The 60,948-nt window shown below is 35.8% G+C and overlaps 6 protein-coding genes, 1 non-coding gene and 2 pseudogenes across 9 annotated transcripts in view; 6 read left to right on the top strand and 3 right to left on the bottom strand.

Moving 5' to 3' along the window:
- The first annotated feature begins 920 nt into the window (after positions 1–920).
- On the top strand, positions 921–3,264 carry LOC132064616 (basic blue protein-like). Its single transcript, XM_059457656.1, has 2 exons — positions 921–1,193; positions 2,910–3,264. Exons 1-2 carry the CDS (start codon positions 1,010–1,012, stop codon positions 3,107–3,109), a joined length of 384 nt encoding a protein of 127 aa, XP_059313639.1. The 5' UTR covers positions 921–1,009; the 3' UTR covers positions 3,110–3,264.
- A 4,475-nt stretch (positions 3,265–7,739) lies between these two features.
- On the top strand, positions 7,740–8,413 carry LOC132062757 (basic blue protein-like; annotated as a pseudogene).
- Positions 8,414–10,061: 1,648 nt separating this feature from the next.
- LOC132062160 (uncharacterized) lies at positions 10,062–11,275 on the top strand. The gene is made up of 3 exons (XM_059454790.1): positions 10,062–10,065; positions 10,206–10,956; positions 11,080–11,275. Exons 1-3 carry the CDS (start codon positions 10,062–10,064, stop codon positions 11,273–11,275), a joined length of 951 nt encoding a protein of 316 aa, XP_059310773.1.
- A 4,065-nt stretch (positions 11,276–15,340) lies between these two features.
- LOC132062756 (basic blue protein-like) lies at positions 15,341–16,494 on the top strand. The gene is made up of 2 exons (XM_059455260.1): positions 15,341–15,583; positions 16,145–16,494. Exons 1-2 carry the CDS (start codon positions 15,409–15,411, stop codon positions 16,336–16,338), a joined length of 369 nt encoding a protein of 122 aa, XP_059311243.1. The 5' UTR covers positions 15,341–15,408; the 3' UTR covers positions 16,339–16,494.
- Positions 16,495–19,058: 2,564 nt separating this feature from the next.
- On the bottom strand, positions 19,059–20,015 carry LOC132062755 (basic blue protein-like). The gene is made up of 2 exons (XM_059455259.1): positions 19,803–20,015; positions 19,059–19,509 (listed from the first exon to the last, which is right to left on the bottom strand). Exons 1-2 carry the CDS (start codon positions 19,972–19,974, stop codon positions 19,313–19,315), a joined length of 369 nt encoding a protein of 122 aa, XP_059311242.1. The 5' UTR covers positions 19,975–20,015; the 3' UTR covers positions 19,059–19,312.
- A 7,873-nt stretch (positions 20,016–27,888) lies between these two features.
- On the bottom strand, positions 27,889–28,751 carry LOC132062754 (chemocyanin-like; annotated as a pseudogene).
- A 4,373-nt stretch (positions 28,752–33,124) lies between these two features.
- On the top strand, positions 33,125–34,078 carry LOC132064615 (large ribosomal subunit protein P1-like). The gene is made up of 4 exons (XM_059457655.1): positions 33,125–33,262; positions 33,365–33,453; positions 33,559–33,774; positions 33,871–34,078. Exons 2-4 carry the CDS (start codon positions 33,385–33,387, stop codon positions 33,922–33,924), a joined length of 339 nt encoding a protein of 112 aa, XP_059313638.1. The 5' UTR covers positions 33,125–33,262; positions 33,365–33,384; the 3' UTR covers positions 33,925–34,078.
- A 21,773-nt stretch (positions 34,079–55,851) lies between these two features.
- Positions 55,852–55,923, top strand: TRNAE-UUC (transfer RNA glutamic acid (anticodon UUC)). Its single transcript has one exon. It is a non-coding gene; the product is annotated as a tRNA-Glu (tRNA).
- Positions 55,924–56,672: 749 nt separating this feature from the next.
- Positions 56,673–60,948, bottom strand: part of LOC132064614 (uncharacterized) — a 7,208-nt gene continuing 2,932 nt past the window's right edge. For all 3 annotated transcript variants that reach the window (XM_059457654.1, XM_059457652.1, XM_059457653.1), the window contains exons 3-6: positions 59,456–59,766; positions 59,322–59,375; positions 57,786–58,213; positions 56,673–57,132 (exon numbers count right to left, since the gene is read on the bottom strand). In XM_059457654.1, the coding sequence (XP_059313637.1) occupies positions 56,869–57,132; positions 57,786–58,213; positions 59,322–59,375; positions 59,456–59,766 (1,057 nt within the window). In that variant the 3' untranslated portion in view covers positions 56,673–56,868. The remainder of the gene's footprint in view (positions 57,133–57,785; positions 58,214–59,321; positions 59,376–59,455; positions 59,767–60,948) is intronic.

The raw sequence follows: 60,948 nt of genomic DNA, 5'->3' as shown, positions 1-60,948 counted from the left end.
TTACAAGTCTATCAAAAAAAATTAAGAAAATAAAGGTAACTTGCCTTTTATTTTTCTAATTTCCCTTCCTACTCCCACTTTCCATAGCTCGTTCAATCCACTAAGGCAGAAAAAGCAAATATAAAATTTTAAAAAATTCCGCAAACCTGCAAATTTATTGACCTTTTACACTATTTAATTCGCCCTCTTTGTTGACAAATAATGTTCACTATATCTAAAAATAGTGGGTTGGTAGTTAGTATTGAATGCCTTATTTTCAATGATACGTAGTACGATCTGCGCATTGTCTCTTCACCAACGACATTAATCCTTCAAGTACTCATCCTTTCTTTATTTCTATTCATTCAAGTTATATACACGTATAAACCTTCTTTACATTATTATCAGTATAATATAAATGTATTAGTTAGCTTTTTTACTAAGTTATAGGTAAATGCTCATCATAAAATTTACCTATATTAATCTAGAAGTGATATGATTGTGTAAATATCATTTTTACGTAGAACATAAACTAATTTTTATAATGATGACCCATAAGCCATAACTATGAGCCCGTTTGGATTGGCTTATAAGTTGTTTTTTTTTTTTTTGAGTATTTGGTACAGTTTAAAATCATTTTGTCTTAAAATAAGTCCAAAAAAATAATTCAAATTTCGTCAATTTAAAACTTTTACTTATCTAAAGTAGCTTTTTATAAGTTTAAAAACGAACATAAAGTTCAAAAAAAAATAAGTTAAGCTATCCCCAACTTATTTTTTTGGCTTATAGTTTTTTTTTTGCCCTCACCAAACAGGCTCTATGTCCCCCTGTCCCTTGTCTTACTTTCGAGGCAGTGGTCTGTGGACCTACGCTGCACTGCTAGACCAAACACAGCTAAGAATCCAAAGACCATCATCTTAGTTTTCTCTATAAAATGGGAGCTACTTCCTTAACTAAATACACACACTGTCATATATACAAAGAGTTGTTTTAGTGTCTTAATTAGTTTAACGTTTGTTTTTGCGAGGATATGTCTGGTCAGGGAAGAAGCAGTGCAATGACAATGAAAGTGGTATTCGTTCTGTGTATTGTGGTGCTAATTCAGACTGAGGTGGCTCTTGCTGCTGTGTATACCGTTGGGAATTCTCGTGGGTGGACTTTCAACTCTGTTGGTTGGCCTAAGGGCAAGCGCTTTAGGGCTGGTGATATTCTTGGTAAGCACCTGCTTTTTGAGTGTCTCAAGAAATATAGTATTAGTATCTTTTATATGGTTTTCTACGATTATCACTTTACGAGTTAACTTTTGATTTGAGTTAGACTTAATGTTTATTTTCACTTCACAAGTTAGCTTTTGAATGATTTAGTATGTGAGTTGTGAGTTTATCCAAATCTAACGACGTTGACTCATATACCTTTTATATATATATATATATATATATATTGAAAACCTCATTAAATATGAAGTACAAATAGTAGATTTTGAACACGGAAATCAATTTAGTTGGGATATTATTCCAAACTCAATTCCGTAAAGTTTAAATTTTGAATCCGCTTTTAATTTTTGATTATTTTATCCACGCTCCAAATATTTAGAGCAAAGATTTTTTTATTTTTTTTTTGTGAGGGGACTTCAATTTTAAGTTAAAAAGGGACAATGTTAGAGGGGAAGACACAAAATATACTACTCCTTCCCTATCAAAATAAGTGGTTTGTTTTCTTTTTAAGGTTGTCCCAAAATGTTGACTTGTTTTTAAATGTTATCCTAAAACATTTTAAGAACTACCAAAGTTGTATTTCATGGGAACCAGTTTTAATATTTTAAGTGTGATTTGACCCTCTGAGGGTAACTCGATCGATAGAACTATATTTTTCTTGAAATATCTACAACGTTAAATCGAAGGCATGATTCTACCTGCATGTCAGCTTATGTTTAACATTTTCGACATTAGTTTTGTAAGATCTCCACAAACTTCCTAAAAGCTACTCCTATTAGGTGGCTCGTATCTTTTTCTTATCTTAATAATCATGTTAAATTAACTTTGAACAAACCAAGGCAGAAGAAACATAAGTAATTCTCTTGTGCACCGACAATATAAAAAGTTTTTTGCACCATCAAATTAAAATGATTTGCAATAAAGAGTAATTGTTCATAGTAACTTTATATTTGGTAACTTAAATTAAGAAATTGCTGAAACAACATCTTATGACAAGTTAGATATAATACTGATAGTGCAAAATTATGTATACTTGCATACAAGAACAGATTCTTGTGGTCGTTACTTTTCTGTTTTCCATACACTGTTTTTTAGCTATCCATACAATGTGTATAAAGATGCTGAAGTAATTTAATATATATATATATATATATATATATATATATATATATATATATATAAATGTTGAAGTAAAGATTACTTTGATTGTTCTACAGTCACTTAAAAGATTTCACTTTCCCACTTGTGTAATGGCAGTGACATTAATAATAAGAATTCTTTGAGGTCTATTTGAGTGCTGTAACGTTAATGCGGTTGATGATAATTTCAACCGACCAGGAGGACTTCTGACCAAGAGGTGTTCATTAAGACATGATGTATAATTATATATAAAGCATTTATGTTGCAACCAATTCTGATTTTGTAGAAGATTTCGTGTCAGACACACTTATTTCACTCGCATGCCGGTGCATATAAATAGTAACATCAACTAGTGTCAAATTGGCCACTATATTTTTTTTATAGAACGGTGGAAACCGGATAAATTTATAAGCACCTCAATTATTTCACTTGATACCTTTTATCTTTCATTCTGTATCAGGTAGCTCTCAAATTATCAAGTGTTCCTTACTATCTCTATTGTGATTTGAAGAAATTACTTTATTGACCGCTAGAGTACTATATATAACTGTGTTTGTACGTGCTCGTGGTTTGTAGCATTCAACTATAAGTCAGGTGCACACAACGTTGTGGTAGTGAACAAAGATGGGTACAACAAATGCAGCACACCACGAGGTGCCAAAGTGTATAACAAAGGAGGTGACAAGGTTAAGCTAGCCAAGGGACAGAACTATTTCATCTGCAATTTTGCTGGTCACTGCCAATCTGGAATGAAGATTTCTGTCTTTGCTATGTGAAACTAATGAATCCTACATGATCATCTACTGTTGCTACAGTATTTACTTAAAGTCTACTAAACTTTCTATGATGTCAGCTATGTTGGTGTACTACTAGTCTACTACCATATGGGAAATAATGGATTGATATGAACTTTTGGTACTTCTATTGGAAATTTTTGTCTCGTGAATATATGAAGTATTAATTATTTATTTCTAGTGTCGGGGAATAAAGTTACTCGATACTTATACCGGTGGGAGATAGTGCAAAGTAAAGTTAGCAGAGGTGCGTGCAAACTAGTCCGGACATCACTGTTATTATAAAAAATAAAAATAGGAAGAACAATTTTTAATGGTAGCTTTAGTTCTTATCAAACAATTCTTAATGGTAGCTTTAGTTCTTATCCAATACGTTGTTCCTGCTGGAAACTTTAAAGTTCAAGTAATGATAATTATAATATTTTGGCCAAATGGCTCAAATTGTTGAACGATTAATTTCACGTGATATGCCTAAATTATTTAAGACAGAAACATTTTTTTTGCGCGGATTGCCCTTCTTTTGGGGTGGTCTTTAAATTTTGCCCCTCATAGTTGTGGTCTTTAAATTATGCCCCTCATATTGCTGGTCTTTAATTTTTGCCCTTCACATTACAACCCTGAGCGTTCATGCAGAAATCATGAGGTTTTGGGTTCGAACCCCGCTCAAGCATAAATTTAAAAAAAAAAAAAAAATTGCAAGGCAAGGTTTGGGTCGCGTGTATGCAGAACCCGGCATACACTTGTTATGGAATTACCAAAGTTATGCCGGACTCGGCATACTCATGCCTTATGGGCAGACTTGGCATAAGTATGCCAGGTCCGGCATAACTTTGGTAATTCCTTAACAAGTTTATGCCGGTGGGGGCATACTTATGGGCAAACTTTTAATGGATCGACAAACTTTTAGTTAAGCCTTAACTAAAAGTCTTTTCCTAGTTATGCCTTATGGGCCAGACTTTTAGTTAAGGCACAACTAAAAGTATGCCCCATAAGGCATAACTAAAAGTATGCCCTATAAGGCAGAACTTTTCTTTAAGGCATAACTAAAAATTTGCCTCATAAGACAAAGTCTATGTCTTAAGGAAAAATTATGCCTTATGGGGCAGACTTTTAGTTAAGGCCCATACTTTTAGTTATGCCTTAACTAAAAGTCTGCCCCATAAGGCATAACTAGGAAAAGACTTTTAGTTAACGCTTAACTAAATGTTTGCCCATTAAAAGTTTGCCCATATGTATGCAGGACCCGGCATAAACTTGTGAAGGAATTACCAAAGTTATGCGGACTAAGATACTTATGCCAAGTCCGCTCATAAGGCATAAGTATGCGGGTCCGCATAACTTTAGTAATTCCTTAACAAGTGTATGCCGGTGGGGGCATAGCGAAATTTAACTTTGTCTTGCGAATTTTTTTAAAAATTTTGACTGAGTGGGGGTTCGAACCTGGAACCCATGGGTTTTAGCCGAAGGGCAAAATTTAAAGATTTCAAATATGAGGGGCAAAATTTAAAGACCACCCTAAAAGAAGGGCAATTCTGCGAATTACCCACACAGAAAAAACAAATCATCTTTTTTGCGTGGATTGGCCTTGTTTGGGGGGTGTTCTTTAATTTTTGTCCCTCAAATTGCTGGTCTTTAATTTTTGACCTTCGCTTAAAAAGATGGCCGAAAATATCCGAAGTGTTAAGTTTGAACCCCCTGCTCAGAAAAATAAAAAAAAGGTATCGCAAAGCAAGGCTTTTGCTAAAAGTTTGACTTATGCGGCAGACTTTGCCTTAAGGCAAAGTTTACTGTACAAGGCAAAGTCTGCCGTCTCGGGCATATGTTCTATGTAACTTCACCCGAATTAGAAACCTATGTCTTGCGAAATTATTATTATTTTTTACTCTGCTGGGTTTCGAACCCATCACCTTAGGATATTTTTGGCCACCTTATTAAGCGAAGGACAAAAATTAAAGACCAGTGAATTAAGGGACAAAAATCAAAGATCAGTTCGTATGAGGGACAATCGTGCAAATTGCCCAAAAAAAAAAATCATTTTCTAGCTGAATCTTGCTATGTGAGACACTATTAAAAAACTGGCAAAAACCGAAGGAAAAAAAAAACTGACGAAAAAACCGACGGATTCCGTCGATTTTTTCAATAATTTTAATTATTTTTTTTAAGAAAACTGACGGACTGCGTCGGTTATTTTTTGCGCAAAAATGCGTGAAAAAACATAATTATTTTCTAAAATCCGTGGGTTTTTTATTTTTATTTTTTATTAAAAAACTGACGAACTCCGTCGGTTTTTAGAGCGAAAAAACAGTATAAATTAAATCAATGTAACTATATGAACAAAGAATATTAGTGGTCTAGTGGTAGAGCCCTTTAATGCCAAGGAACATACCCGAGTTCGATTCCAAGTTGCTACATTTCATTATTTTATTTTTAAAAAAAATAATGGAGTCCGTCGATTTTTAATTTTTTTTTTTTTTTTTTTTTTTTTTTTTTTAAAAAACCGACGCCATAGGTCGGTTTCGAAAAGCGCCTTAACATAAACCAACGGACCGTGTTGCATCGATTTTCTGTTGGTTTTCACTGAAAAATTGATGCAGTCCATCGGTTTTGGTCGTCGATTTTTGCCTTTTTTTTAGTAGTGAGATGGGCAATTTGCAGGAATGCCCTTATTTTGGTGTAGTCTTTAATTTTTATCCCTCAAATTGGTGGTCTTTAATTTTTGGCCTTCGCCTAATAGCATGAGGTTTGGGGTTCGAACTCCGTCTCAGTCAAAAAAAAAAATCGCAAGGCAAAGTTTTGTAGCAAAGTTAGGCCTGCAGGCAGAATTTTGGGCAAAAGTCTGTCTAAAAGCAGAATTTACCTTCAGACAATTTTTCACCTTAAAATTCTGCCTTAAAGCAGAGTTTTGAAGGCAAAATTCTGGGAAAAGTTACATAAATACAACTTTTTAAAATGGTAATTAAAAAGATTACAACTATTTTTAAAAAATTACACAAATACAGCTTATTCAAAATTTGAACTTTTAATTACATAAATACAACTTTTTACATTCCTAAAATATCAATATAGAGGTATATTTATATTAATGTATTTCATAAAATATATAGTATATCGATGCACTTATATGCTTAACTTAACTTATATAGTATATCAATGCATTTTGCCTAACTTATATTAATATAGTATATCGATGCACATATATGCATATATATAGTATATAGTTTATTATTTTTAATATAGTATATAATAATATAGTATATAGTATATTATGTTTAATATATATGGTATATGTATAGTTAATATTATTGCCTTCATCACATTATTAATTCTAATTATTAATGGTAGGTAGGAAAGGAGAATTTGTAGGGACAAATTAAGAAAAAAATATAACTTGTATAAATTTGTTACCGTATTTATACTAAATTGAATACTTAATATTATTGCCTTCATCATATTATTAATGATAGGTGGGAAAGCAGAATTTGTAGGGACAAATTAAGGAAAAATATAACCTGTATAAATTTTTTACCAGCAGAATTTGTAGGGACAAATTAAGGAAAAATATAACCTGTATAAATTTGTTACCATATTTATATAAAGGAAATAATATTAAGTATTCAATTTAGTATACATACGGTAACAAATTTATACAAGTTATATTTTTTTCTTAATTTGTCCCTTCAAATTCTTCTTTCCTACCTACCATTAATAATAGAATTAATAATGTGATGAAGGCAATAATATTAACTATACATATACCATATATATAAACATAGTATACTATATACTATATTAAAAATAATATATATATATATATATATATATATATATATATATATATATATATATATATATATATATGTGTGTGCATCGATATATTATATATTTTATGAAATACATTAACATAAATATACCTCTATATTGATATTTTAGGAATGTAAAAAGTTGTATTTATGTAATTAAAAAGTTCAAATTTTGAATAAATTGTATTTGTGTAATTTTTAAAAAATATTTGTAATCTTTTTAATTACCATTTTAAAAAATAGTATTTATGTGACTTTCCCTCAAGAATATGGTAGTAATGACTCATTGGGCTATAGACCGGAGTGACAAATACTTTTTGGAAGTTGACATAGATTGCTGCTCATCCAAAAAAAAGAAAAAAAAACCGTCATTTGCATAATATATACACGTAATAAATGTGCATATTATGTATATTGGTTAGTGAATATAAATACTCCATTGTTTTGTGGAGTTCACAAATATATAAATTCCCCAAAAAAAATTCCCGCGACAACTTCGCCTTTTCTTTTATTTTCATTTTCGAATAAAAAGCGACGAGCGTAATAAATAACACAGAAGTAATAAAATATATAAATCAATTATTCAAGAAAGTCTTTGTACAGATTTGACTTCAACTAAACAATTATATGAGGTCTTATCTGTAAATCGTTCATACTTGGAATTTTGAAAAAAGTATTTGATTTCATGAAATCTACATTAAACATCCAAAAAGAAGATTGTCAAAAATCTAGAGAAATGACACTATCATTAATTGTACACTCTAGCTAGTACCGCTATAAAAAGCCACAAAGTTGTAACAAAAAGCATTAAGCTAAGTTCAAGTCTTTGTATTACCCCTCTTAAAATACCACCCCCACTCTACTAAACAATTTCTATTAAGAGAGTAATTTGTTCAACAAAAAAATGTTAGGAAAACAAGTTTTTGCAATTTTTCTGGTCATTATTATGGTGTTATTTAGCATCCAAATAACTATTGCAACACATAGTTACGTTGTTGGAGATAGTCTTTGGTTGGACATTCGGTGTTAGTAGCTGGGCTAATGTGAGGAAATTCGATGCTGGCGATTTGCTTTGTATGAAACTAGTAGTACCATTATTATGCCTTTTTCTAATTTTTCAAATTTTTGTTTATCAATTTAAGGAGAAGAAATTTTCACCTTTTCAGATGTCAAAGTAATGTTGTTGTCAGGATCATTTTTTTAGTAGAACTTTATGTATTTAATACTTTATGACTTTGACAACTATTTTTACCTTTTGTAGTATTCAGATATCCTAAAGGCGTTCACAATGTGGTGATAGTGAGCAAGGCGAACTACGATAATTGTAATGTTATAGGAAAAATACTTAGTTCGGGCAATGACAGTGCAGTCCTTGGCAAGGGCCCAAACTACTTCATTTGTGGTCTTGGTGGTCATTGTAATGAGGGCCTAAAGATGAAAGCTACTGCTAGTTAAATAAATAATAAAATATTTGTCGCTTTCTTCCTGTCAGTTCTCTCTTCATTTCTATATTTGAAAGGAGGAAATCTAAGATTTAAGTGACAAATGAATAAATGATTAGATCATATTTTCAACATATAACATGAAGCCATATTTTATATTAGTAGTGATAAATGTATGTTTTCTCTGGAATTGTTAGAATGGCTTTATTTAGGCAAATCTTATTTGAAGTTGTTGAATAAAGATGTCACTTTGTAGACGAAGTTTTTCGCTAATTTGATTGCCTTACTTAAGCCACGTGAAAATAAACATGTGACAAATCGTACTTCAAATATCAATATATATGACGCTTGGATGAATTTGATTATCCATTAATTTGACTAAGAATGTTGTACTATTACTTGACATGGTAAAATTTAGAGAATATAAAAAATACGGAAAAGTTCAAATATGCTCTTAATGTTTTTTTCATTAATGAGAAGATACGCCCTTCTTTACCAATTTAGTTCATATACGTCCCTATTGTTCAATAGCCGGTCAAAATATACCCTTAATTGATGTCATTATCGCTATTAGCTGATTAATAAGTAAAAAAGGTCCAAATATTTCATTAAAATATGCGAAATTGAACAGATATGCCCTTCATTATTAGTTTAACATTTCCTTAAAAATGTACAAATTCAATATTTCTTTTCTACTCTTGTTTATGTAACAACCAAAGTCGAGCACCAATTGCTAAGTTTGAATGTAAATAGCTTAGCTTAAGTTAAATTTTTTATTTTTTGCATACTAACAATGTGAACAACATGTCAATGTAACAAACATTCATATTTTTGGTGATGAAAATTATAATTGAAAAATATAATTTTGTGTTCTTCAGTTTCCTGGGCTTTTTACAGTAAATTCACATGTTCTCTACATTACACTTGTGTCCTAAATTAAGGACGAGAAATTTCTATCGGGTTATCATAAAAATAAAAAGCAACAGAGATTGCATTAAAAGTTTAATATAGTGTCTAAATCTATAATTTGCTGGAACTACAACAATCCTCAAGAGTTGCTTTTCTCAGCCAAGCGACACTGTTATAAAAAAAATCAGCAGGATTGAAAGGGGACGATCAACCAATAAACTAATTCTTTTAACTTGGTTAAATTTGAGAATTCGATTGAGCATCATTCATGGGCAAGGCTCGAGACATAGGGTGTAAGTCTCATGAATTTACGAGGCGTAAGTCTCACTGATTTTTTAATTTTATAACTAAAAAATAATCTAAAATATGCTTTTCCAAGCATCTTTGGAATCTCACGCCAAAAGGAGATGATTAGAAGTTTATGAGGTGAAGAAATGTTATGAGATGCAGAAATGTTAAGGGGCTGATTAGAAGTCTATGAAATGAAGAAATGTTTTCGGATTTGAGATTCAGGAGGAGCTTTCGGGATAGGGTGATGGCATAATTCCAAAAGCCTAATTGCTTTACAATACATACATCCTTTATGACGATATAGACACGAGGTATGGAGTTCCATTAAAATTCTGTAAATAAATTCAAATAAATTGCCAATAATATAGAAAATATTATTGCAATTAATATTTGAGAAAGATAGCAACATTTGATTCGCACGGGCAGTGACTGTTCCATCTGATTCGCACGGGCTCCCACACTATCACCCTGTTCCTGTGGTACACAATTCTCATGGGTGAATATGGATATTGTGGGATACTAATATATATCAAATCCATAAACTTAGAGAAGAGGACCAGCTAATACACTGTCAGGTGAAAGGGATAAGAGAGGATTTTGAATGCTTGGTTACTATTATCTATGGCTTTAACACAGGGGAACTTAGGAAAACATTATGGCAATCACTCAGGGATATTGCACAGGGGATCTCAACACCATGGATGATAGCCGGTGATTTTAATGCCTTGCTATATGCACAGGATAGGTTATTGGGTAATCCAGTTCAATATGCTGAAATTAAGGACTTCTCCGGATGCATTACTGATTTGTTACTAAATGAACTACACTGGAGAGGAAACTACTATACATGGTCAAATAAACAACAAGGTGGGGACAGAATTTGTAGTAGACTGGATAGGGCATTTGGTAATCTTGAATGGATGATGAAATGGGGTCATGTCATGGTTGAATATGAGCTGCCCAATATTTCTGATCACTCACCTATGGTCATGGTTATACAAGCTACTCAGAACACTATTAAGATCCCTTTTAGGTTCTTTAATGTGTGGGCTGAACACAACCAATTTCTTGCCATCGTCGAAGCTACCTGGTGCAAGAAAACTAATGCCAACAAAATGCGGAACATTTGGGCAAAATTAAAAGATCTAAAGCCAAAACTGAAGCAGCTAAATAATGCGGAGTATCGCAATATTACGCAGAGATTGGATAAGGCAAGATTTGATCTGATCAACATACAAGGACAAATCCAACTATGTTACACAGATAGCCTCCAGAATCAGGAGAAAGCACTATTGCAAGAACTAGAGAAATGGTCCTTGATAGAGGAGAGTATAATGCGACAGAAATCTCGAGCAAGATGGATCAAGTTGGGAGACGCTAACACCAAGTACTTCTAAAGAAGATCGAAAGAGAGGACACAAAGGAAACAAATTTCTGAAATTACGTCTATCACTGGTGTACGCTTAGTAGAGCAAGAGGCTATCAAAAATGAAATTACTGGTTTTTATAGGAACCTTATGGGTACTTCAGCACTATCCTTACCAGCCATAAACATGCAAGTCATGAAGAGAGGACCGATCTTAAATCAGACCCAAAGACTGCGATTGATTACCGAGATCACTGACAAAGAAATCCTGGATAGTCTCAATGCTATTGGGGACGATAAAGCACCTGGAGTGGATGGGTATAATGCAGTGTTTTTTTAAAAAATCTTGGCCCATCATCAAAACCAAAGTCACAGAGGCAGTCAAGGAATTTTTTGCAACAGGGAAAATGCATAAACCTATCAACTGTGCACTTGTTACTCTTATCCCAAAAAATTCAAAACCTGCCACAATCAAGGAATATAGGCCAATTGCATGCTGCTCAGTACTGTACAAACTGATTGGAAAAGTAATTGCAAACAGACTACAAAAGATCATGCCTAGCATTATATGTGAGGCGCAGGCAGGCTTCATACCGGGTCGGAAGATAGGAGATAATATTATCCTTGCGCATGAGTTAATCAAAGGGTATAAAAGAAAGGCCATATCCCCAAGGTGTATGATTAAGATTGATCTACAGAAAACATATGATTCACTAGAATGGATTTACTTGAAACAAGTTATGCATGAAATTGGATTTCCTGATAAATTTATCCAATGGACCATGGAGTGTGTGCAAACAGTGAGTTATAGTATTCTTGTCAATGGCGAACCTACACAACCATTTGCGGTAGCTAGAGGTTTGCGACAAGGCGATCCAATGTCACCATTCCTATTTGCTATAGGAATGGAATATCTTAGTAGACTACTCTACGGATTGCCAGATGTTAAGTCATTTCGTTTTTATCCAAGATGTGCCAAGCTCAATATTAGCCACCTTTGTTTTGCTGACGACTTACTACTATTTTCCGAGGCGACTTAGCTTCGATCCATCGCTTTACACGAGTCCTTTCGAGTTTTCCTTATGTTCGGCCTTCAAGCAAACCTTGGCAAGAGTGCTGTGTACTTTGGTGGAGTATCAGTGATTGAACAGAATAAAATAATGCAACACTTAGGTTACTGCTATGGTGAGCTTCCTTTTAAATACCTAGGAGTTCCATTGGCAACTAAGAAAATTTCCCTCATCCAGTGGCAACCTTTGGTAGACAAGATCACATCCCGAATCTCGTCATGGACTGCCAAGAACTTGTCCTACGCAGGAAGGGCACAGCTGATTCAATCGGTCATTTTTGGTATCCAAGCATATTGGGCCCAACTCTTCACCATCCCAGCTAAGATTCTATACCTCATTGATGCCCATTGTCGAAGCTATCTATGGTCAGGCAGTGGCACAATCACAAAAAAAGCATTAGTTGCATGGGAATCAGTGTGCACTCCCAAATGTGTTAGAGGACTCAATCTCACTAATATCTTCTTGTGGAACAAAGCAGCTCTAATCAAAACTTTTACGGGACATAGCTCACAAACAAGATAGGCTGTGGATAAAGTGGCTTCATGTGTATTATATAAAGAACCAAAGGATCGAAGAGATGCAAGTGCCAAAACAAACTTGCTGGCTGATTCGGAAAATTTTTGAATGCAGAAATCGTTTCCAACAGTTGCAGCATATCAGAGGTGATAAAGGTATCATAAGACAAATTTATTACCAACTATTGATGCCTTTGCCTAGAGTTGCATGGAAAGGCCTGATGTATCATAATGCAGCAAGACCTAAAGCAAGATTTACAACTTGGCTGCTCATGCTAGGGAGGTTATCTACCACTGATAGATTGATAAGGTGGGGAGTACAAGTGGATCCTGAATGCTCTTTATGCCATCAACATGCCGAATCTAGAGAACACATATTTGTGCAATGTGCTTATGCAAAGCAAATCTGGACGAAGCTGGAACAATGGATGGGAATTCCACACTGCTCAGTTACCACATGGGAGCAACACATGACCCAGCTTCTGAGTAAATCACGAGGAAACACAAAACAAGCTCAAGTGTACAAACTGATATACTCAGAAACTGTGTATGGCATCTGGATGGAGAGAAACAATAGAATATTTGAGAAGAAATGTCGAGACTGGAGAAGTGTGGCACGAGAGATTGCATACGTTGGTTGTGTACGGGCCCCTAACAGGATTAGTGATATAGTAGCTAGTTTACACTTTTAGCCTGATTCTGTTGCTTTTTTTTTTTGCCTTCTTTCGGAATGGCAAGCTGTGTATAGCTATGCCTTGATATGTAAAGTCCTACTTTGGTGATTAATACAAAGCTTAGTTACCAAAAAAAAAAAAAAAGATAGCAACAAAAAAATGATTATAGCCTAGATAATTTGTAAAATGAAATCATCATCCACTTTATCATCAATCTTCACATTTATTAGTCCTTCTCACCCTCAATTAATATTTATACTGATTTTTATTTACATATTTCAAAAAAGGAGAAGGGTAAAAAATTTGAGAGCAATGACAAAAAATGGATAAAGTGGGTTCAGGAACATATGCTATGAAATCTCTATCTTATCAGCTCCAGACAAAATCATCTAAAACTATTTATAGCAATGCTATTATCTATGCGAGTTGCTTTCTTTATTTGTATATTTTTAGCAAAAATTACTAAAACATGATAGGGTCAAAATCATTTTCACCCACGAACTTTGCTTTAAAAATCAAACTCCACCCTCAACTTTGAACAATAGTCATTCTCCCCCATTTATCCTAATTAACTTGTTTGAATTCCTATTTTACCCTTATATTATCAACTTGTCTTTTTTCTTTTATTTCTTTAAAATCATGATGATATTTTTTACCTTCTTAATCTATGTAACAAATTTTCTATAAGAAAATAAATATTACTTTCAAGACAGAAAAAGAAAAATAAGAAATTCTAATTGAGTATATAACTTAACATTGTTCTATTATGAAATAAATTAGAACAATAAGGTTTTTTTTTTGTTTACGATAATCAAAACTCTAATATCGATATTTGTACAAGTAAAAATAATAGGTATTAATAACTTTATAAATATATTTCAATGCAGGTAATACAAATTAATTAATAAAAAGAGAGGTATATTCTATAACAAATTTCTAAAAGATTATCTATCTATAATTAAACGAATTTTAAATTATTATTTAAAAATTCTTCCATTAATGACAATCAAAAAAACTCGTTTATATATTGACAATAGAGAATACGATATCAGTGAAACTTATGTACTTTATGTGTGTGTATGTGTGTGCGCGCGCGCGCGGAGACACACTTTATGGATTTAATTCTTTTTATTATAGAACGATATTAAGTTATATACTCAATCATAAATATATTAAATATCAATCAGAAATAAAGTTTTATGTAAGTTCACATTATAAGTAGAATTATTCTTTTAGAATTTATAACAAAATCTGATGTTACTTTTTATGATTGATATTTAGGTAATATATATATATATATATATATATATATATATATATATATATATATATATATATATATATATATATATATTACATAGATGAGGGATCAAAAACGTCAAGGGTAAAATAGACAACGCATAGGATAAAAGGAGGAGAATGAGTATTGTTCATAGTTGAGGAGGGAGTTTTATTTTTAAAGCAAAGTTGGGGGGTGAAAATACATGATAACATAAAGTATAAATATTATTACATCAATCATAAAAATCATTATCTATAGCAGAAATTATACTTTTAAAACAATAAAAATTAAATTTAACGCTTGAGGCGTACATGTTTATGCCCGGGCTTACACTTTTGCACTCGAGACTTATTTTCCAAATTCTAGGGTGTACCCCCTATGGATCTATGCCTTTCATTTGTGCCTCGGAGCGTTTTTTACTTTTTGGTACGCCTCGCCTCGGGACTCATCCCAAAAACACCTTTGAAAATATTGGGTTTTATTAATGAAGGATATATCTACTCAATTTCCTATGCTTTAAAGGGCGTATTTGATCATTTTCACTTATTAATCAGCTAATTAAGGTTATTAGAGGCTCTAACTAAATTAATGACATATTTAGACAAATAGTATCACGTGTAAAATATATAATCAATATCAATCTGGACAATCTTTATGTTGATTTAACTCACTTTTACAGTTATGCGGGGTCTTAAATATGTGAGCCCAAAAGTCAAAATCTCCACCATGCAAGTAGATTTAATCTACTGTATATTGAATGCCAAAAAGAAGATTATCGATAAAATCTAGATATATGAACATCAGCATTAATTGCGCAACCTAGCTAGTGCCATTATTAAAAGCAAGAAAGTTGTAACTCAATGCATTCAGCTAAGTTCAAGTCCTTGAATTACATCTTTCTAAATTCCAGCCCCCCTCTCAACGATAGAAAAATGTCAGGAAAATTAGAAGGATCGGCAATTTTTTTGGTTATATTGATGGTGTTATTTATTACTAGTCAAATAGCAAATGCATCAACTGCTTACAACGTTGGAGATAGTGATGGTTGGACATTGGGTGTTAGCAACTGGCCTAATGGCAAGAATTTCAAAGCTGGTGATGTGCTTGGTATGAAATTAGTACCATTTTTGTGCCCTTTTTTCAATTTTTTAAAATTTTTTGTTATCAATTTAAGGAGAAGAAATTTTCATTTTTTAAGTTGTCAAAAGGAGTTTGTTGTCGGAATCTTATTTGTTTGAAATTAATTACTTATTTATTAAAACGAGATAGTTAGAACCTGTTTGGATATGATTTTTTCTTTTCTTTTAAAAAGAGTTTCAAAACATTGCTTGGTTATACGTTGGACTGATTTTTTGAAGAAAAAGAATTGAAGATGAGTTTCAAGTTTGAAAAGTCATTTTTACCATCTTTTCAAGTGAACTTTCTTTTTTACCCTTATCATTGAAGTTCTGCATTTTTCAAATTAAATGCGTGTCCAAACACAAATTCGATTTCCAAATTAAATACCATTTTACAAATATTATTTTTTTTTATTCAAATATTACATTTTTATGTTCAAACATCTACTTTCATATGTCAAAAAAGAGTGTAATTGTTTATGTCAAATTTAGCGGGAGTTTATGTAGTATTTAATACTTCATGACTTTAATAACTTTTTTTTTTTGGCAGTATTTAAATATCCTAAAGGTGTTCACAATGTGGTGATTGTGAACAAGGCGAACTACGATAATTGTAATGCTTCAGGAAAAACATTGACTTCTGGGAATGATAGAATAACCCTTAAAAAGGGAGATGCCTACTTTATTTGTGGTATTGCTGGTCATTGTGATGGTGGGCAAAAGATTGCAGTTACTGCTAATTAAACAAATAATATCGCTTTCTTCCAATCGTTTTGATCTATCTCTTCGTTTCTATATTTGAGAGGAAAAAATGTAACAAGTAACAAATGATTGGATCATATTTCGATCTTATAACATGAACTCGTGTTTTAATAGTGATGTTTAATTTGGTTATTGCAATACTTAAAGTTATAGTTAAATTAAATGCTTAGCCTTTTGTTATTGGGAAGATCTCTTCGTATTTTTAATTGAGAAAAGAATCGTCTGGCAACAATTTATATTAATCTCGTGGAAAAATTTCTCTTAGATACTAAAAGAAGAAGATTTCATCTTTTAGTATTGTTTCTTATTTGCTTTGATTTTACAACACCTTATCAGCACGAGAAAAATAAATATTTAGCCTTGGTATTGGGAAGATCTCTTCATACTTTCAATGGAGAAAAGAATCGTCTGGCAACAATTTATATTAATCTCATTGGAAAAATTCTCTTCGATATATGGTGAACTTAAGAACGTTTTGTGATTATTAAATGTATGTTCTCTCTTTTGGATTTTTTTTTTTCTTTTTTTGTAACCATGTGAATAGTACCATTAACAAACAAAAATTACACCTAATGAGCATACATGCTCACAACCACTTTCCAGGAAAGGTGTTGTACTAGATGAGCCTCCAGCAAAAAACCAGACTAATTACAATCTGTGCAAAATCGAAATAACCAATCTAAATACATAGAAACCTATTTATGAAAAGTTCTACGCATGTATGCCTTCTTTGATGTATTCAGCAACGTAACTCTATTCTCTGTACAATTTCTTCTTAATCTGTGTAATTATCTCTGATCTTTGTATAGCTTTCCCTTTGAAGATCTTGTTGCTTCGGGCTCTCCATATATGATATACCATTGCTGCCCATATTGTATTTTTCATGTAGTTTTCAAATATATCTTCCAATCTTCAACTTTATTTTCTTCAGTAATTATGCCACGTCCCCCACCTGTATATATGTATTTGTCCAGAGCAGCATCTCAGTTCTAACTTCAGAGAACCATTTCATTAGCTTGGAAAATATCATAGGAGAGCTGGATAAATTTGATTCAGCCACAATTTGACTAAGAGTTTGTGATCATCCACAGTCATCTTCAGTTTGAGCTGTTATAAAATAAAAAGTGACAAGCTTGACCGTTAACTAATTCATTTTTGGTAGCCTAATGGTTTCCTCGTTTGTAGTGCGACAAGCATTACTAATTTCTCTCTTTGATTTTTCCGTATTGTATAATTACTTTTCTGATTTATAGGGTGATTGATGATCACGATGAAATAATAGGAGGAGCTATGTGAAGAAAAGAAGTTGTAACTTTCTAAGATTGATTGGAAAAGAAAGAGAAGGGTCAAAACAAGAGATGTGACCCTCCAATAATAGAATTAAGGAGGAATCAAGAAAAAGGTATTTTCTTTTTAAAAAAAAGGTATTTTAGTTCCTTGAGATCAATCATAAATGTTGTCTATTCTTCTAGATAATTAATTAAGTACATCATAAGAAGATACTTCTCTGTGTCAAAATAAGTGTCGATTTAGTAAAAAAAAAAAAATCCCAAAAATAATGTCGTTGTAGCAAAAAAAAAAAAATTCCCAAAATAAGCGTTAGTAATTCAAGACAAAAAATAGTAATTGTTTCCAATTATACCCTTATATTAAAGAGCTATTTCTTCTTAATATTGCTCAATTCTAGAGAAACATCTAATATATGACCAACATTTTAAGACCGGGTTGTCGGATTTTTTCACCAAAAATTGATATTTTAAAATTTATACACCAAACCAAACCAATAAAATTCGGGTTTTTCAATGTAGTTTTCAAATATATAGATTTTTTTCATAAAATAGCTTGATAAAAAATATAACTTTTACTTCAAATATTTCTTTAGTCCTAGTAAGGTACAACTATATAATTAAGGTGCTTTTCATTAAGAAAATAACACAAAATGCTCAGAAATTTGACATAGTATAAAATATTTAACAAAAGCTAATAAAATCGGTTAAAATAAATATTGCTAATTAACAAATAAAGAAAATGACCATAATCTAAAAATATTAAGTCATTTTTAAAATAAGTACGACAAATAAGTATTAATTCGTGACAGAGAAAAAAAACTTAAGTTATGTATTTTCTCTCTTTGATTTTTCGTTTTGTATATTCACTTTTCTGATTTATAATGGTAAATTGAATGATCTTTTGTTGAAATAATAGGAGTTGGCTATGTGAAGAAACTTTATTGTAAATTTCTAGGATTGATTGGATAAAAAGACAGAGACGGTCAAAAAAAGGAGGTGTGAATAATATGATAATAGATAAAAAATCAAGAAAAAAGTATTTTATTTATAAGATCAATCATAAACGTTGTCTATTTTCTAGATAAATATTTAAAAAATTGAATAAGAAAATCGGGTTGGTTTGGTTCAAAATAAGTTTTTTAGTTAAAAAAAAAAAAAACCAATTCAAGAAAAAAAAATTTTTTTTTTCCAACCATACGGGTTTTTATATTAAAGAACTATTTCTTCTTAATAGTACTCAATTCTCGAGAAACATCTAATATATAGGGGTTATAACTTAGTAAACTATATCTTGTATTTATTATTTTTCTTAATGAGCGTGAAATGAGCTAAAACGACACTTAATTTGAGCCGGAGGGAGCACATGTCATTCTATGTTTTGAGAAATACATTATATTACTTGATCTTTTGTACAAAATAAATAATAATTTAAAGATAAGAGTTAGAGGCTATTCAGAATTTCAGTCACATGTTTGTTAGTAAAATTTAGTTTTACTCAAAATAATTATGCTAGTTTTTTCATTCAAGTAGTACACAAGCAAACACATCTACACGGATTATGGACCATGAAATAAAACATTGTCTATTATTGGTGTTCCAAAGTACAACTATTAGCTAGAATGAAGTAATATTAAAAGATTATGGTAAGTGTAGCTAGTTGAAGTAAATTATTTGGTGGTGACAGCGGCCTTGACACCATTAGCACAGTGTTGTCCGATGCTACAAATGAAGTATGTTGTTCCTTGTGCAAGTGTTATTTTGTCGTCTCCTGAACTGAAAACTTGTCCTCCAGTACCATCACAAGAGTCAAACCCTGCCTTGCTCACTTGCACAACATTGTGGATCCCAGTTGGGTATTTAAACTCTGTGTATAAGGGGGAGGGGGGTGTATAAATTAAAGATACACACACGTTAGTTTTCGTCATCATCTCATGTAAACTCGATCAAGTTAATAAATTCATGTTTGTTCTTTTTTCCTTATTATGTTAATGATCTCACGATTCGAAATGAGTACTAATGAACCATTTTATCATTAATTTGAAGAAAAAAAACTCCTATAAATATGATCAAGAAATAAAAATAAATAAGGAAAATGATGTGAACCGATGCATTTTTTCATGATTATTTTGAATCAAAATATTATTTATGAATCCTTACCAATGACGTCGCCAACCTTGAAAATCTTGTCATTAGGCCAGTCATTCATGCTGAAACCCCAACCATTAGTGCCACCGGCGGGAAATGTATCTGCATTTGAGATGCTAGTTTGAAGTAAGATGCACAACATCATAGCTAGAGCAAAAATGGTGACTTTGTTTCCTCCGGGCATTTTGAGAATGGATATTACCTAGATATGCAAAAGAGATTAGAATGGAGGCTCTTGGTGTTGTTGTGCCAATTGAGTAAGAATTTAGACCATTATATAGGAAACTTCTTGTACAATTGAACTCAATGTTCACTGGATTTGAGAAAAAAATTAACTATCTTCCAAAATCATAAATCTAGGAAACTTTTATAGTAAAAAACTTAAATAATCTTCATTTTTATAGTGACCCACTAACATTTTACAAAGAAAAGGAAAAAAAGTTGATAAAGTTTCTATAAAAGCAAAAGTGACTAAATATCACCAAGGGAAAAAATTGAGATAGTTTCTAAAATTGCAGAAGTGACAAAGATATCATTTGCATTTTAATGGTAAATGCAAATCTATTGAAGTGACATAATTCATATTGATGTTTGCATAGTTTTACAATTTTAAGAGAAAATAGATAATGTTTTTTCAAAGAAGTCCGCTTACACTCACCATGATCTTTCTATCAATAACTAATCAGTCTCTTTGCTCAAATAGTTTCTTTAATTTTTTTCTATTTCTGTCGCAAGAAGTGTTGTTGAGCACAATTTGGGGTGTAAATATAGCGTTTTGATGTCACAACTTCATGTCAATAGTAAATATATTGTGTATAATCAAATTAAAATACTATGCATTGATAGCGTATGAAATATCTATATTATCGATATAGTTTAACATATAATGGGAAGTTTAGTTAACTACCATATTAACAAGTTTTTTTATTTTTGGTTGAAAAGATAGTAATACTATTATAATTAATATGCATCATAATAAATATAGCGGTTCTTGCACACTAGTGGTTTGTCTAGTAAAAATAATTTTTAATTTGTCTACCTTTAACTTATAGTGACCTTATTGTATAATCTTTTTATTGTTATCAGGCATAGAAATTGTAGTCATACAAAAACTTTATATAATTTCACACAAGCATTTTCATCTTCCTATCATATTTTGATTTACAATGGTTAACGTCGTATGAACTTAAGAATAGTAAAACAACTTAGTTAAGAATTTTTTGTGCCAAGCCTATAACTTAGGTCTAAAGTGAACTGACAATTCTTTTGCTTAAAAACATCGTGCGTTTTAAACTTATAAGGATGTATGAAAATTTTTTCATGAAAAACATTTCCCTGGAAAATGTTTTATTGGAAAATAAATGAATATCTTATTTATTTTTTGTGTTTATTTATTAAGTAAGCAAAAATTAATGTTTCCAAAAGCATTTATATACAATTTGAGCAGACACTATGGAGGGTGGTGATGGGGGTAAGGGTTTGGTGGGAGTGGGGGCTTGGTGTGATGCTGGTGGTGGCGAGGAATGTCACTTATGAAACTTGTTTTTCCTATTTTTATGAAGGAAGTCATTTTCTCATTTTTAAGTAACTTAATTGTTTTCCTAAAAATTGACCAAACAATTATGAGAAAATTGAAAAATATTTCTAAAAAAAAATTCCTCAATACCAAACACACCCTAATGTAAAACGTTTTACCTCAAGAAAGGAATTAAACCATTAATGCTTAAGGTTATCCGTAATCACCTTCTACTATACCATTATATAACCACATCTCAATTAGAATATGATTAGTGAAGCAATTTCTTTTAAGCATCGTATATAAAAGTCTCATAAAATGTTTTCTTAGCAACTAGAATAATAGAGTAACTTTGAACATTATATATGAAGTTGAAAGAAAAAGATAATACAAATATTTAGCTTATTAATTAGTCAAATGCCCGAAGGAGGGCTTCTGCCACTAGAGACTGTGAGAAGACATGAAAAAGAGTTGGGGAATGAAAGAGAGTTTGCAAAGCAGCTGGCGTCTCTTGCAGATTTGTATGTAAATACTTACCTGTATCACATGTTTGAACTAAATCATATGTAACATATTAACCATGGTTAAGTGGAAAATATTTATGTGCAAACATATGTCTTGCGTCTATTGGCATGATATAAAAACCAAATACGCTGAATGTTTTTACTTATTACTTTATAACGACGAATTTTCTGCTTGACTTGATAGTCTTACTTAAGCCAAGATACTAATCAAGATAACCATGTGATAAATCATATTTCATTGGCCAGCCAAATATCAATAGAACGCCCGGACGATTGTTGTGTTACTCGACAAGGACAACAATTTGAGCCTTTATAAAATAATAGAAAGGTGGACATTAGGCTTGATCTAACTGATTCATTTTTAGGCAAAAGTGCAAATATACCCCTCAACTTTGCAATTTAGAATAGATATACCTCTCGTTACAAAAGTGATGTATGTATACCCCTGCCGTTACAAAATAGTGCAAATATGCCTTTTTAGGTTATTTTTTAATTAAAAAATATGTCACGTGACTTTTAAAAAAGTCTACCTATTTTTTTTTTAGTAGACATATATTTTTAAAGCCATGGTAATTTTTTTTTCTGGTGTGTCTGGTATGGTTCGTTTAAAAAAATATCTCTGTGACTTTAAAAAAAAAAATCATTCTACCAATTTTTCTAACGAACCAGACCCGAACCATTGAAAAAAAAAATACTATATGGCTTTAGAATAGTATGTCTACTAAAAAAAATGGGTAGACTTTTTCTTAAAGTCATTTGGCATTTTCTTAATGAAGAAATAACCTAAATAATTTTTTTTTTTAAAAAAACCTCATCAGCGAAAAGGGTATATTTGCACCATTTTGTAATGGCAGGGTGTGTTTGCACCATTTTGTAATGGCAGTGGTATATATACACCACTTTTATAATGAGGGATATATCTGCTCTAAATCGCAAAATTGAGGGCATATTTGCACCTTTTCCCTTCATTTTTTGTAGCCTAATTGTTTCTCGTTTGTAGTGGGACAGGCATTACCAGTTTCTGTCTTCACTTTTTCCCTTTTGTATTGTTACTTCTGAATTTATAGGGTGATTGACAACAGCGATAAAATAATATAGGAGAAGCTCTCAGTTATGTTTAGAAAAGAAAAATTGATTGTAAAAGAAAGAGAAGGGTAAAAAATGAGGCGTGACCCTCCAATAATAGAATTAAGGAGGAATCAAGAAAAAATCTTTTAGTTCCTGGAGATCAAGCATAAATGTTGTCTCTTCTTCTAGACAATTAATTAAATAAATGATAAGAAGACATGTCATTCTATGTTTCAAGAAATACATTATATTACTTGATCTTTTGTACAAAATAAATAATAATTTAAAGATAAGAGTTAGAGGATATTCAGAATTTCAGTCACATGTTCGTTAGTAAAATTTAGTTTTACTCAAAATAATTATGCTAAGTTTTTTCATTCAAGTAGTACACAAGCAAACACATCTATATGGATTATGGACCATGAAACAAAACATTGTACATTATTGGTGTTCCAAAGTACAACTATTAGCTAGAATGAAGTAAGACTAAAAGATTATGGTAAGTGTAGCTAGTTGAAGTAAATTATTTGGCGGTGATAGATGTCTTGACACCATTAGCACAATGTTGTCCGATGCTACAAATGAAGAACGTTGTTCCTTGTGCAAGTGTTACTTTGTCGTCTCCTGAACTAAAAACTTGTCCTCCAGTACCATCACAAGAGTCAAACCCTGCCTTGCTCACTTGCACAACATTGTGGATCCCAGCTAGGTATTTAAACTCTGTGTACAAGCAGGGGGTGGGGGGGGGGGGTGTATAAGTTAAAGATACACACACGTTAGTTTTCATCATCACCTCATGTAAACTCGATCAAGTTAATAAATTCGTGTTTGTTCTTTTTTCCTTATTATGTTAATCTCACGATTCGAAATGAGTACTAATGAACCATTCTATCATTAATTTGAAGAAAAAAATCCTGTCAATATGAAGAAAAAAAAAAAAATAAGGAAAATGATGTGAATCGATGCATTTTTTCATGATTATTTTGAATCAAAATATTATTTATGAATCCTTACCAATGACATCGCCAACCTTGAAAGTCTTGCCATTAGGCCAATCATACATACTGAAACCCCAACCATTAGCGCCACCAGCGGAAAATGTATCTGCATTTGAGATGCTAGTTTGAAGTAAGATGCACAACATCATAGCTAGAGCAAAAATGGTGACCTTGTTTCCTCCAAACATTTTGAAAATGCATATTAACTAGATATGCAAAAGAGATTAGAATGAAGGCTCTTAGTGTTGTTGGGCCAATTGAGTATGAATTCAGACCATTATATAGGAAACTTCTTGTACAATTGAACTCCCTATTCACTGGATTTGAGAGAAATTAACAATCTTCCAAAAACATAAATCTAGGAAGCTTTTATAGTAAAAAAAACTTAAATAATCTTCATTTTTATAGTGACTCACTAACATTTTACAAAGAAAAAGGAAAAAAGTTGATAAAGTTTCTAGAAAAGCAAAAGTGACTAAATATCACAAAGGGGAAAATATTGAGATAGTTTCTAAAAATGCAGAAGTGACAAAGATATCATTTGCATTTTAAGGGTAAATGCCAATCTTTAACTATTGAAGCGAAATAATTCATATTGATGTTGAAGTTTTATACATCTTATATATATATATAAAAGCAGGACAAAGGCCCGGTGACGTGGCACTCTTTAGAGCTAAGAAACCTATTTATCTTTTTCCTCCTTTTTTTGATTTTTTCCCTTTGTTTAAATACAAATTAAAATCTGTTACGTAAAAGCCAATAGGACATGCATCGTTTCGGGAAATAGAGAAAACGCATCATGCCGTTAAAAAAAAATAAAACACATCGTTTACTTTATTGCAGAAATCTCCATTTCTAACTAAACCAATCATTCCGGAACAACAATCGGTAATCATAACCTTTCAGTTTCTAACTGAGCATCTTCTATATATAGTAAAAGAAGTCATCTCTCTACATGATAAAATGGTACGCAATTACAAGTATCGACCGTTGAAGCTTTAATACATTAAAAAGAGTTATGAACTTCCCGTGCTCATTTTCACTGCCAAAAAAATTTGTGTTACCAATCAAGTAATATAATATTAAGTTAAGTTTTTGTGCGGGGATCGATGTAATATTGTGCAATGACAAGTTATCTTCGAGTGGACATTCTTTTTGCGATCCTTATGTGTTAAAACATCGGTATTCTCTTCTTTTCGTTTACTTAAATTTTATCTATCCTTACCAGTTTTTAATACATTTAATGTTTATTAACATAATGATCCAATATTCTCACTTACTAATCTATTGCATAAACATAAACTTTATCCATTCTTTTTCATTTTTCAAGAGTAGTAAAAGGCCTTCTAGATAAATGCAAATGAGAATTTCCCATATCAAATTTTTACTATTGAATACGGAGATCATCTTGAGTTTTCGAGGATGAAGATATTGTTTTAAAACGGAAGAGGCAAGACAATACTTGAGGTTCTTGATGTAATGTTATAATTTCAAAAAAGTTACAAATACAATTCTATACTATGTTGTATATTCTTTTTCATCTTTATGTAAAGTCGCAGCTTTATGTATAAAAGGAACATTGAAGTGGAATTTTATCTTTAAGATATTCGGTTTCCTATGTTTTAGTTTGTTGATCAACAAAGAAGGAAGACAAAAGGTGAAGTGATAGAAATGTTAAATTTGATGTCTAAAATACTTTTTAAATAAACAAATGACTAAAAGGAAAGATAGCTTTAAAAATAAATTACGTTAAAATGTTAAGTTTGATCTATCTAGATCTGAAGTCTAAAATCCTTTTTAGGTAAACAAATGATTAAATGTTTATTTATTTTAAAAAATCTGTTAATGGAAAACCACTTCATTTAAGTCTATTACTAATAAAAAATATTATAAACTTTATTTAGTCAAATATATAAAATTAATTACTAATGTCTCGATTGTACCGCGCGAAGCGTGAGCTACTTTACTAGTTGTTTTATAATTTTAAGAGAAAATAGATAATATTTTTCCAAAGTAGTCCGCTTACGCCCATTATGATTTTTCTGTCAATCACTAATCAAGTCTCTTTGCTCAAGCACTTTCTTTAGTTTTTCCCCATTTATGTACCAAGAAGTGTTCTTTAGCACTATTTGGGGTGTGAATAGAGCATTTTGATGACTCACCTATTCATGTCGACATTAAATATATTGTGTATTATCATATTATTTTTTATAAAAAATTGTAAAACGTTTTACCTCAAAAAAGGAATTAAACCATTAGTGCTTAAGGTCATCCGTAATCACTTTCTACTACCATCATATAACATGGTCTCAATTAGAATATAATTTGTGAAGCAATTTCTTTTAAGCATTACATATAACAAATCTCATAGAATATATAGTAACTTGGAACATTATGAAGTTGAACGAAAAAAGTCGATACAAATATTTAGCTAATAAATTACTCAACTTCTCTTGGGCATTTTATTTTCCATTATAGTTCAACTCTTACAGTTTTCAAAAAGTAAAAAAGCAGTTACGTGTTTTGATAAAAGTGCTCAAAGGCTTTTTAGAGATAACGGTAGTATTGGAATGAACAAAAAATATAAGAGATAAAATGGTAAAGTTGTTAGTCAAACCAAAATGGCTTCTAAGCAAAAAAAAAAAAAAAAAAAAAAATTGGGGTTGAGCAACTTCTTGGTTTTGGCTTATTTTAAGCACCTTTTAATTTAATTTAAACTGTTTTCTATTTTGCCAAACACCCAAATAAGTTAAAAATGGCTTATAAGCTGGTTTAACCAACTTATAAGCCAATCCAAACGGGCTCTTTATAAGGATTTTCCAATCGAAAATATGAAGAAGTAAATACGTATAAGAAAACGGGTTCAACATCTACTATATATACATAAAAATAATAATTTTAATCTTGTATATACATTGTAACTCGGAAAAGCCTAAAACTTACAAGAGAAACTGTTTAATTCTGACTCAAAAGAAAAACTCAAAAACGGAAATAGCAAACAGGTTTGGGCCGTGTGCATCTGAAATTCCGTGGGTCATTTGCACTTTTCCATATTTTGTGCTGGTCTTTAATTTTTGGTCCTTCAAAGGGGCTGGTCTTTAATTTTTTTTCCTTCAAATTCGAACTTACGCATCATAATATTCACAAGTTATGTCTGCGCCCTTAAAGAACTTATACCCTTATAGGCTAAGTTCTGTTTTGAAGAGCAAAAATTAAAGGCCAACCCATTTGAAGGACAAAAATTAAAGACCGGTCCATTTGAAGGGAAAACCGTGCAATTACTTTCCAGATAGCTGGATCGGGTTAGGTTAAGGACCAGATACTATCAGGTCTTTTGGGTCATTTGCACTTTTGTCCCTATTTTGTGTTGGTCTTTAATTTTTGTCCCTCAAGCCAAACATTTTTTTCACGTGAAAGAAGTTTATATTTTCGCATTATAATATCTCACAAGTTATGCCCGTGCCCTTAAAGAACTTATGCCCCTCTAGGTATAAGTTTGATTTTAAAGGACAAAATTTAAGACCAGCCCATTTAAAGGACAAACCGTGCAATTTCTTCTTCGTCTTTTAGCAAATATCCCAACATTATCATTTGGATGGACCGATGGGCTATGGGAGTTTTCGAGTTTGACAAAATATCTCAACTTATTCATGTATTGTAAATTCCATTATGTGGTATTATGGAAGTCTTGTAGAATTACAAATAACATTTGAGCATTCAATAAGATTGATTTTATTTCTTTCACAGATTAAACTAACACAGTATATTTCTTTAGCAGGTGTTGGATTGTACTCTTTAATTGTATGTTTCACCATCTATAAGTGAGAAAACATGAATTTCAATAAATTGGACCATTGTGTAATGCTGTATTAGTCTAGTCCCATTGTTTTATGTCGTTTCAATGTGTGACTTGTGAGAAAAAAAAATGACAAAATAATTATGGTAGTTTTTTTTTTTCCATTCAAGTACTCCACAAGCAAAATACATATATATGGACCATGAAATAAAACATTTTATATTATTGGTACTCTCCAAAATACAACAATCAAAATGAAATAAGACTACTAGATTTGGTGTAAATTAATTGGCCGTGACAGCAGCCTTGACACCATTAGAGCAATGTTAATTGGCCGTGACAGCAGCCTTGACACCATTAGAGCAATGTGGTCCTATGGTACAAATGAAATACGATGGCCCTTGTGCAAGTGTTACTTTGTCGTCTCCTGAATTAAAAACTTGTCCTCCACTACCATCACAAGAGTCATATCCTGCCTTGCTCACTTTCACCACATTGTGCACGCCGGGTGTGTATTTAAACTCTGTATTTTAAGGAAGAAAGACAAAAAAAAAAAAAAAAGACAAACAAAAAAATCACACTATTAGTTTTTTTTTTCCTCACCCCATATAATTTTAGATCATTTCATTTTATTACTATCGCCTTTGTCCTCCAACAACCCCCTCCCCCGTTTATGTGGTCAAGAAATAAAAATAAATAAGGAAACTTTTGTGAATAAATGCACTTTTCCATTATTATTTGAGTTAAAAAAGATTAGGAACTTTTACCAATGACATCACCAGTCTTGAAAGTCTTCCCACTAGGCCAGCCATTCATGTTGAAACCCCAACCGTTAGCGCCACCAGCAGGAAATGTGTCTGCATTTGAAATCTTTGGTTTGGAATAAGATGCACAACATCATAGCTAGAGCAACAATGGCGACTTTGTTTCCTCCAGACATTTTGAAATGGATATTAACTAGATATGCAAGAGAGATTAGAATGAAGGATCTTAGTGTTGTTGTTGCCAATTGAGTAAGAACTTAGACCATTATATAGGGACCTTGTTGTACAGTTGAGCTCATGATTCATTGGATTTGGAAAATCTTTGCTTATTGTCATTATCTGCAATAATTTAATAACCTCCCAAAATCATAATATTTGAAGATTATATGGTAACAAACTTAATGTTTATTTCTATGGTAACTCAATAAAATTTTAACATATATTGGCCCAAATAAATATTAAATATTATGAAGTGGAAATTATTTAGGTGGGTCAACTATCTTGGTTAAGGTTCGAACCCCTTTTCGCAAAAAAAAATTTAGAAAAAATCGCTAGTTTTGTTCAAGGTTTGCATTAAAGCATTTTTTTTATTTTTTTTTTATTCAGTTGAAATTTTACAAAACGCTGCCTTAAGGCGTAACTTTTGCCCGAATGGGCCTAATTTGGCTACGAAACTCTGCGTTGCGAATTTTTTTTAAATTTTTTTTACTGAGACGGGTTTAAACCCCAAATTTCATGGTGTTAGGTGAAGGACAAAAATTAAATACCACCAATTTGAGGGACAAAAATTAAAGACCGCCCCCAAATAAGGACATCGTGCAAATTACAACCCAATATAGTTGGGTTTCATTTAAATTCATATAATTGGACCTAACGAATTAATCCAACTATGGCGATCCATAGTATTTTATTTTTTTTACTCGGTTGAAATTTTGCAAAACGCATAGTCAAAATTTTAAAAAAAAATTTTAACTTTGGCCTAACTTGTGAAGGAATTACCAAAGTTATGCGGGAATAGGCCTAATTTACACGCGACCCAAACCTTGCCTTGCAATTTTTTATTTTAATTTACGAAACTCTATCTTGAACGCTCAATTTTTTATTTTTATTTTAAAGACCACAAATATGAAGGGCAAAATTTAAAGGCCACCCCAAAAGAAGGGCAATCCGCGCAAAAAAATGTATTGTATTGAACATGAATGTAGACCTAAATTTGCCTTAGGACAAATAAAATATTACAATAAAAAAATAAAAAAAGAAACTATAAAGTATAATTCTTTAAATGTGTAAAAGGCTTCACCATCTATATCAATCGCGTTGCGATTTTTTTTGAGGGGACAAAAATTAAAGGACAAAAAATTAAATACTCCCAAATGAGGACAAAAATTAAAGACCACCCCCAAAAAAGGACATCGTGCAAATTACAACCCAATATAGTTGGGTTTCATTTAAATTCATATAATTGCACTTAACGAATTAATCCAACTATGGCGACCCATAGTATTTTATTGGACCCATATTGTATTGAACATGAATGTAGACCTAAATTTGCCTTAGCTCAATCCAAATAAAATATTAAGTGCTTATACAATAAAAAAAAATAAAAAAAGAAACTATAAAGTATAATTCTTTAAATGTGTAAAAGGCTTCACCATCCATCTTTGTACATTCTTTATCACCTCACTAAGTCACTAGTTACATTTGCAAAAAAAAGATTCTTTATCACCTCACTAAGTCACTAGTTACATTTTCATTCACGTTTGAAATGGAAAAGCAATTAAGCCACTTTTGTTTCTTTGGTACCACTATCAGTTTTCTCCCTTTTCTTTCTGTAATATTTCCTTCATTTTTTGTCTTTTCTACTTCTTTGAAATTATATCAGTTTTTTTCCTAGAGATACTTCCATTTACACAAAAAATGAACTTTTCTGGAAAAAAAAAAATCTGTTAAACTTGATCAGATGGCTATATAATGGTGCAAATTTTAATTCAAGTGTCATTGCAAAAGTGATATTAGACATTGGCTTTTACAAAACCTCCATTCTAATTAATCCCTTCAACATATATCCAGTTAAAAATCCATTCTTAAGAGCCTTAAAATGTATAGAGTGGACATGATCAAAATTTTCCTAGCCATAATGTTATGCGTCCTGCTCCGGATCAACATTTCAAATGCAGATACTTTTTCTGTTGGTGACGCCAATGGTTGGGGCTTTAACATGAATGGATGGCCTAATGGCAAAATTTTCGATGTTGGTGATGTCATTGGTGAGGAAATCATATGTAATTATAATAAGAAAATGCGTACATTCACTTCATTTTCCTTACCTTGTTCTACGTTTTTTTGCTTATATACTTGCATGATTTGTTCAAATTGATTACTATATAATTTACTAGTCATTTAAACCATATTAAACCTTAAAATTAGATCCATTTTATTATTAGCACAGATGACTTTACACGAAATAGTGATGAAGAAAAATGTGTGAATGTGTGTGTTTTTTTTTTTTTTTTTTGAAAATGCAGAGTTTAAGTATAAAATTGGAATGCACAATGTGGTGATAGTGAACAAAGTTGGATTCAACTCTTGCAATGCTACTGAAGGAGAGATGCTTAGTTCAGGAGATGGTCAAGTATTAGTTCCAAAAGGGACAACCTATTTCATTTGTAGTATCGGAGATCATTGCGCTAATGGTGTCAAGGTTGTCATCATAGGCAAATGATTCGCTCTTAAACTCCATACTTATCAAAAACTGACAGTTTCATTTTATTCAAACAATTGTAATCGAGAATTAGTATAATTTTTTATTTATTATATAGTCCATATATACCCTTTGTTTGTGGAGTGATTATCATTTCATTTTACTCTGTTTCAAGAGTGATGCATGTAAATAGATGGACAAATGTTGATTCAAGTTCTCCATTCGCCACTGCTTGATTGAAGAACTTTTGCATCGATATAGTTTTCTTAATGGAAGTCCTAACAAATGACTCAAACATTTACAGTAATGTTTGTTTTCAAAGGCTGATGGATTTTTAATTTTTTTTTTCAGCCAAACACCACATTTACGGTCAGGTTTTTGTTCCTCTGGATCCGAATTCGAATCCATTCTCGTGCACTTTTTAAAACTATTTCAGCGTGGAGCATCGAGGGAGGCTTACTACTGTAGTCAGAAAGCACATCAATTTGACAAACATTGCTTCTTGGCGTGCTCGTTAGATAGTGGAGTAGTGCCTATAGTAGGCGAAGGCTCGAACACCAACTATGACATTTTATTGGATAAATATTTAAGTGAGAGTTTAGTGTTAAAAATTTGTTTCAAATAGAACCCTCGACCTCATCTTACTCATATTAAGACTAAAATAGACCAATGAGCCAAGGGTCTTCCGTGTTTACAAAATTGATAATAAATGTAATACTTTATAGCTTATTGATACTACTTATGCAAAATATTACATGTTGATGATTGCAGTGTGACACCCAAAACTTCTAAATTTACCTTAATAATATACAACAATGCGACCCAAAACTTCTAAATTTACCTTAATAATATACAACAATGCAATTCAACTATTCTTCTATTGCATACATGTTGATATACAACTATATGAATTCTATACCTTTGCGTATACAACATAAAAACTTGTGTTGTGCAATTTTTTAATGGACGAATTTGGTAAATGAGTACAAGTGCAAACTTTTTCTTACTCTCCCTAAATAATCATACAAAAATCCCCTTTTAAAAAGATGACATTATTATCTAGTTAAAGAACAAAACATAGTAAGGTCTCACAATCTATATAAGAATATATTCTTCCACTTATAGAATTTCTTAAAAAAAAAAAAAAAAGGCTAACACTTGGAACAAAGGGGCAGTCACTTCCGAGCTTTTGGGTCTTGAGAATCGACTTCGAATTTGCTCCTTAAATTGTGAGTAGCAAAGAAGGGTAGAGTTTTCACATCTATGTCCCAATTCATTGAAGCTACCGCCAACCATACAAGTATGTTTTTTTTTTTTTTTTTTTTTCACGACGATATTCCAACAAATTAATACATATTTTAATTAATTTAACAAATATTTGTTATTTTTCACTAGTACTCTATTGAATAATATGCGCATCTAATCTAAACATAACAAATACAAACAAATCAATTTATCTATATTTTCTTTAATGAAATTTGCATCCTAATATTACATGATCCGTTCTAAAATTCATTGAACAATAGGGCACTCCTTTGGATATCAAAAAAATTCTTTTGCACAAACTTTTCTATTCAAAAACTTTTTTTTTTAATTTCTTTTTACATGTATTAAAACATTTTATGTGAATAATACAATCTCTCTTTAGAAAATACTACTATCAAGTAAGCTTATAGCTGACAGGAGAATCAAATTGCACGGTTTGTCCTTCAAATGGACTGGTCTTTAATTTTTATCCTTCAAATGGGCTGGTCTTTAATTTTGTCCTTCAAAATTGAACTTACGCTTTAGGCGCACAAGTTATTTAATGCCGCTGTCATAACTCGAGATATTATGATGCGTAACTTATGCCTTTCTATACATATGTTCTTTTTTGAAGGACAAAAGGAAATTAAAGACCTGCACAAATTAGGCCACAAGTCCAAATGACCCCAGGGGAATAGGTCCGATGTTTGTTGGGCTTCACCTTACAATACTAGGCCCCCAAAAACCCTGTTAACCCTGTGGTTTCTTCACTTTATAACCCTCTCAGCATCTCAAATCTCAAAACCCTAGCATTCAGTAGCAGCAGCACAAAGAGCAGCCCTTCATCTTCTTACTTTAAGGTAAAAACCCTAACCAAATTCCACTACTACAGCACAAGTTCATTTATATATTTATTACACATTTCCCTCACACACATCTATAATTTTGTATTTTTTTTCCAGGTAATTCGATTTAGTAGAAAATGTCTCTCGGAGAAGTCGCATGTACCTACGCTTGTTTGATCCTCCACGATGAGGACATTCCCATCACCGTATGTTTCTTTACTCTTATAAGTTTTATTCTGATTTGTTTTATCGTATTTATCATTTTGTGACGTAGTATTCATTTTGGTTTGTTTTGTTTTTATTGTTAATAGGCAGAGAAGATTTCAACACTTGTTAAAGCAGCAAATGTGACTGTGGAGCCTTACTGGCCTCTATTGTTTTCCAAGCTTGCTGAGAAGAGAAACCTCTCAGATCTCATCATGAATGTCGGTGCCGGAGGTGGTGGTGCCGCTGCCGTCGCCGCCCCTGTCGGTGGCGCCGCCGCTGGTGGTGCTGCTGCAGCTGCCCCTGCCGCTGAGGAGAAGAAGGTAACAAATTTTTTTTTTTACCATTTTTTGTAATTTGTTTAACTATGAGTTGCGTGATTGTAATTAGGTGTGGTTGTTTGTTGAATGTGTGTACAGGAGGAGGCAAAGGAAGAAAGTGATGACGATATGGGATTCAGTTTGTTTGATTAGAAAGCTTACTGTTAGTATCTTTTGTTTCCAAAAAATATTGGTTAAGTTTTAGTTTTGATGTTTGAGATATTCGGAAAGTGTAAGACTACATGTAATTTTGGGGGAGTTTATGGACTCCTAATGTTTTAGTTTTGAGCCATTTTTGTCATTTTAATTTAAATGTTTGTTTTATTAGATTGTCATTGCCCTTTAACTGGTTACTTAAAAAACGAACAAAGATTTTCAGTTTATATATTAAGAATTGAGCTGCCTTTTTTATAGTTAAAGGTAGTGGAGTAACCATGAAACATTCTTTGCTTGCTCTTAATCTGTCAGATTGAATCTGTTTGTTCAAGGACTGACATAATGTAAGACACTGAGACTGTCACGTAGTTTGATTCCGAGATAGTTGGTGAGGCAGCTTAATTGTCTTAATCTTCTGGTTGAAGGGACAGAGAGTTGGAAATGTGCTCCATTTTTCAATGAAATGCATTTGAGATCACTTTTTTTTGGGTTTGGATCTATCTTGCATAAGGATAACTTGTAGAAATAGGAGATAACATTGTCATGTATTTACATATAGTAAGTTGTTTTAGAGAGTAGTCATATCCGAGTGGCGTTGATGAGATTTGTTGTAATCATCATATATATATTTGAGACGATAGAGCCCCTCATGGGATATGTTCTGCCGAATTGTTCTTTGGCTGATATGTCGGCAGTTTAGAATGTCTAATTATCTGTGTCAGGTCAGTGTTATTTGGATGCTATAATCTCTACTTGGGCGACTGTTTATAACATCATTTAGATCTTCCTTCATGTTATTAGGCCTACTACGCTACTCTCCTTCATTCTTTTCAATATATACACTAAACCCAAAATCTTGGTTTCAACTTTTCCCATGCCATGACCTATTAGATCCTTCAATAACCAGCTTCAGCATTGAGTAAAGAGAGAATTCACAATTAGATCCTGAATTCTCATGGTTGTAGTCTGTTGTCTTACACGAATGTGTTTAGTAGAAATGGTCCTAAAGAAATAGCGATAAATGATTGTAAGGTGATGATATCTCTGTAGTCAGTCGTTATTGTTTCCAAGAACAAGGATATTATCATCTAGAAGGATTAGACTTGCATGCAACCACATAGTACGAATCCAGGAGCCGTGTGCCATGCTTGTGTTTAAAATTCTACTTAAGCGAGTAGTTGATAATTGTAATCTGCTCATTTGCTTCCTCTTGAACGATACCAAGAACTTTACTGAATGCACTCATTTCTCCCTTCCACTACATGGAAATCTATTCTTGAATACCTAGCCGAGAGGGACAGGGATGCTGAACAGCTTTTGAGGGTCAAGACTAAGAGACTGGAGTGAACGCAGTGTACTTCGTCCAACAGTTTTCTCGTCTGTTCCAAAATTTGTCCTTTTATTTATTGACGCCTTCCAGAAAAGGCTATTTGTGTCTATTTTTTTTTATAACCTACAAACCAGGTCTAAAATTCTGTGCTTGAACTAATTTAATTTTGGCATAGACTAGTATGCTGGTTAAATCGTGAATGGAGGTAATCAAGATTTCTCTGCTACCCTATGTCAGTAAAAGCAAAGGAAATAAAATACAACAATGACAACATACCCACAAAAGTAAAGGAAACAAAATAAGGGCGAGAAAAAGATACCAAAACAATGTAGAAGAATTGAGTTCAGCAGTAGAATTGAGTAGAGTTTTTCAAAACTTTCATTGATAAAATCATTCCAATGATAAAATTTCATTGCTGCAGCACCATTTTAGGTGTCAACTTCTAAACCCAATTCTTGAGAACTCTGGTGTAGTGTTAGAGATTAACAAGCAAAGATTCCAAAACTTTTGAGGAGAAATAATTTTAAAAATGTTTGAAAAAGTCACGCTTTGTATGTCAAGGTGGAACTGGTACTGCTTGCTCTGCTTTTCGGTTCGTAGGCCGTAGGATGATCTTAAGAGAGCCTCTTCCGATTTCTAGCTAATGCAAGACAAGGTTAAAATCACTTCTACAGCCTGTAAGATCAATTAACTTCTCAACCTTAGACGTTTGTGAACAAAACCAACAGCAGCCAATTGAACTGCACGCCCGGAGAGACGCACAGCACCTGTCTATTTCAGCAGTAAAAATAATGCTGTTTTACGATATCCTCAAGGCTGCGTTTGTGAGTTTGTTTACAAGGTACTTCATCCTAGTTGGCATTGGGAGAATTGTGTGTTCAGAAAGGGCCGGAACTTTGTCACTCTGTTCCCGTTCTATACTTTGTTGTGAGCAAAATTGGGGCGGTGGTATCTGACTCAACTTTGTATTGGTTCCACAATGACCCCTGCTTATATGGGTATGATTATTCTAAGCAAAGATGGTTTCGATCCAATAGTCTTCAAGAACAACTAAAGTGGCCACTTTTGTTGGATATTATAACTGCTACGGCAGTTTTGTTTGACCTGGGTAATAGAACATTTCTAGGGATGGTTCCTCTAGGTCCTAATGAATTGGGAATGGCAAGCTTTACAGTTCTCAAACAGGGAGACATTCTACAGGTGTCTTCGATATTGTCCAAAAGGTTTCTTGTTGATACTTCTGTATACGGTAAAAACCGGATCAATGCAAGACCGGTGAGACCGGGGGCCGAGGGTAGGATTAAATGAGCACGAGTATGTTCGATCTTTTCTTCAGACTGGGGGGGGGGGGGGGTGCACCGAATGCGGCTGACCCGAGATGAGAGAAGTGTACCCGTTAGTCCGGTTTCTCCAAGCCAAACTCAACGTGGCCGTTAGTCCGATTTCTCCATGTCCGAACTGAACGTGGCCGTTGGTCCGGTTAACCAGTTGCGGTGTTGCCACGCGTCAGGACCGTTCTGTCATTTTGTACTGACAACCGTACGGGTGTCACACCGTACGATCCTACCTTATCCTTTTAGGGTTTCTTTATTCTAAAAGGCTTTGTATTGTATTCAAGGCCCATAAGGCAAACTTATAAATAGAGGACATTTTCCTACTTTGAGGGGTTGACTTTTGAGATCTAGAACATTGTAATAGAAAAATATATTGAAGCTCTCTCTCTCTCTCTCTCTCTCATTTTAGTCCGGATTTGAAGTATACTTTGGCTTGTTCATCCACTCAATACAATATATTGCCATATATATATATATATATATACACTTAGCTCAATCACCAATATCAATATATTTATTCTAGGCGAAAACTTACATATCTATATATATTATTACAAATAAGTCCATATCAATTTCATATCAACCGAATAATAGATTAAAATTCATCCACATATCCTATACCTCACTTACAAATTCAATTGTTACCGAAAGTCGGGGTAAACAGTTTGGCGTCCACCGTGGGGCTAGGATAATAGTGGTTTTTTAATCTCTGCTTCTACCTCCTTAAACCCGTTTGATTACAGAATCTTCTGCTAATTTCTATCAATAAACGGACAAATGGAAAGCAGCGGACAGTCTGGTCATGTCAACAACAACGAGATTGTGGCCGAAAACGAGAATAGTGGGTTACGAAACCCAGATCCAATCGACCCAAACTCTGTTGATTCGAGGGAAGGCCTCAACTGGCAGAACACCGTGAACCAGCAGAATGCCACCTTACCGGCCACTGATCCCTTAAATACTCATAACTCAATTACTTTATCCCGAGCCCAAGGCCGGAAAGCACCGGATACTCCGGATGAGATTAACTTACGTTTAATTTTTGAAATGTTGCAGGAACAAGGAACAACCATCGCCGAACAGGGAATCGCAATAGCTCAGCTGCAAAGTAAAAATGATAAGGCAGCCCCGGAAAGGTCAAAGGGCGTCACCAAACCAAGAAGGGATGAAACACGGATAGTCGAGAGTAATGGATGAAGATGATCGACACCTTGGCAAAATGGGTAGATTCAACGGAGAAGAGGGTGGAAACGTATAACTCTGGGGTGGATCAGATCCCGGGGGCTCCGCCGATCCTAAAAGGGTTGGATTCAAAGAGGTACATCCAAAGGCCTTTCCTTCCAAGTGCGGCTTCGAAATTGATCCCGAAAAGGTTCAAGATGCCAGACATCCAGAAATACGACGGTACAACGGACACACGGGAGCACGTGACTTCGTACACATATGCCATAAAAGGCAACGATGTCGAAAAGGATGAAATTGAGTCCGTTTTACTGAAAAAATTTAGGGAAACACTATCGAAAGGGTCGGTCGACTCGGAATGACCATCGCCCGAGCATTCAATCACTTCTTTCGAAATGCTCGTGCACGCGTTCATAAAAGCCTATCTTAGGGGCTAAAAAGGTGCAGGCCCGGAAGGCGGACATCTTCTGCATAGCCCAAAGGGAAGATGAATTACTACGAGAATTTGTAAACCGTTTCCAAAGGGAACGGGTGGAGCTCCTTCCGGTTCCGGAGGAATAGGCTGCACAAGCTTTTACCAAAGGGCTTAATCCTCGGAGCTCGACGACCTCATTCAAACTGAAAGAAAATTTGTTGGAATATGAGGCTGTAACCTAGGCAGATGTTCATAAAAGGTACGAATCAAAGATTCGGGTAGAGGATGACCAACTCGAGCTCCCTCGGGACCCGTAAATATGAGCAAAAGCTCTGAAAGGCCGAGAAAAGCTTACGAGCCGGAGATGCGATCATCGAGGGAAAGATACCGGCCATACTCTCATTCGAAAAAACCAGGCTTAAGGTCGGAGAAATCAAGGGTTGGCCCCAGTCACTTTTCTGGTCGTGGTGATAAACGGGCTGAGCGCCCATCGAACAGTCGAGGTCTATCGTTTAGAAGCGATGTCGGGAGTTCGGCTAGCAACAAAGACTTACCAAGGATATCGGAGTACAACTTCAACATTAATACCTCGGATCTCGTCTCGGCTATTGGCCGTATCGCAGAAATAAGATGGCCGAGACCACTGAGATCAGACCCGGGTCAACGGGACCCGAGCGTGGTGTGAAAGTATCATGGAACCCATGGGCACAGAATTGAGGACTGTCGCCAACTAAGGGAGGAGGTGGCTCGCTTATTGAAGAATGGCCACCTTTGAGAATTCCTGAGTGAACGAGCTAAAAGCCACTACAAGGAAAGGGAATCTCACAAACGGGCTGAACCGGTGGAACCTCAGCATATAATCAATATGATAATCGGGGGAACAGATGCTCCTCGAGGACCGGTGATGAAACGAATGAAGGTTTCCGTTGTGCGTGAGAAGCGCAGCCGGGATTACGTACCCGAGGGTTCCATCTCCTTCAGCAATGAGGATGCAGAAGGCATCATTCAACCGCACAATGATGCATTGGTAATTTATATTCTTATTTTTAAATCACAAGTTAAATGTATTTTGATTGACCCATGTAGCTCGGCCAACATCATCGGTGGAGAGTGGTTGAACATTTCAAGGTTACTTGACAGTTATGCGGTAGCCCGAGTACTCAGTGGGTTCAATATGGCAAGTGAAACCACGAAGGGGGAGATTTCTTTGCCGGTCAACATTGACGGCACCATTCAACAGACGGTGTTCTATGTCATCGAAGGAGATATGAAGTATAATGCTTTGCTTGGTAGACCGTGGATTCATAGCATGAGAGCGATGCCATCGACGCTACATCAGTTGCTGAAGTTCCCGACACCGGAGGGGATAAAAACCATCCGAGGTGAACAGCCCGCTGCAAGGGAGATGTTCGCAGTCGAGGAAGCTCCACTCTTTCCTAAAAAATCGGATCTAAGAGATGATAAATCCGTAGGAGGCAAGGACACCAAATAGCAACTAAAGGATAAGGGTTCGATAGTGGAGCAGAAGGGGTCGGACCCAGTGGATGAAGAGGATGATTTTGGCGTACCCAGATCGTTCGTATTACCGGATAACTCGGATGCAACCGAATCTACCGTGGAGGAGCTGGAACAAGTCATCTTATTCGAACATTTAACGGAAAGAAAGGTATACCTGGGCATGGGGTTAATCTCGGAGCTCAGGAACAAGCTAATTAAATTTCTTCAAGCTAATGCCAATTGTTTTGCATGGTCCCATATAGACATGACAGGTGTGCCACCGGAGGTGACGACTTATAAGCTCAGCCTCGATAGGAGATTCCCCCCGGTGAAACAGAAAAGGAGGCCCATGGCAGAGCCGATACACGCCTTCGTAAAAGATGAGGTAACAAAGCTTTTAAAAATAGGCTCTATCCGGGAGGTAAAATACCCGGACTGACTAGCGAATTTAGTGGTTGTGTCGAAGAAAGGTAATAAATTTAGAATGTGTGTTGATTATAAGGATTTGAACAAAGCATGCCCGAAGGATTTATTTTTTATGCCTCACATCGATCGAATGATCGATGCAACGGCCGAACATGAGATGTTAAGTTTTCTCGATGCTTACTCTGGGTATAACCAAATCAGGATGCACCCGGAGGATCAAGAGAAAACACCCTTCATTACCCGATACGGGACTTCTTTGTTACAACGTCATGCCCTTCGGGTTAAAAAATGCCGGTGCAACTTACCAACACCTAGTTAATGGGATGTTCGAAGAACAGATAGGGAAAACAATGGAAGTTTATATTGATGACATGGTAGTCAAGTCCCTGGAAACAGAGGACCATTTAAAACATTTGCAGGAAACCTTTAATGTACTTCGTAAATACAACATGAAGCTTAACCCGGAGAAATGTGCTTTCGGTGTCCGAGCTGGCAAATTTTTAGGTTTCATGGTGTCGAACCGGGGAATTGAAATTAACCCGGACAAGATCAAAGCCATTGAGGATATTGAGGTGGTGAACAACGTCAAGGGAGTGCAGAGGCTCACCGGAAGTATAGCAGCACTGAGCCGTTTCATTTCGAGGTTTTCGGATAAAAGTCACCGTTTCTTCTCACTGCTGAGAAAGAAGAATGACTTCGTCTGGACACCAGAATGCCAAAAAGCCTTGCAGGAATTGAAAAGATACTTGTCCAGCCCGCCTCTACTCCACACACCAAAGGCAGACGAGCAGTTGTTTCTCTACCTTGCCGTATCCGAGGTAGCGGTAAGTGGTGTTTTGGTCCGAGGAAAAGCAGGTACGCAATTTTCAATATATTATGTGAGTAGGACTTTAGGGGATACGGAGACTCGTTATCCCCACCTCCAAAAGTTGGCTTTGGCATTGGTAAGTGCTTCAAAAAAGCTGAAACCTTACTTTCAATGCCATCCGATATGTGTAGTAACTACTTACCCTCTAAAGAATGTCATGCATAAACCGGAATTGTCGGGTAGACTGACCAAATGGGCCATAGAGATTAGCGGATGTGATATCCAATATAAACCTAGGACGGCCATTAAGTCTCAAATCTTGGCCGATTTTATGGCAGATTTTACCCCCGCTATGATCACCGAGGTCGAGAAGCTTCGCTAACCTCGGGGGAAAGGCTTCGGCATCCGGGTCTTTACACACGGGCCTCGAACCTAAAGGGTTCCGGGCTGGGCATCGTCCTTAAAACCCCCGCCGGGGATGCCATTAGGCAATCGATTAGAACTATTAAATTGACTAACAATGAAGCCGAGTGTGAGGCTATGATTGCAGGTTTGGAATTGGCTCGGAGTCTAGGGGATGAAATAATCGAAGCAAAATGCGACTCTCTCTTGGTCGTTAACCAAGTGAATGACGTCTTCGAGGTTAAGGATGAACGAATGCAAAGATATTTGAAGAAAACTCAGGTGATATTGCACCGGTTTAAAGAGTAGACCATGCAGCATTACCCAGGGAGCAAGGTAGATAACGAAGCCGACTTACTGGCCAATTTGGGCTCTTCAGTCGAAGGGGAAGAAATCAACCCTGGTACCATAGTGCAGTTGATGAATTCGGCGGTTGAAATCGGGAATGCTGAGATAACACGATGGGTCTAAATTGGGATTGGCACAACAAATACACCGACTACTTGCAAGATGGAAAGCTCCCGAGTGACCCAAAAGAATCGCGGTCACTGAGGACCAAAGCGGCACGGTTCTGCTTAATAGGCGGTTAATTATATCAACGGTCTTTCTTCGGACCCCTGGCCAAGTGTTTGGGTCCCCGAGAAACCGATTATGTGATGAGAGAAGTCCACGAGGGTACCTGCGGTAATCACTCCGGTGCGGAAGCCTTGGTTCGAAAAATTATCAGAGCCTGTTATTACTGGAACCGGATGGAGGAGGACTCGAAGAATTTTATTCGGAAATGCGATGGGTGTCAAAGGCATGCCCGATGATCCATCGGCCGGGAGTTGCTTTGCCGGTGATATCACCTTGGCCTTTCATGAAGTGGAGAATGGACATCGTTGGTCCTTTGCCGTGGGCACCAGGTAAGGCCCGTTTCATTTTATTTATGACTAACTATTTCTCAAAATGGGTTGAAGCGCAGGCCTTCGAAAAGTAATCACTCCGGTGCAGAAGGTTATTGACTTCGTATGGGACCATATTATCTGTCATTTCGGCATCCCGACCGAAATAACTTGTGATAACGACCCTCAGTTCGTTGGCAGCAAGGTCAATAATTTCTAGGGGTGGGCGTTCGGTTGTTTGGTTCGGTTTTTTCAAAGTTCGGTTTGGTATTTCGGTTTCAGTTTTTTTAAAGTGGAAACCGAACACCGCACCGAATTAGTTCAGTATGGTGTTTTGAAGTTCGGTGCGGTTCGGTTTTGATTTTCTAATTCGGTTTTTTGGCATTGGTTAAGCAATAGTCACCCGTTACTAAATGATTCATGATCAACAAGAAGAATCGAAGCGTGAAGACGGCAAGAAAGAAGAACTTCCAAGAAAAGAAGCAGCAGCGGCGGCCGGCCAGCCGGCCCGGAAGATCAACAAGAAGAAGAAGCGGCCCGAAGAAGAAGAAGGCTAAAGAAAGCCGCAAGAAGCAGCCCGCAAGAAGAAGCGGCAGCGTGGCCCAGAAGCTGCCGGCCAAAGAACTGAAAGCCAAGACCAAGACGCGGCCTAAAGACTAACACCCGGCCCAAGACGGCGGTAGCCCCGACGATCCGTAACAAAATAAGACCTGCCAGAGGAAACCAAAGAATAACGAAGAAGAAAAAAGCAACAAGAGACACGGTAAAAAAACGAGCAACACAAATAACATAAGTTTAAAACAAGTAGCATCCAAACAACACAAATTTCTTAAAATCTAGCTCCAAATACAAAACATTAGTCATACGAACTAAGTCTTAAATCCATCGTCTTAACACAATACTAGCAATCACAATTTGGTCCGAAATTCACCAAATTCAAAACATAAGCTTAAATTTGAAGGCGAATTTGCCTCTCTTGTTGACGCTCAAGACATTTCTCAATATGCTTCAACAAGGAACTTGTGCCAGTCACTCTTGGATTATATTTAAGTATCATACCGCATGTCAAGCACCTTGCTTTAAACTAACATCTTCACTTTCTAAACACACTTTCAAATGTACATCAAGCTCACATATATCCTCAAAATGAACATTAGAAGTAACGTAATGTGAACCTGAAACCTTTACGGTGAGCTCATGAAATCTTTCAAGAAACTTTACCACATTCCTTACATTCGCCCAATCATCACGTACGCGACAGACTCGCAACACTTCCATCTTCAAGAACATGAGTAGAAAGATAATTATTAAAATTCTCATCAAAAAGATCAAACCTATCAAAGGCCTTCTCAAAGTGTTGTCTTGTATCCCACATCAAGTAGGTGGAATTCCACCTAGTACATCTAGCTCTAATGATTTAGAACATTCCACCCTTTAAACTTCACAACATTTCTTAAAGTGAGCTCCTCTTTCCGAAGATGATCTAACATACCTTACCGTTGCCTAACACGTTTGACGAAGCATCAATTTCCTTCAAACCTTCTTGCACAATAATTAGATTAAGTATGTGAGCCATACATCTCATGAAGATGCTTACCATCCATTATATTAGTTTCCCAATTATTTAACCGTTTAGACAATTCTCTAACCGTAACATCGTTGGAAGAAGCATTATCACGATATGAGTAAAAAATATCGATCCAAGTTCCAATAAAGCAAACAATTGCCAATAGCCTCCCATATGCCCACCCTTATGACTAGTGATAGGGCAAAAAATTTAATATTTTTTTATGCAAAACCCAATCTCTATCAATATAGTGAGCGATAAACACATATAATTAATTCTTTGCAATGATGTCCGTACGTGTCGGTGGTAAGGCAAATTTTTGCTTTTTGCTTCTCTAAAAGACTTCTTCAAATCTAGTCTCAATTCATCGTAACGTCTATAACAATCCTTGTTCGTTCTACGGGAAGGAACTTGAAATAAATGTTGGGCTACTTGCATAAACTTCAAGCCTTCCTTTTCTACAAAGCTAAATGGTAGTTCATCTATAATTATCATCTCAACTAAAGCCCTCCTAATTAATTGTTGATCAAATTCCCAACGCGGCTCATGCTCATCCGTAGATGCAAAATTTATCTTTTTCTGAGTGCTAGTTTCAGTCTTGGCTTTATATGGTAGGCACCTCAAAGCTATATGTTGTCTCAATCCCGTTGTTCCATTTACAGATGTATTAGCTGCATAAAGATTTTTACAATGTCTACACTTTGCTTTAACAATACCATTTACAACGACCTTATCATAATGCCCCCAAACATCTGACCTAGATTTCATATTCTTTCTTTTCTTTGTTACCTGGGGCTCGGTGTCAAGTGAGTTGTCATTGCTATCATCTGTATTAGGTACGCTATCAGTTGAACCGGCCAAACTTAATCTAGTTTCATCCGCCATCTATAAAAAATTAAAAAGAGAAACTATAAGATAAAGCTCTATAACAGTAGAGCAGCTCAACAAACACTCGACAGAACCAAGCAAAAAGCAACAAATATGCAAGAAATTATCCTAAGTCCTAACCCACTGATAATTTAAGAAAATTTAACAAATCTGAAAAAATACCACAGCAAAATACCACAACAAATCTGAAAAAATACCATAGCATTTTTACAAACTTAGATATTGACATACCCATTTCTCTACTATATATTGAGGGAATTTATTGAGATTACAAACTTGGGGAAATTGTCACTACCATCTTGTATAAGTTAAAACTTGGGGGAATTGAAATTTCGTCTGAATAAGAAATTAAGAATGTAAAGACACTGGTTTGTGGGAGCCTAAAAATGAGAAATTATAAGAAGGAAATAAAATTACCTTAAGTTTGTGGGAGCAGAAACGCTGGTTCACTGATTTGGGAGTAGAAATGCAAACCAGTGGACTGTGGAAGAAACGCAAACGCTGGTTCACTGGTTCGCTGGTTGATTGTGGAAGAACTAAGAAGAGTCAAGAATTGTGGAAGAAGAAGCTGAAATGACGTTAAAGTCAAGCAAAGTGAAGGCACGAAGTACCGACGTTAGCGACGGGCCTTGGATAATTAATTACTAGTGAAATGAATTTGGGCTTGGATAATTAATTTGGGCCTAATAGGAGTGGACTGAGAAGATATCTGTTGTGATTCATGGAAGTAATGATATTGATATATATTATATATTGGTATAAAAAATATTATATTAAATTTTCGGTTAAACCGAAAAATCAAAAAACCGAAAATCTGAAATCGAACACCGAACACCGAACCGAACACCGAATTTGCTATTTAAAAACACCGGAACCGAACCAAAACACCGAAATATCGAAAACTGAAAAACCAAATTCATTCGGTTCGGTTCGGTTCGGTTCGGTTCGGTTTTTCGATTTTCGGTATTTATGCCTACCCCTAATAATTTCCTCGAAGGGTTAAAGATCAAGAAAATTGTATCAACTCTGCATCACCCGAGTGCAAACGGACAAACAGAATCCACAAACAAAACAATAATTCAAAATCTAAGGAAAAGACTTGAAACATCAAAGCATCAGTGGAGGGAAGTTCTACCGGAGGTATTATGGGCTTACAGAACTACATCAAAATCAAGCACGGGAGAAACGCCTTTCTCGTTGGTTTACGGGGCAGAAGCTCTCATCTCAGTAGAAGTTGGCGAATCGAGCCTCCGATTCAAATATGCCACCAGTGGGTCAAACGAGGAAGCCATGGCCATAAAACTCGACCTCGCGGACGAACTACTCGAAAATGTGTTGGTCCGTATTGCAGCTCAGAAACAGAGAATGGAGAGATACTACAACCGAAGGGCCAATTTTTGATATTTCCAAGTTGGGGACTTGGTGCTTCGAAAAGTTACTTTGAACACCAAGAATCCCAACGACAGGAAGTTGTGTCCGAACTGGGAAGGGCCGTACAAGATAACAGGAATGACAGGCAAAAGGTCGTACCAGCTGGAATCCATGGACGGACGACGGTTGCGCAATAACTGGAATGTGGCTCATTTGAAGAGATACTACTGCTAAGGTATGGATGCCAACCCTTATATCATTTTTTGTTGTTAACCTGTCTTCTTTTTTGCAGAAAGTCGGGTACCGGATGAAGTTAGGTCCGAAAACACGTGTTGCACTCTTTTACTTATTATCCCGAAGTGGGTTTTCCGATAAGGTTTTTAATGAGGCAATAAGTACAACGTGTTACTTTATGAAAACGAGGCAAAGTATCCGGGAACTCGGGGTATACCCCTCGAGCGGGGACTTGATAGTGCTTACCCGATCATGCAGCTCGGATAAACACTAGGGGACTATCATACCCACATCGAGGTCTACCCCAGAAAGTTAAAGGGAGTTCAATTCAACAAAGCAGATGGACACTGTTAAGTGCCTACCTCGGAAAAGTCCTCGAAATGTTATATTTCTTATCTTTGTCTAATCCCGGACATTCTGTGTTAGGTTTCGATGTAAGGACCAAATGATCAAAAATGAATCGTGTCCACTTAGTATTTACTATGGCAAAAGCAGAAGGAAACGGATGAAGTCTTCATATTTTGTACGTGCAAATACTTGCAATATAAAGAAAATTATGAAAAATTCATCTCGGACATGTCTTCTTATTAAATACCCTACACCAGGGACTACCATCGAAATTCGACAAAGGTAACAAGGTCGCATTGAACCAAGCCAAAATCTTTTAACACCCTCGAATGGGGACTACCGTATAAAAATTTGACAAGGCTGGGATTCAGGTGTCCGAACCTAATCTATGATAAGTAAGCGGTCGGAAAACCTCGACCCTAAAATGCCTAACGTGATTCGGAGACGTTTGAATTCACAAAGCATAAATAAGTCCCGCGGGCAAATCACTCAATCAAATCCTCGGACAAAAATATACCGAACGAAGAGAAAAGCTAACACTTAGGCACAGTCCGAACCTTCGACTATTCCTAACGGGATAAGTGATTAAGGAAAATATCATAACAAGTATTCGGATAAAATAATGAAGAGACAATCAAAAGAGAAATGTTCATTTCATATACGAAGGGTTTTTACACTTGAAGTTTTCATAAGTCAAAAGAGGCAAAAACAAAATAAAGGCTAGTGCAGGCCCTGATCTACCCGGTGCGACTGGAGCCGGAGTCCTCGGAGATTGTTCGCTCGGAATCCTCAGACTCAGTATCGAGGGCTTTCTTAGCCTCCTCCTCGATTGCTTTGGCTTCGAGTATCTGAGTCTGGAGGTCCCCTAATCCTTGTTGAGCCTGTTCAAGGGTAACCCTCCGAAATTTTCACAGCTCATACTCGACCACAATTGTAGTACGAGCCTCGGCAGCCTTCACTTCCTTATGAGACTCTTCTAAGTCGGCCTCGACTTTTGCCAATTTAGCTGCTAGTTTGAATCTCTCTTCGAGAAGAGTTCTTTGAATTTGGTGAGCCGACTCAAGCTCGGCCTGAAGCAAGTCATTGGCCTCGACTGCCTCCTCGAACTTGCTCTTAAGCTCGTCACTAATCCGGGCTCGAGCCTCGGCCTTCTGCTCGACCACTTTCAACTTCTCCTTGTCTTTAGAATTTTCGAATTTAAGCAGTCGATGCCTCTCTGCCATCTTCACGGCATCGGCCTTGACCGAATCAAGTTCACTTCGAAGTTGGCAGATAGTGGCCTCGAGATCCTGAGCCTCGAAGTAAAACGGGCATTGTCCTGGCTAAGGCCGGCCTTATCCACTTCCAGGAGCCGGTTCTTTTCAACCATTCCGGCTAACTCGGCCTTTAAATGAAGGTTTTCGGCCTTCACCGCTTTGAGTTCGGGTTGAAGGTTGGAAAGGGCAGCGGCCCAGCTCGATTGATCTTCTTTTTCTCGCAGAAGGTGCTGAAACTTCTCCGATCCGTTTCACGACCCTGGGCATCCAGCTAGCCCTTTAAGTCGTCAACCTCGTGCTGAGCACAGATAAAGGCCTTATTGGCTAGCACAACACTCTGCAGACGAAACAAATAAAGTTAAACTTGGATAAAGCTAGAGCCTAGGATCACATTGAATTATGGAAAGATTGGATAAGTTTACCCGGTTGCCTGCGTGCATGCCCTTATTAATGAGGCACTTCCAGGGGACTCTGGCCATCTTTCTCTTATCCGAGTCCAAAATGAGAGGCCTCAGATAGCTTGCTACTCCCACAGGACGGGACAAAAAGCTGCAATCCTCGGGGACGGTGACCATGGCCGACCTTGTCCTTCTCGGTTCCACGCTAGGGGCCGAAAAGATACCTACTAGGCTATCCCTTGCACCCGTTTCGGTGGCCCGGCTAGCTGCCCTCGTGGCCCGAGGGATAGGGAGATGTCCGAAATCGGCAGCTTCCCCGATTGCAGGTGGGATATCCAAGAACATGTCGTCCAGATTATCGGGCCTTGCCACAGGAGTAGGCGAAGCCGGAACAGCCCCAGTGGCCTCGGGAGAAGCAGGTGCCTCAGATGTTGCAGCTTGGTTAGCACCAGGCAGTGGGCCAGTACCCGATGGAGCCACAGTATTGAGGGCTGACTCTTCTCTTTGTTCGGCCTCAATAGTCAAAGCTAGCCCGGATCTTCTAGGCCTTTACGCTGGGAATCTCTTCAGGTGAAGCGTCACCTGAAATGTCAACGAATTCAATCGACCTTAGAAGAGTTGGAAAAGAACTTCTTCCCCTTGTTGCGAGACGAGGACGGAAGGTCCTTCCTCAGTAGTAGGAAAGGGAGGAATGATGGCTTCCTTCTCCGGAACAGAGGCGACGGAGGGGCCCTCACTAACCCTTCGAATAAGAAAGTCGGACTTTGATTCATCCCTCAGAGTCCGAACAACGCTCCTTGCCCTTTTCTTTGGTTTCTGCCCTTTGTCCGAAGGCTTTCTCCGTCTCTTACCGACAATAGCAATGAGCCGAGATGACCCTGCCGTATCAAATTCAGGAATCAGTGCAGCAGGCACGGCTGTTAGTTCCGGTCTTGGCTCCGCCGAGCCCTTGGGTAAACCTGAATACCGAAGGGGTCATAAAAAGAAAAGGAAAAAGGAGAGGATGCAATATATACCAAATCAAGGAGAAGGTTACCGTGATTTTGGGCAACCCATCAACCACGCGACAGGTCCCCCCATGTCCGTTGTTCATGAGTGTGTTGACTGATGATTGCTACAACCCATTCGGTTATGTTCCGGATGGCCGGAGGTATCCATGCCTCGGCTGATAAAAAGAAAAAAGGGGAGAAATCACATGTATGCAAGGGATAAAGTGTTGACAAAGCATGGAGGAAGAATAATTATAGAAGGGAGAACTGAAAAACTTACGCCTGTCGTTCCACCTCTCCGGAAAGGGCATGTACTCGACCGGAATAATGTCCGCGGTTCTTACCCGGACATAACGTTCCAACCACTCTCGATCTCTGTCCTCGTTGAGTTTGGAAAAGATTGGGTTTCAACCTCGCTTTGCGAGCTTTATCACGCCTCCTTGGAAGAGTCTCGAGGAATATAACTGGATGAAGTGCGGCATCGTGAATTCTCTGTTGACGTTATTGGCCAATAACCGGAGGCAGGCCACGGTCCTCCAGATAATCAGACCAATTTGGGCCAAGGTCACGTTGTACGTCCGACACATCTCCAAGATAACCGGGTCGATTGGAGGGTTGAGTTTGAGCGTAAATGGATAGGTGTAAACGTATAGAAAACCTTCTCTATGATTGGTAATAGACTCGTCGGGCTCGTGGGCGAACACTTGCACCAGACGGTTATCCCATTCGCACTCGGCCCGGACCTGGTCAAGGATATCCTCCATAATGGACGAAGGGTATCGCCTTACGTCGAAACCCCTATTCGCTACCGGGGATAGCTTCTCGACGTCAAATTCTTTGTTGTAGTTGGGTCTGGTAGGCACTATGTCCAAAGCAGTCAGTTCAACGAAAGTTTTTCCCTTGGGTTTTGAGGCTGGCTCGGCTCCCTGAGAAGAATCCGAGGGAACGTCCTGGGAAGTAGTTTCGGTGTTGGCAGACATTTGGAAGGTGTGAAAGAGAAGATTTGAGAATTTGAAGTGGGAAACGAAACAGTTTGAGGAAATATAAAAGAGATGGAAAAAGCAGTTGAAGAATGCAAAATGACAAATAAAAGAGGTAGCAAAGGTGCACTTTCGGTCAAAATATAGCAAACGGAGAAGTTGACAAGTTGGCTTCTTACGATCAAATAAGCAAGAAATTAAGAAATGAAACGATCAGGAGCAAGAAGTGAAGAAGTGAAAGTAGAAAAGTGAAATGGTTAAGGGCCTTATATAGGTGTGGGAACTGTAGCGGTTACAGAGGGCAGCCAATCGGGCGGCGACACGTGTCCCACAATTAATGAGACGTGATATGAAGCGACGTGCGTTACGGCGGTTCCCGAGGTCGGCCATTCGGGACGAGACACGTGGCCGATGTCAGAGGGACGTGACATAACTATTCCTGCCAAAATTAAAAGATAATAACAAGCCTATGAAACCACCGGTTTTGTGACTTATTCACTTCCCGTTACTCCGGTAAAACTACGGTCCGGAAAGTGTGGGGACTATTTGTATACAGTAAAAACCGAGTCAATGCAAGACCGGTGAGACCGGGGGCCCAGGGTAGGACTACATGAGCACGAGTATGTTCGATCTTTTCTTCAGACCGGGGGGATTGCACCGAATGCGGCTGACCCGAGATTAGAGAAGTGTATCCATTAGTCCGGTTTCTCCAAGCCAAACTCAACGTGGCCGTTAGTTCGGTTTCTCCATGTCCGAACTGAAGGTGGCCGTCGGTCCGGTAAACCAGTTGCGGTGCTGCCACGCGTCAGGACCGTTCTGTCATTTTGTACTGACAACCGTACGGGTGTCAGACCGTACAGTCCTACCTTATCCTTTTAGGGTTTCTTTATTCTAAAAGGCTTTGTATTGTATTTAAGGCTCATAAGACAAACCTATAAATAGAGGACATTTTCCTACTTTGAGGGGTTGACTTTTGAGATCTAGAATATTGTAATAGAAAAATATATTGAAGCTCTCTCTCTCTCTCATTTTAGTCCGGATTTGAAGTATACTTTGGCTTGTTCATCCACTCAATACAATCTATTGCCATATATATATACTTCGCTCAATCACCAATATCAATATATTTATTCTAGGCGAAAACTTACATATCTATATATATTATTACAAATAAGTCCATATCAATTTCATATCAACGGAATAATAGATTAAAATTCATCCACATATCCTATACCTCACTTACAAATTCAATTGTTACTGAAATTCGGGGTAAACAACTTCCAAAATCAATGACAAACCCTTGGATGGGATCGTCATGTTGAAGAAAACAGGCCTATGCTTGGAAAAAGACGGTATATTTTACAGTTTTTGGGAGAAATTTCCTATCAGATATATTTCTCAGACATTTCTTTTTGCATTTATTGGATCCATACAAATGTGCCAAACGATGTTTTACAGTAGTGTTTTTCCTTATAAGATAGTATTATATTGTTTTGTGTTTTGAAAAAAAGACAGCTGATCATCCAAAAGCTGTCTTCTCAGTGTTCTCATCATCAATCTTGGCTTGATATATATACAGTAACATTTATCATTGTTTTTACTTAGTGACTTAGTCCTGGGATTCATCCGTTAAAATTGATTATTTGATATTCCACTATTAGATCAAATTAATCGATTCCAGTATCATCCATGGTTCTGGAGAGAAAATCAGAAAAAAAATGTTACTCCTATTAATCGACTAGGATTCTTTCTCCATATATATAAGAAATTTTATATCCAACCAAAAAAGAGATTCTACTTATTTCTGCAAAAGATTTGCTTTTCCGGAATTAGTAATTACCCTCGTAATTGAAAATTTCTCGTGAAACGTTTGAACATTCATCCTAAGAAAAATGAGTACAGACAGATCTTAGATTCAACAAAATAGAATGATTTATTTAATGGGAAAGGGTCAAAAATATCCCTCTACATTGGTTTAATGGCTAATAATATCACTCGTTACAATTTTCGGTCATTTATGCTCCTGCGTTATGAAAGTTAACTAATATACCCTTCATCTTCATTTGACGGAAATTCCCAAATTGATTCAAATAACCTGATTTCACAAAAAATAACTCACTACCCCACCCCACCCGCCTCCTAAAATAACCTAAGTCTTCCTTCTCTCTAGCAACTTGGCTCTCAAGCACACCGCTCTCAGCATTACTGGATAAAATTGTTTATCCAGAACCCAGAAGGGTGTACAAGTACAGACACTGTTCTTGAGTTAGGATTGAAAGACATGTTGATTAGTTACATGATTCACCAGTAGTTAATTACCTGAGAACAGTTAGTTAGCTTACTCTCTTAATGTCAATAGAAGTGTAGAACCAGTAGAGTTCTTTAACAAACAACAAATGAATGGGGTCGACCATGTATACATTCACACAGACGGGTGGACCATGTATATATTCACAGACAGCTTACACATCAAATGCCACCAATTATTATACACACATTAGTGATAACACCTTATATATAAAAAAGGGCAGCCCGGTGCACTAAGCTCCCGCTATGCGCGGGGTCGGGGGAAGGGCCGGACCACAAGGGTCTTTTCTAAGCAGTCTTACCCAGCATTTATGCAAGAGGTTGTTTCCAAGGTCGAACCCGTGACCTCTTGGTCACATGGCAGGAACTTTACCAATATATATACCACCTTATATATATTTATTATTCATAAAATGTAGGATCAAGTCACTTTTCTTTTCAAGGTATAACAGACCAACATGCAAAAAATAGTGCAAATGAGGCACCCAAGAGTTTTGTTCTAGCAGTCAATAAAGTAGTGAAAACCATATATAGGAGATCGGAGATCAGAGTTCAAATTCCAGCAAATAAAAAGTGCTCGGTGATTTTTTTCCACTTAACTACCTGTTCGAAGTACCAAATATCTGATGAAATAATCGAGTACATACAAACTAATTCGAACACCATTGTTACGTTATCAAAAAGAAAAATTGTGCAGATGAGCATTGCCACATTCCTCCCCAATCTTCTGTTTGAGAGAAGAGAAATAAAAGAACAAACAAGGATAGGTTAAAAGAAAAAAAGAGCTCGTGTTAAGCAGCAACATACAAGTGAAATTGGGTGGTGGCTAGCAGTACTGGAATCTCCGAGCGTTTCTGAAAGAGAAATTTGCAGAGCTAGTTTGGCACTATGGCCCCCTCCTCAGTCCTCATTCTCATGGCAAGGGAGGTGGACAGAATGCCAAAATGTCTCTACACTGTTCAACTCGTAAGAAACCCTACAAAAAGAAGAGAATTGAGTACACTATTCAAGCATATTCATAAGTTTCTTATGAGAGGGCTTTATTCATCTTGCAGATGTTTTTCTTAGAAGTGATTGAATGACTTTTCACAATATATATAGCTATAGTAGAGGTGGATTCAGAATTGAAAGTTTAATATGGATTTCTACATCGACCTCAAATAATATTACAGTAATAGCTGAGTTCATAATTAAATATTTATAGATATACATATATATTTATTATTAACTCTGCTTTACTTGAGCCGAGTGTCTATCAAAAACCACCTCTCTACCCAGAGGCGGAAAAATTATGCATATATATGTGTATATACCTTGAGAAATTAGTATATATTTAATTGTGCACTCTAATAAACGAAAGTGTCTTTGAGGCGCGATGAGTGCAACTGCTACTTCCCTTACATGTCACCCCGGATCGAACCCAAATGTCACTCGATCTTAATTATTTTTTTGAGCATATTTTTAGGAAAACAATAAGCATTAAATGAGCTCACCCAGATTCGAACCTGCACTGTCACCACATATTGCACAACGTTAGCCACTGAGCTATCTCTATCATTCGGTTCACTGTGTTAAATTTTATTTATTACACATATTTGACCTATATATTTGTATTTTCGACACAGCTACAGTATTAATGGCCGGTCCGACACGGTATTATCCCACAGCCGTCATTAAATTTTTTATTGGCATTTATGTTAAGATAATGGTGTCCCCGCCGTCTTAAAATCCTGGGTCCGCCTCTGTCTCTACCTACCTGCAAAAGTAGGAGTAAGGTCTACGTACATTCTATCCTCACCAGACCCACTTGTAGGATTACACTGGATATGTTGTTGTTGTTTGTATTTATTATTAACGTTTATACACATAATTTGAATAGAAAGCAACAAGTCAAGTTTAATCTGTGGAATCCACTCTTACTTCGACTCTGACTTTTTGCGTCCTTTTTATTGAAAGAAATTAGGAAAAGAAAGAAGAAAGTGGGTGCATGAGCGTGCATGGTGGTTGTACGACTTAGTGGAGGTAAAAGGGAAAGTCAAGAAGTAAAAAAGTGATCTTTTTTCTTCTTTACCTCATTCCCACGTTAAACCAACTGGGAAAGTTTGAGAAGCTGCTAACTCTTTGCTACAGTACTCTAGTATTTTATGGACAGAGTTGCCCTTGCTTCTTATTTCAAGTGAAGCATAGATGATTGTAAATGAATGGAAAGTGACTTTTGATTGTCCATGATGATGATTCTGATAGCTGTAACTATATGATTTGGTTTTTGACTTTTGCAGCAATAAAAAGGAAAGTGCAATATGGGGCTGCCATTGTCTCCCATTTACTAGGTAATCACCATTGTCAACTCACATCAATTCAACCCTTTGTCCGTTTCAATTGCCCCCACCCTTACCCAATCACGGTGGAGCTAGGCCGTGCAAGGGTTTGTCCGAACCCCATCGCTGAAAAATTAAACTGTGGATACAAGGTTAAAAGATTTTTATGTATATATATATATACACTATAAATATTGAATTTTTTTTTTATATTGACTTCTTTATATTTAAATTATCTTGGTAAAAATTCTGGTTCCACTACTACTTCAACATCCTCGTATCATTAGCTTTTTGCCCCATGACTTGTTAAGGGGATTTTATAAATCCTTTTATCATTTAAATTGTAAGTGGATAGAGAGACACAGATCTAGTGTGTGTTGCAATGATAATTGGGGACAAAAAGACCGATGAATTAAAATGTTGTCTATGTTGTCACATGATACTATTTTGGGTATTACTTTTGTATATAATTCAAGTGTATTTGAGTTGTGTTACATGTTATCAAACGGTCAGATTTTGCTCATGCTAAACTATGGATAAGAAAAGAGCTATCTCAAGTATTCATAAATGTTGATAAAATGTAAAGTATGTGTCTAGTATATGCACGCCTAATATGTGTATCTTAACAAAAAGTTGAACATTTGGATAGAGTGAATTTTGACTAACATGATTGATCCATTGAATTCACATGCAATCTTTCAAAGCATTTACATTGCCTCCTCAAAAGTTAAAGTCTTTTTATTAGCTAAAGTGGTTTTTAAGTACGCAGTTTCCCTTTCACATATCCACACATTTAACAATTGTTTTAGTCAAAATAACAGCTAATTAAATGAAGATTCGCATCGCATAGACGTGTTTTGCAAACAAATTCCGCATTCACATTTCTGGTTTTCCTCTTCATGTGTTGTCTCCACTTTTTCTGGTTCATATAGAATATCATATATATATATACTATTATACTACTAAAGTAAGAGACTAGCTAACAATAATTCCGTTATCGTCCAGCGGTTAGGATATCTGGCTTTCACCCAGGAGACCCGGGTTCGATTCCCGGTAACGGAAATACATCTTTTAAGTGATTTTTTCTGACACAAATATATACAGATTATTACTTCTACCACAAGGGGAAAATTGGAGGAAAAAAAGAAAAATCACATATTACATCTACATTTTCCCTCCTGTTTCAGTAAATGGTTTCTTTTTTAACAAATGAAGTAATGAACACAATTAAAAAGCCAACTAGCAGAACTAGGCCAATAGAAACATCAAACACGTCCTTGCATTTGCGTGATTTATCATCAAATCATCATATGGGAAAGTAAACTCTTTGTACTTAGTGCCTAATAAGAATCTCGATCGTAAGGTGTTGATCGTTATTTTATTCTTTTACTCCAATTGTGACCTTGTTCCATAAATAAAAGGAGAAAAGAAAATCAAAGTGATCGAGTACAATATTGCAAAACTCAAAGTTAGGATTCATGATTTCAAATCATACTAGATATTAACCTTTGGAGTTAAAAGAGCATTGATCATTAAATTTCAGAAAAGAGTTGAAAAAGACATTTGTCATCTTTAAATTATTTCTCATCTCGAGAATTACAACCACCAATTCACATTCTGTTTTTCTCGAGTAATATCGATATCTGCTAAAATTTCTAATAATAGAACAAGAAACAGATCATGTAGAGATGGTAATGTATGAAAGCGGACTGATTAATCTGGATCAAACTCAATCATGCTTTTTTCCTGAGTGCCATACTTACTTGAAAAGATTGTAACTTGAGCATATGCATATCTTAACGAGAAGGAAAAAAAAAATATTAACAGAATTGAGATTGAGGAATAGTTGTCATTTGGTGCATTTGCAGGAGTAGTTGAGTTCCAACAGATTTGAGTCGCATTTACATGTTGGTAATAACTCCAAGAAAAGTAGGGAATTGAAATCAACTTCTACTAGATCATTGAATCAGATATATACTGTGCAATCACAAAAGCTTAAGCTGAAGATCAGTAATTCCGTTTACCAGCTCTCCGTCGAGCCTTCCTCTTCTTGCTCTTAGGAGCAGTAATCTTGGAAATAGAGCGAATTTTTGGAGCCGGTTGATCATCCAGGGGAAGATCTGGATCTGGTTCTGGAACACTAGCTGGGATGGTAACCTTCTGGACATGCTCTAAAACCGGAGGCTTTTCCACAGGATGAATCTTGAGTTCCTCAAAATTACTCATCTCTTCCTTCATTCTTTGATTGTAGATTAGAACGCCATCTTCAGGCTGCACGTGCGAAAGATGATTGCATGAATTCAACACATCAACAATTGAATAGCAATAAGGTTTAGGTCATCATAATATCATATGAAGAATTTTCAAGATCTAAAATACAAGCTTTCTGCAAGCTTGCAACACTGGATAAAATTCATATCTCCTCAATTCATGTTAAAATAGACATCCGCTTTCAAGCACCAATAATTTCCAAGGCAATGAGTACTGAGAGTTTGACTGCTTTTATGATCGGAGGAACAATTTAACCAACAACTATTACTATTATCAATTAATGGGTTAACTTAGTTAACCCCACAAAGGTAGGCGTAAGGTCTACCCTCCACAGACCCCACTTGAGGGATTACACTGGGTATGTTGTTGGGTTAACCAAGTTAAAGCAGGAACTAACGACGGCAAAAAGAGATATCACGTGGAGAAATGGAGCATACATGAAAGCTATAAGAAAACAAATAAAAGCACATCCCTACTTTGAGAACCACGATATTCCTTTTTGATGAAGTTTTATATATTTTTTTGTGATGTACTTGTCAAAAAAAAAAAAATTGTGATGCAGGGTTAATGACATATGACGAATCATAGGCACATACACAGTACACAGAGAAAAACATTCAATGACGAATAGTGAGTCATATTGAAGTACTCACATTGGTGTTAGTATCCAAAAGTAAGGAACGGTCTGTGCTTTCAATCACATCAGAGACATTCACTGCTTTTCCATGGCGTGAAGCTGCACTGTCAGGCATAACCATATTATACTCAGATATCAGCTGCGATACAACATCATGCGATCCTACTGGCATTTTGACCCGGTTCTCCTGAAGAAACTCAGAGCCTCGAGCAGAGCTGGTCAAAGCATTAGATGGTAGAAGCGATTTCAAGTCATCAGTGCTTGAGAACAACCCAACGTTCTCACTTGTTACCTTGTCAAGTCTAGTTTTAAGCTGGATAACTTGTGACTGAAGAACCTCAATATTGTGAAGTATTTTCTCTAGGGAAGTATCACCATCAGCAGGCTGTTGGTGCAAGTCATCTTGAATCCCAAACTCATCATTGATCTTGTCAGAGCAGATGGCTACAGAAGTAAGAAGTGAAATGATTTAATTCTTAGATCTTGTCACCATCAGCACAATCTTTATTATTTATCATGTATCATTAATATTTAATCTGGAATATTTACACCTGTTTCACATCTAAAAATTGTTCTCTCATATGTTAACAAATTTAAAGATGAGTACATAATAATCAAATCAGTAGATCTACAAATCGGGATAGAGAAGTACTATTCTCTAAAGATTTATGAAAGCAAGTGGTCATCTACTGTGACTTGGATATTTAGAGTACAAACCGATGTATAGTCTTCCATGAACCAAAAGCGTAAGACTAGGCCTTTTTATGTCCTAGGTGAGGGTATTATAACCAAGTTGATCTTTTCTCAGCACCAACCTGATAATTGCCACTAATTTTACTCCAACAAGCCCATTCTTCACATGCATGCATATGTTTCACCTAAACTGCAGTCGAGCATGCGTATGCCACTGCTCCGAAAACTCATACTCACTCTTTTCACTTTCTTTAGCTCTTGGTGTTTTGTTTTCCTTGATTTTAGGAATCTTAGCTTAGTCGCTATTGCTCCCTTACTACTAATCAGATTATTCCAATTTAACTTTTGCCTTAACTAACCAGTCTTCTGTAACCTAACTAGATCACTATGCTTAGTCTCGAGCCACCACCTAACCTCTCACACCAAGCAATCTTGTACCAGTCAATGGAAGTACTAACTAATTCTAACTGCAGAATGAAAGTAAAATAGGACTTGTACGTCACAAGTAAATTAATAATTAGGGGTCAACTTCACCAACAAATCTCAGAAGCACAAAAAGCAAAAGTACAAACTGAATGGAGAACTTCAATCTTTAACATCTCCATGCAACATTGATGAAGCTTGTGAGCAAGATATAATTGTAAATTCTTAACCAAACAGTAGGTGCCTGGCACAAGAAGTCACAATTCTCTACAGCTTCCCAACATAGCCTCTATTGTGTGTGCAATAGCCATTAACAAAAGACTTGAATAGGAACAACAGAAGCATTGCTACCATTTTGATGTTATCAAATTATCTTTCCACCAACAAAGAACCACAGCAATTGCAACTCAAAATTAAGAAAAGTATGCAGTCAGACCTATTTTGTCCAACTCATTATCCAGAAAAGAACCATCGGCACTTGACCTTTTTTCTGCAAGTCAGAAATATAAATTCATGATTTGCAAATGAAAATGTGAAAATAGGCTAAAGGGCAACGAAGCTAGATATTACCAAAAAAAGAAAACAAGGGATGATGAGACATATAAGCTGCTATATCCAATGTGTCTTCAGTTCTTCTTCTCTTCTTTCTCTTCACAATCTTATCTCTTAAACTATTACAAGAAAATGGAATTGACTTTGAACCTAAATCTTCCAATCGAACACTTCCCATTTGAAGCTTCATCTGGTGGTTGTTGTCCCGCAATTGTTTCTCATATTTCCGAGTTTGAGACTGAAGCATATGGAGTTTCAACTCAATCAACTTGCATCGCTGCCTCAGAGGTTGTATAAAGTCTCTCCAATGAGGGGTCACCTTTTTTCTCCTAAAGTACAATAACAAGGAAAATGTTAAGGTTTTTATAGATAATATCTCACTCTGGAAAGGGAAAAAACACCACAAAGGATTACACTATCCCTCAGCCAGTGTTGAATCTGACACATCAAACTTCACATAAGTCAAGGATTAAATGATTAGCGCGTTCTGTCGGTAAAGAAGAAACTCAAGTTACTCAACAGCAAGTTCATGGTCAGACTAGGTTGTACAACTACCCGAGGGGGTAGACTGGCGGTTGAACATCCAAATAACGACTTGAGGAACCAGGTTCAAATCTCAGTAGTGAAACACAATATGAATTCTTTCTATATGCTGAAACCTTGGTGGCAGAGTCAGTGATACCTATACTCGTGAATGGTAGCAAATACCAAGTGAATTAGTCGAGGCTCGCACAAGCTGGCCCGACCACCACCATTATCCAAAAAAGAAAAACTCCTTTGTTGAACAACTAAACCATGAGCAAACCACTCCTCTTGATCCACTCATTGATTTCCGAAGTTTATTTCTCTCGCCTACGCAACTTTTACAAACTCCAGCTTTTGTTAGAGTTACAGGACAGTGCAGCAGTTACCACCTTTCTCTCTTTGATAGGAATTATTTTTTATTGCCTTATCATTCGCATGTCATACAATATTCTTATATTTTTTTCTCAATCTAAATTACATGCCCAAACAATCAGTGACAACCAAGAAACCCACCCCAATTCCAGAAGATGGCAATTTTCTCAATTAGCTCGATGTTATCACCAATAAGGTCATTAAAGTCTAAAACTAACAGCTAAGGAATCCTAGGAGAAATACTCATACCCCACGTTGGTAGGAGTAAGGTCTGCGTACACTCTACCCTCCCCAGACCCCACGTTGTGGGATGATTTCACTGGGTTGTTGTTGTTGTTGTTGTTTATTTTATATTATGCAACAAAAAATAAAGATGTGCAACTTTTTATACAGGATTTAGCAAAGCTAAAAATGCTATGTTGACTTTTGAAGTTTCCCCACTGGAAAAATGTCCAGAAAGATAGCTCGAGTTCTGCAATCAGTTTCATTTTTGGATGAATAAAGCAACCAATTATAACGCTTATTCACATATGAAGCATCAAAATTCATGAGGAAGAAACTGTGAATCACTTGCTACTCCATTGCAATTTTGTATGGCTAATTTGGTGCATGTT

This window comes from Lycium ferocissimum, chromosome 7 (assembly GCF_029784015.1).
Source record: "Lycium ferocissimum isolate CSIRO_LF1 chromosome 7, AGI_CSIRO_Lferr_CH_V1, whole genome shotgun sequence".
NCBI classification, from domain to species: domain Eukaryota; kingdom Viridiplantae; phylum Streptophyta; class Magnoliopsida; order Solanales; family Solanaceae; genus Lycium; species Lycium ferocissimum.
The sequence above is the reverse complement of the archived record's forward strand: the minus strand, read 5'-3'. Positions and strand labels throughout refer to the sequence as shown.

Bases quoted from the DNA above. Each gene is read 5' to 3' on its own strand.
- LOC132062756 (XM_059455260.1), top strand. From the start codon at position 15,409: ATGTCAGGAAAATTAGAAGGATCGGCAATTTTTTTGGTTATATTGATG. The intron at 15,584-16,144 runs GTATGAAATTAG...TTTTTTTGGCAG, and splicing joins CAAAGCTGGTGATGTGCTTG to TATTTAAATATCCTAAAGGT.
- LOC132064615 (XM_059457655.1), top strand. From the start codon at position 33,385: ATGTCTCTCGGAGAAGTCGCATGTACCTACGCTTGTTTGATCCTCCAC. The intron at 33,454-33,558 runs GTATGTTTCTTT...TATTGTTAATAG, and splicing joins ATGAGGACATTCCCATCACC to GCAGAGAAGATTTCAACACT. The intron at 33,775-33,870 runs GTAACAAATTTT...ATGTGTGTACAG, and splicing joins CTGCCGCTGAGGAGAAGAAG to GAGGAGGCAAAGGAAGAAAG.
- LOC132062755 (XM_059455259.1), bottom strand. From the start codon at position 19,974: ATGCCCGGAGGAAACAAAGTCACCATTTTTGCTCTAGCTATGATGTTG. The intron at 19,510-19,802 runs GTAAGGATTCAT...CCTTATACACAG, and splicing joins CAAGGTTGGCGACGTCATTG to AGTTTAAATACCCAACTGGG.
- LOC132064616 (XM_059457656.1), top strand. From the start codon at position 1,010: ATGTCTGGTCAGGGAAGAAGCAGTGCAATGACAATGAAAGTGGTATTC. The intron at 1,194-2,909 runs GTAAGCACCTGC...CGTGGTTTGTAG, and splicing joins TAGGGCTGGTGATATTCTTG to CATTCAACTATAAGTCAGGT.
- LOC132062160 (XM_059454790.1), top strand. The intron at 10,957-11,079 runs GTACTTCTAAAG...TGGTTTTTATAG, and splicing joins TTGGGAGACGCTAACACCAA to GAACCTTATGGGTACTTCAG.